The following is a 72,089-nucleotide window of genomic DNA, read 5'->3' on the forward strand; positions in this document are numbered from 1 at the left end:
AATGAACTACAAACAGCGCATGCTAATTTTAACAAATTTGCTTTAGTTTTAGTTGCTCTCCTTGTTAATATGGACTATAAACAGGCACTATCTATATTAATAGCCATGTTTCAAGGTATATTGATAGTGTTTAATTGTTATAAACAATTTTAAGGTACAAAAGATGGGCAATTAGCTTAGTTAAACTTCATTAGCTTTAGCTTTTAGCTATTGCCTAACGGTTAGAGGTCGGATTGGGCGGTACTTTGGCACGCCTCGTCAGGATAGCTTAATATAGCCTTGTTTTTCCTTTTAATCTACTTTATCAAAACAGCAAAGCTATGAATGCCTTTTTGATAGGTGCATTGCATGGAAAAAATATAGTTTATGAATAGATAGGTGGTTTTGATAAATAGATTACAATGGCATTTTATATTTAATTTAGCTATAATAATTTCAAAGTTAATCATTCCGTTTTTAATCTGGCGGCATTTTTAGATAAGGCACAGGATGCTAATAAGTTTATGCTACAATATGCGTAGAACAACCATGATTCTGTAACTACTAAAATGGCGAGAGTTATTGAATATGCACCTTTCAAAACTTGGCCATTCTGCTGTTAAACATAACCTCACAAGCAAAAAGATTAACAAAAAGAAAGCATTAAGTTCTGTTTCATATGCTTCCTCTGGGTTTATAAACGAAAATTGCCTCAAGCGTTAGTCATAACAGGAGATGCACTTGAGCAATGTGAAATTAATAAACAATATAATTCCCCAAACCAACTGCTAGTGGCTCCACAGTCGGTTGTATGCTGATGCAATTGGTGGCACTGAATTGATGGGTCATTTGCAGCTTTCAGTGCTACGCATGAGCATTAACCAATGGTAGCTATTCTGATGAGTATGAAAAGTGGGATGGACAGACATAGCATGTCTTTAGGTATCTCATTTTTTTCTTATTAAAAAAAAAGACAACAGCAACGTTTCAATCAGCTGATGATTACTTGACATGATAATTATATCATAGAGGATAGAGGTCTAATATGGATTAGATTGAGGTGGGTATGGGTAGTCAGTTTTTTTATATGGTATATAAAGACAAAAACAAGTATTAAAACTAGTCTAAATGGGTTCAGACAGCTATTTTTAGTATTTTTTTTATTATTGTTGTTGTTTTTACTAATGGTAGCATCGTTGATGTGATACAAATTTCATTTAGCAAAAATGCCAGGCAGACTTGCCCTATATGTAGATCCCTGTGGATCCCTGTCCCTGCTTGAGAGCTGTTTAGACATTATACTGTATATTTACAATCTGGTTGTATTTGTTTTCCAGCTGCCAATATTAGCGCAGACATGCTTCCCACTCTTTCTAAGGAGGACTTGCGTGATCTCTTTCCGGGGCCAGAGCACTTTTTCAGAAGAAGAGCCATTTGGAAAGCTACACATGGTGAAAATGAGGTGATACTAAATTTTAATGTTGTGGATACTTGTAATCATGCTGTGATTTATAAAAGTCAGTGAAGCTTTTCTCTTTGGTGCTTGTAGTGTGTGGCTATTCACTTGTAATTTCTGTCAAATTTAAGGGTGAAGAGTCAGACAAGCTTTCACCAGGCACCTACTCTGGAACTTGTGATGCTAGCTATACTCCTACTCCAACCTCTTTATCCAGCCCTTCTTCCTCCTCCACCCCATTCCCATCTTCAAAACCGGGAGACCAACATAGCCCCAGCAGAACTGTACAGCTTGTGAGTCCACAATATGTTGTGTACACAGACACAGAGCTGGAACAGGCAAGAGCTGCCTATTTTGAAAAACAGCGGGCTGGGCAAGAAGGCGGCTTTACACTCTCCAAAGAGCTTCGCTGTCGCTTAATAAGGAATACAGTAACAAGCATGATCGCAATCAAGAGAGCTGCGGGAGATGACTTCCAATATCCATGCAGCCGTGAGATAACTGTGATGGCTAAGCATCTCATTGAGTATTTCCCCATGCTGCAGGACAGATCTGCAGCTAGTGGAGCCAAGTGGGTAGGAGAAAATGATTTATTCTGGATTAATGCTCTTAAAACTTCATTTAATTTTGATTTATGCTACTCTACACAATATGTTTTGTGGGTTTTTTTTTTTCAGGAATCTATTAAGAAGCAGCTTTTGAAAAGGGTCCAGAATGTAACACCCGCTAAAAAGAAGCAGGGTGCCACTCCTTCAAGAAAGAGACGACGAGGCATCAACCTTGACAGCAGCAACAGCAGCAGCCAGGAGACGTCTACTGATGACACAGAGTCCAGTGGTTCAACTTTGATCCTGGAAAAATCAACACAGTCAGGAGGCAGTTCAGAGGCTGAGCAGGTTGACGGTAAGATCACATGTTGAGATTCTGCTTTGATGTTAGTTAATACTAATATTGACAAGGGAATTTTTTTATGTATGCATGTGTATTTTAATAACATCATCTCCTAAACCCTGACTTTAAAACTTGTCAGGTTTATAGTGAGAATCCTTATTTACAACCCTTTTTTCTGACAAGCACCAGAGCTTTGATGCTAGACGGGGAGGCAGTTCAATATTTAACTTAAATTTTTTACAAAAACATTTAAATCTTTACCAGTTATTATTCCTATAAAAATAAGCACTTCTAGGTATTTGTTTATTTAAACTGTAAACAGAAACAGTGATTTGTAATTCTGTTTTAACAGTTGACCATGAAACTACTGACAGCCTACAAAACCAGGCAAGACATTACAAAGTTCTGCAGGAGCTATACAAGTCCAGGCCCAGACCCAACAAGAAGGATGTTGCCCAGCTCCTGGACCTTGAATACCAAGCGAGACGGGCTTACATTGATTCTGATGTCATAAAGGAACAGGACAGACCCACCAAGATTCTTCAGGCATATCCTTGCTTCAGAGAGCTGGATCATGTGAGGTCTTGTTTTGAGTTGGTTTAACGTTTAATAGATTCTAATAGTAAGACATGGCATTTAATTTCATGAGTGACTTGGCCGTAGTCTTGTTTAGCAGACTGTTCCAACAATGCAGCATTTTCATTATTACAAAACTTTATGTGGAAAAATTATGTGATTGTTTTGTCCTGTTAAATATTTAAGCAGTTTAGTCTGCAATTTCAGTTGCACCTTTTCTCCAGAACCTGTTAAAAACTGGAAGATTTTGATTGAAATGTCAATTTTAAAAGATTTTTTCTGTGTCTGAATCAGGTAATGGATGAACTGCAGCGGATCCTCAGTCAAGGAAACTCACACTTCATATCAGAAATGAAGAACCACTGGGGGATCTTTTGTGAGAAGGCCCAGTTTTATGGAGTTTTCAAAAAAGTCATGAGACCTCCAATGGGGAATAAAGGTAATTACATACTTAAACTCACTTGTTCACATGCACTTGGACAGTGCCAGTCATGCGTCACCATGCACATGCAACTTCCACTATTTTGTCACTGGTTTGGCACTTAAGCTGTACAGTATATCTGCAGTAATTAATTGACTTTTCAATAATCTAATGTTGTAATAATAAATTTGTTGTTTAAATAAATATTCTGTGGAAAAAAGGTAGGTAAATGCTAATTTTACCTTCTCAGATATAAATATTTATCTCTTTGACATAAAGATTGAAAAAAACAGGCAAAAAAAAGATTTACAGAATGCCCATTGCAAAACAAAACATAAAAATGGAATATTCCCTTCTTTTGTTCTTTTGAAATCATATTAAACTGAATATATCTTTGGATTGAGGACAGAACAGGATCTTGAAGGACATCAGAGATGGACCTTTAACCCTATTTTTCTAAATTTTATTAACTGAGCAGTTAATCATTACATTAAGAGAATGAGTAGTATATTAAGACTGTTAGCAAATGTGTTTGCTGTGGCATCCTTAAATCCCATGTTGTTTTGTTTATTTTTAATAACTGACTGCAGAAAATAAATTGATGTTGTTTTGTCTTTCACAGTAAAACAAACCATTGCCATGATGAAAGCTTTGCCAGACATGTTCCCATCACCTATCGCTCCCCCCAAGAAGTTAGGACATGCAAGTGAGGCAATGCTTCACATCCTTGAGGTAAGACGTTTATGTATATACGGCAGGTTTTAATTTTTCTTGACCATAGTTTCTAACAGTGATTTTTTTGGGACTGTTTTTCTTTTTCTGTTTCAGTCTGCAGAAGATCCCAACACCTTTCTTCAAACCAGACCTCTCTTTAGCCCTGTGGTGATTGTCTGTGAAACAAACTGTATACTGGCCATTGGAACCATGCCTGTGCTGATCTTCCCAAAGGAGGACATATCTGATGGTGTGATGTATATCATGGCATGTTACTACACCTTTCATCTGACATATCCCAAGTGCATCGCTACACTCCTCTCTGTGCTGCAGACAGAAGTCCTCAAGGACACAATCCACGACCGAGACATGACTTCCTCATATAAAAAAGCTATGGCTGAGTGGAAGAAGTTCACTGCTGAGTAGGCTTGTTCATTAAAACACATGTTGATGTTCCGTCCTGACAAATGTTTAGTGGATGACCTGTTTAGTGTAGATTACACAGCATCCTTGAAGTATGGCCCATTCCTGTGGGAAATTGATAATCTACAGCATTGTTTGCACAGTCATCTTCCTGTTAAGTGTTTTCTTTGGAAGCATTGTGTTTTTGCTATGTAGGCACCTTAAATATAATAAAGAAGTTAAAAGAAACTGAATTTGTATATTAATTTAAGCACACATTTCTTGTATGGTCAGGATCACATCCTGAGTTTTTGCTTTATTTCAAGAAATTTGAGTAAATTATCATACATACTGAGAAAAAATATATTGTTAATCCTTTCCCTTTGCATCAAGAAAAATACTGTTTTTTTAGTATGTCTCTACTGGTTTCAAGAAATATGGTGCTTGCATTATCAAGATTTTGATACTAGCATTTACTTAATTTTAGAAAAAAAAAAAAAACATTTTGGGAAAATGGTTCTTATGTGTGCTATTTGTATAAGTAAAGTTCACTTGAAATTAGTGAGAATATACTAATTTTAAGATATTCTTGGGTTCAACAAGGTTAGATATTTTCACTTGATTTGGAAAACCTCGACAAGCCTGATTTTCTTGTTCTGTTGGCAGATAATTTTTCTTGATTTAAGCAAAAACTACTTTATTTTTGTACTTTTTTTTCTTGTTTCTGAAAGCTGAGTTTTTGCAGTGTAAGGACCGCTCCAGAAAGTCCAACCCAGTTTTCCAGCCTGTGCAACAGGATTCTGTGATCTACAGTATCAAACGCAGCACTGAGATCCAACAGAACCAGGACTGACACTTGGACCAGAATCAGTATTCAACCTAATGTCATTTAACACTTTGACCAGAGCTGTTTCAGTGCTGTGATGAGGTCGGAAGCCGGACTGAAATTTATCAAGATTTCCACTTTCATTTAAAAAGTCATTAAGCTGGTGAAATACAACTTTCTCAATAATCTTGGAAATAAAAGAGAGGTTAGAGACAGGTCTATAGTTGTTCATTATAGAGGCATCTAGAGTCCTTTTCTTTAGGAGTGGCTTAATAGCAACTATCTTTAGTGACTTGGGAAAAATGCCTGATGCCAGTGAGCTATTAACTATCAGTAGGAGATCACTTTCTACTGAGGTAAAAACTGTTTTTAAAAAGTCAGATGGTATCATGTCCAGAGTGCATGTTGTTGATTTCAAATGCCAAACTGTTTCTTGTAGGATTTTTAAATCAACCATTTTAAATTGCGACATAACATCAGAATTATTTTTGGGTTTTAGACACAGACTACTTTTCTTGTGTGACAATATTTAGCCTAATTGTTTTAATTTTTTGGCTAAAAAAGTTGGCAAATTGGTTGCATTTCTCAGTGGAAAGGAGCTCTGGGCTTATCTGTATAGGAGGATTTGTAAGTTTTTCAATCATAGTAAACAGTGCGAGAATTGTTGACATTCCTGTTATTAATTTCAGATAAATGCAGCTCTCTGGCCTTGCACAGCTCATTGTTATAGTTACACAGACTTTGTTTGTACAACTCATAGTGAATTTGAAGTTTATTTTTCTGCCATTTCCGCTAAGTTTTTCTGCATTCTGTTTTTAGACTGGTAACCACAGTGGTGGTTCGAACACCCCGTTCTGTTCCCTGCTTTTTGTTGTTTTAGTTTTTTGTTGTTGTTTTGTTGTTCTGTTTTGGGGTTGTTTTGCTTTCAGTTAGTCAGGCTGTTTATGTTTTCAGTAATGATGCAAAGAAAATTTTGTTGTCTACATTTTTTTAAACATGCTTATTTCCATAGTAAAACTTGACATCAGACAGCCATTTAAATTATCCACTGGGGGTGAAATATAAACTCCAACTATTTTCAACATCACTATATTAAACCCAACTTCACACTCATGCATAACACATGCTTCGAACTTGATGGAAGCTCCAGTTTGGTTCCACATCTTAAATAGCCTGGATAACTGCCGCAGTTTCTCGTTGTGTGGTGTCCGGAACATGGAAAAAAAAAAAAAAAAAGACAAACATTTTACAAAAGTTGCTGATACAGTTCTGTATACTTTCCAAAAACATTAGAAAGAAACCTACTTGTCACTTGCCTGGACAAAATACATGTCCTCCTGCAGTATCTTGTGTCCGTATATCACCAGATATGAAACCAGTCTCAGTATGCACCAGAAATGGTCCAGATTCTTCGAAGACTTCGAAGAGAAATATCCTCTACAGATATGTCTACTTACATTCAAGGAAAACAGAGAAATATCCAGCAGAAAGTACAGCTCTCAGCTTCAGCAGCGCCACAAACTCGACAGCGCCACCGTGTGACATCCCGTTCAAACAATGTATTTTTACAAAAAAAAAAAAAAAAAAAAAGACAGAATAAACTAAAGGTGGTATGCATCTGCAGAAAATACAACGTAATTAATAAATTAATGCATGCGTGTGGTTTTAAATATAGCACTTTCCACTGAAAATAAAGGAAATGCCAACAGAGAAAACGTCACATCAGAACGTCAAAGCCTGGTCAGAATTTCGTAGGATATGTACGAATATCAGTGCATTACTTTTCCTATGAAGTCATTCAAATCATTTGTGAGAGCTGCCTGAAAATTCAGGTGCCTCTTAAATCCCTTCTTAAAATCTTGATGCCTCTCTCCAGTCCATTTCGAATCACAGAAAAAAACCTTACTACTCTGCTCTTCTCTTTTGGTTTCTTTTTGACAAATAGTTGGTATGCGAGAGATTCTAAATGAGCGTTGTCAAAACGTTCATCTTCTAATGTTGCTGCTTCCAAAAAGTGTGCTGTTGTGTGAAATGTTTTGTAAGTCTTTCACTAAAATCTTACTAAGCTCTGCAATGTTTTCATTGTTAACAATAACTTGTCCGGTGTCAATATGAGCAGTCGTCAGGGCTGAAAGCCTTTCCTTTATTTTTTCGATGTCAAATTTTGACATTTTGGCCTTTGTGTTTTGACACAAGGCTCATTAGGAGCGCTAAAACAAGGCTATCTTTCAAATTATGGGTTTTGGAAGACGTGATTGAGTCTCTAGATGCTACAGGACTGGTACTTTTTTTGAGAATGGATGATAATATCGATAATGGAAGCGTTCTCAACTGAAATCTTCTTGTCACTCTTTGTCACATCAGGTAAACTCTGCCAGTCAGTTTTTGCTAAATCTTTTACACTGTGATCCTCACCTTCACAAACTCTGGGTTCATTTTCGGTATAAGTGTGTGGTTTTGACCCTTTAGAGGACTTTGATCCAGGCTTTATATCATCTGATGGCAACCCCTTTTAGAAAAAGATTTTCAATATCTGTGGGGGCACCGTAAACTTTGCTTTGAATCGTTTCTTCTGATGGTTCCCTGAATTTCCAAAGGAAAACTTGCTTCAAGAATTTTACAACTGCATCTTCTGTCATAGAGTATAAAGCTTTAGGGGAATACTTCCTCTGAGTTTTATCTAAAGTCTTTCTCATGTTTAAAATGATTGTATCTGACAGACTTTAATCAGTGGTACAAGTGGTATCTTATAAGAATGCCCAGTCATGAGGTGATCATACATTTTATCTGTTAATTCTTTACAGAATTGCTGAACTTCTTCACAACATTTAATGTTCTCTAATTTTCTAAAGTCTTCTGGTTTTTGTGACTGTTTGATGTTGGACATGAAGGTGTTAAAATCACATTCAAACCTGTCAAAACTCAGTTGACAGGGATCCAGTTTTGTTACAGCGACCAATTTTGTATTACTTGTCATGGTTGAATGTCGGGTCCTGGCTCGGGATATTTGGAAGCAATCCTAGTAAAAGAAATCTGTTTTATCTTCACGTGGGGACCGTTTGACACTCAAAACGAATGTTTCATCTCCAGTCTCAATTTCTTCAGCTCCTCCTTCATGTTGTCAAAGTGATTTTTCACAAATCTCAGGACGCAGGCTTTGTTTATTGATTTGATTTGTTTGTTTTCCAAACGTTGACAGCAGGAAAGAGTGAAAACGTTTTGGATTTTGTTCTGCTACAAGTGCTAAATTTAAGCAAGCTTTAGGCGAGACTCTGCAGAATCCAGCAGGGGTCACGGAATCAAGGATTTGCACATTTCTAACATTGTGTTGGCGATTTCAGCAGCTGCGCTCTGGAAGGAGAGCGCTGGATGAATGACGGGGCAACTGCAGCTCTCTAAGATGTCACTTACACGCTTTGTTAATGCTTTAACAGACTAAAAGTTTTCCACGTTTTCCAATATTGTGTTGACAATTTCAGCAGCCGTGCTCTGTGTGGAAGAAGAGCGCCGGGTGGGTGAAGGGGCATTTCCAGTTTTCTTGGTTTGTGACCATTTCTCCATAATGTTACTTACACCCCCTCCTGCTACACAAACAGGCTCAAGGCTTTCAGTGTTTTTTAATGCTGTTGTGAAAATTTTAGCAAAATTCTGTGCTGAAAGAGATGTTCAGATGGGTGTAGATCTGCGTGTAGCTTCCTCAGTTTGTGACAATCTATCTTGGAGGTTACCTTCATGTGTTGTTACAGATTATGGGGATTTGCTGTGAGGTGATGGAATTGGATTAGAATCACTTAACCTGATGTGTTTTTTTAGACAGGAGTAAAAAAAAGTTTTGAACAGCAACTTCTCAGACATCTACCAGCATGAAAAACCATGCGTCCAAAACGTTTGATATTTGGCGTAAAGCCACCAACATAAACGGCAGGTGTTGGTGGAAGAACAGGTGACTTACCTATTTCTTTAACAACTGAGATCACTTTCTCTTCTATTTCCCTTTTAGCCAGTTTAGTTAGTTCTTGGCCGTCTTTAACATTTTTATGTGTTACATTTAAGACTGTGGAAAAACTTCTAGCTTGATGGACACTGGTTCAGCAAAATGTGTACTTTGTTTAACATTCTCTTCAATCAGTGGAAGTGCGACTTTTAAAAGTATGGCCGATACAGTTTGAATAATCTCTGATATGGGATTTGCAATAACGGCTTCCATTTCTGAATCAATTTTTCCTGTCGCTAACAAGGCCCAATTGGCTGCTGGAACTTTGTCAAAGTGCTTCCTCACTATTGGAATAAAATGAAACTCTCTGATATGCATGAACTTTTCCATTGCCATTTGTCTTCTCTCTCTTGAAAATACTCTGGCGTGTTTGTAAAGCAAGTCTTCTGAAAAGTAAAACGTTGGTACAATCCCTAGGAGTATATTTATGTGCTCTGGAGATATCCTGCATCACACTGACGTCACATTGCGCGAGGATCCTTTAATCCTTTATTGCGTCATATTTCAAACACCTCGTTCTGTTCCCTGCTTTTTGTTGTTTTAGTTTTTTGTTGTTGTTTTTTGGGGCTGTGCAGGGCGGTTGTTTTGCTTTCAGGTAGTCAGGTTGTTTATGTTTTCAGTAATGATGCAAAGAAAATTTTGTTGTCTACATTTTTTTAAACATGCTTATTTCCATAGTAGAACTTGACATCAGACAGCCATTTAAGTTATCCACTGGGGGTGAAATATAAACTCCAACTATTTTCAACATCACTATATTAAACCCAACTTCACACTCATGCATAACACATGCTTCGAACTTGATGGAAGCTCCAGTTTGGTTCCACATCTTAAATAGCCTGGATAACTGCCGCAGTTTCTCGTTGTGTGGTGTCCGGAACATGGAAAAAAAAAAAAAAAAGACAAACATTTTACAAAAGTTGCTGATACAGTTCTGTATACTTTACAAAAACATTAGAAAGAAACCTACTTGTCACTTGCCTGGACAAAATACATGTCCTCCTGCAGTATCTTGTGTCCGTATATCACCAGATATGAAACCAGTCTCAGTATGCACCAGAAATGGTCCAGATTCCTCGAAGACTTCGAAGAGAAATATCCTCTACAGATATGTCTACTTACATTCAAGGAAAACAGAGAAATATCCAGCAGAAAGTACAGCTCTCAGCTTCAGCAGCGCCACAAACTCGACAGCGCCACCGTGTGACATCCTGTTCAAACAATGTATTTTTACAAAAAAAAAAAAAGAAAAAAGACAGAATAAACTAAAGGTGGTATGCATCTGCAGAAAATACAACGTAATTAATAAATTAATGCATGCGTGTGGTTTTAAATATAGCACTTTCCACTGAAAATAAAGGAAATGCCAACAGAGCAAACGTCACATCAAAACGTCAAAGCCTGGTCAGAATTTCGTAGGATATGTACGAATATCAGTGCATTACTTTTCCTATGAAGTCATTCAAATCATTTGTGAGAGCTGCCTGAAAATTCAGATGCCTCTTAAATCCCTTCTTAAAATCTTGATGCCTCTCTCCAGTCCATTTCGAATCACAGAAAAAAACCTTACTACTCTGCTCTTCTCTTTTGGTTTCTTTTTGACAAATAGTTGGTATGCGAGAGATTCTAAATGAGCGTTGTCAAAACGTTCATCTTCTAATGTTGCTGCTTCCAAAAAGTGTGCTGTTGTGTGAAATGTTTTGTAAGTCTTTCACTAAAATCTTACTAAGCTCTGCAATGTTTTCATTGTTAACAATAACTTGTCCGGTGTCAATATGAGCAGTTGTCAGGGCTGAAAGCCTTTCCTTTATTTTTTCGATGTCAAATTTTGACATTTTGGCCTTTGTGTTTTGACACAAGGCTCATTAGGAGCGCAAAAACAAGGCTATCTTTCAAATTATGGGTTTTGGAAGACGTGATTGAGTCTCTAGATGCTACAGGACTGGTACTTTTTTTGAGAATGGATGATAATATCGATAATGGAAGCGTTCTCAACTGAAATCTTCTTGTCACTCTTTGTCACATCAGGTAAACTCTGCCAGTCAGTTTTTGCTAAATCTTTTATACTGTGATCCTCACCTTCACAAACTCTGGGTTCATTTTCGGTATAAGTGTGTGGTTTTGACCCTTTAGAGGACTTTGATCCAGGCTTTATATCATCTGATGGCAACCCCTTTTAGAAAAAGATTTTCAATATCTGTGGGGGCACCGTAAACTTTGCTTTGAATCGTTTCTTCTGATGGTTCCCTGAGTTTCCAAAGGAAAACTTGCTTCAAGAATTTTACAACTGCATCTTCTGTCATAGAGTATAAAGCTTTAGGGGAATACTTCCTCTGAGTTTTATCTAAAGTCTTTCTCATGTTTAAAATGATTGTATCTGACAGACTTTAATCAGTGGTACAAGTGGTATCTTATAAGAATGCCCAGTCATGAGGTGATCATACATTTTATCTGTTAATTCTTTACAGAATTGCTGAACTTCTTCACAACATTTAATGTTCTCTAATTTTCTAAAGTCTTCTGGTTTTTGTGACTGTTTGATGTTGGACATGAAGGTGTTAAAATCACATTCAAACCTGTCAAAACTCAGTTGACAGGGATCCAGTTTTGTTACAGCGACCAATTTTGTATTACTTGTCATGGTTGAATGTCGGGTCCTGGCCCGGGATATTTGGAAGCAATCCTAGTAAAAGAAATCTGTTTTATCTTCACGTGGGGACCGTTTGACACGCAAAACGAATGTTTCATCTCCAGTCTCAATTTCTTCAGCTCCTCCTTCATGTTGTCAAAGTGATTTTTCACAAATCTCAGGACGCAGGCTTTGTTTATTGATTTGATTTGTTTGTTTTCCAAACGTTGACAGCAGGAAAGAGTGAAAACGTTTTGGATTTTTTTCTGCTACAAGTGCTAAATTTAAGCAAGCTTTAGGCGAGACTCTGCAGAATGGAGCAGGGGTCACGGAATCAAGGATTTGCACGTTTCTAACATTGTGTTGGCGATTTCAGCAGCTGCGCTCTGGACGGAGAGCGCTGGATGAATGACGGGGCAACTGCAGCTCTCTAAGATGTCACTTACACGCTTTGTTAATGCTTCAACAGACTAAAAGTTTTCCATGTTTTCCAATATTGTATTGTTAATTTCACTAGCTGCACTCTGTGCTGAAAGAGAGTGCCAGATGGGTGATGGGACACGCACAGTTTCCTCAGTTTGTGACCATTTCTCCATAATGTTACTTACACACACTGTTACTACACAAACAAGCTCACGGCTTTCCACTTTATCCAATATTGTGTTGACAATTTCAGCAGCCGTGCTCTGTGTGGAAGAAGAGCGCCGGGTGGGTGAAGGGGCATTTCTAGTTTTCTTGGTTTGTGACCATTTCTCCATAATGTTACTTACACCCCCTCCTACTACACAAACAGGCTCAAGGCTTTCAGTGTTTTTTAATGCTGTTGTGAAAATTTTAGCAAAATTCTGTGCTGAAAGAGATGTTCGGATGGGTGTAGATCTGCGTGTAGCTTCCTCAGTTTGTGACAATCTATCTTGGAGGTTACCTTCATGTGTTGTTACAGATTATGGGGATTTGCTGTGAGGTGATGGAATTGGATTAGAATCACTTAACCTGATGTGTTTTTTTAAACAGGAGTAAAAAAAAGTTTTGAACAGCAACTTCTCAGACATCTACCAGCATGAAAAACCATGCGTCCAAAACGTTTGATATTTGGCGTAAAGCCACCAACATAAACGGCAGGTGTTGGTGGAAGAACAGGTGACTTACCTATTTCTTTAACAACTGAGATCACTTTCTCTTCTATTTCCCTTTTAGCCAGTTTAGTTAGTTCTTGGCCGTCTTTAACATTTTTGTGTTGCATTTAAGACTGTGGAAAAACTTCTAGCTTGATGGACACTGGTTCAGCAAAATGTGTACTTTGTTTAACATTCTCTTCAATCATTGGAAGTGCGACTTTTAAAAGTATGGCCGATACAGTTTGAATAATCTCTGATATGGGATTTGCAATAACGGCTTCCATTTCTGAATCAATTTTTCCTGTCGCTAACAAGGCCCAATTGGCTGCTGGAACTTTGTCAAAGTGCTTCCTCACTATTGGAATAAAATGAAACTCTCTGATATGCATGAACTTTTCCATTGCCATTTGTCTTCTCTCTCTTGAAAATACTCTGGCGTGTTTGTAAAGCAAGTCTTCTGAAAAGTAAAACGTTGGTACAATCCCTAGGAGTATATTTATGTGCTCTGGAGATATCCTGCATCACACTGACGTCACATTGCGCGAGGATCCTTTAATCCTTTATTGCGTCATATTTCAAACACCTCGTTCTGTTCCCTGCTTTTTGTTGTTTTAGTTTTTTGTTGTTGTTTTTTGGGGCTGTGCAGGGCGGTTGTTTTGCTTTCAGGTAGTCAGGTTGTTTATGTTTTCAGTAATGATGCAAAGAAAATTTTGTTGTCTACATTTTTTTAAACATGCTTATTTCCATAGTAGAACTTGACATCAGACAGCCATTTAAGTTATCCACTGGGGGTGAAATATAAACTCCAACTATTTTCAACATCACTATATTAAACCCAACTTCACACTCATGCATAACACATGCTTCGAACTTGATGGAAGCTCCAGTTTGGTTCCACATCTTAAATAGCCTGGATAACTGCCGCAGTTTCTCGTTGTGTGGTGTCCGGAAGCTGAAAAAGACAAAAAAAAAAAAAAGGCAAACATTTTACAAAAGTTGCTGATACAGTTCTGATGACAAAAAGCACTTGACTCTAGTCAGTGGCTAAACATTCAGTTCTTCTCTGGCACAAAGCTACAGAACTAGCAACAATTATTTACAAGCCTTGTTGGCAATGAAGTTATATAGTATAAGTAAATAGTGCATTTCAAGGAGTCTGACCCACAGAGGGGTCAGCCATACCTTGAAATTGCACAGTGAAATGGTCTTTATGAAGTTCAGGCCGAAAGCAATGCCGAGCAGGTCCTGTAAGATCCAGATCCATCTACAACAATACAACAGCTGTTAGACCTGAGGGGTATTGCGCGAAACCAAGATAAGGGATTAAGCCAGGATATGTTGGTTATCCTGGCTGAATTTAGCCCTAAGTCAGTTGCATGAAAGCAGCTCAAACTAAACCCGGCCAAGTTACTGTGGTGATTTATCCGCTGCAGCTAGCCTGCTCCAGACCAGGCTAACTGCTAAGGCTAAGATTAATCCTAGCGAGTCACCTGCATGTCCAACGTCAATTCTATGAGGAATTAATGTGTTTTACAGCATGTCCATGGTCTTCCTAAGTATGGCGCGTCATTTTAATCATCCAGTATTAAAATATTACATATACAGTCACTGTACATTTAATCGAAATCTGTTCGTAATCGCAACAGCCTTTTTATATGGATTCGAGTTGCAGTATTATTATTCTATTCTATTCTACAGTCATTTAGCAGATGCTTTTATCCAAAGCAACTTACATTTGAGAGTAAGAACAACACAAGCATGAATTCAAACAAGATGGGACGTCATAATTAAGTGTTAGTCAGACCGCTTTTGAGTCCAGTTGGACCCAGGTGCTGTCGTGTAGTGCTAGTGCAGTGCATATAATTTTTTTTTTCTTTTTTTAGTCATTTTATTTAAATACAGGATCACGATTTCATCACACAATATCAGCTTGGTCATAAGTGCATGATTTCATCAGGCCAAGTGTTATATTGCTATGCTAATGAAGACTGCTCGTCAAATTGCTGTCAGAGGTTTTATAAATATGTGTTTTATTGCATTAATTGAGATTACAAAACACAGCGGATGAGGTTACAAAGGTGTATTCAAAGAAATCCGTGACGAGGGCAATGTAGAATATTCAGATCCAACTCCCCTTCACCTGTTCCCCCTTCATAATGGCTTGCCCTTTTTCGGAGGATGTGCTGGATGAGGAAGCCCGCATCCTCAGAAGAGCATTCAGATGTGAACGAGTCTTCAGGGACAGCTCACATCCCCTGGCCTTTGGAGATGACTATGTCATTGAGAGACACAGATTTTCGGTTACTGGATTTCCAGGTCCAGTTTTCTGAGTGTCCGGCGTTTAATCTCAAGATCCAGCTCCATTCCTTGGAGCTTGCTCTTTTTGAGTCAGCTTTTAACATCTGCCAGCTCTATCTCTCTCTCCAGGTGCCCTGAATAAAGCGTTCTGACAGTTTGTGAAGTCTGTAAAGGAAATGTCAGTTAGCACAGCAGGATTTGTGCATAACGTAGATGTACTTTAGCCAATACTCACAATGTTACCAGGCCGCTTAGGAGACTGTGCAGCATCCGGGTCCTGCTACACATTTTCTATTAGCACCACATCACTGACTTCCTATCCTTCATGGAATAAATAAGCAGGCCAATCCCATAAAACTGACATGCCTCAAGCCTTCTGGACTCCACTGACACAGTCTCCTCATCTGCAGACGTGCATTCTGCAGCTGCAGACGTGCCTCCCCCCTGCCGTATACATGCAGCGAGAGGACTCGGATTAAGATTTCACAGAACATACCAAGCCTGTGATTTCGAGACACTGTACTAACCGGATCATCTTCTGGTGGCTCCAAAAGTGTAATTGTGTTCCCAGACACTGCAAGGTTATCCAAAGTCAGACACTATATTATATTTGATTGTGTTCCATGTGCAGTAGAATTGCAGTACTTTGTGTACCTTGTATGAAGTGGACAGTTTCTGTGGCTGGGACAGAGTCAGTTATTGTCCCTCCCTGGATCCCCTCCATCACTGACCTCCCTTTATTTAAATGGAGTGCCAGTTCCTCTGCTGGAGTCACATCCTGGCTTGATGGGCCGCCCCCTGTGCCAGTTCTATAGGCCTTTTTTTTAACTGCTACAATCATACAGACATTGAACATGTCAGCAGACACCTCATCTATTCACCTCATTTGTTCACGGTTATCTACTTTGGAGTCACTTACCAGCCTGCAAAATGTTCCTATATTTAATTTTTTCTTGCTGCCAGATCCTTTTATGGCCAGACAGGTTTGTCCTTTATGAAGGACAGAAAGATAAAATAGATAAAAACGTTACATGAGGAAAATAGATTAAATGACACATTGTGGATAATTGTTTGCACCTAATCATACTCTACATTTCCTGAGTAACATGCACCTGCTTGTCACTCTTAAAGTATACAACAGTTAGTGGATTTGAAAAGTAACTCCTTTAATTGTAGCCTAATTATGACAGTTCCAGTGGAGCACTGTTTATTAATTGTACAGTTTTTGACCACTTACGCATTGAGCCGGTCGGCTATTGTCTGCCAGGCTCTCTCGCGTTCTTTACTTATGGCATTGGTATTGCCTTTTTTCCTTATAATATCCTTAACTTCGTCAGAGAACTCTGTCAGGAGCTGTTGTTCAGAGGCCGTGACGTAGGAGGCGCGACTTTTATCCATTTCCCCATCAGCGATTCTGTGAGCGATCGCGAGGTCTGCTTCAGTATGCCGTGCACACGCACTCATCCCAACTATCTTCACCTGGCTTAACCTAGCCGCACCTTCTCATCCTGGCTCAGCAAACGTGCAATCAATTAAGCCAGGATAGGCCGCGCAAGCTAGGTCAAGCTGGGCTTGCTTAATTATCCTGGATTTCTTTATTCTGGTTTCGTGCAATACCCCTCTAGTGTTATATCTAAGCTTGCATCAATAATAAACATCAATATAGCCTAAGAATGCATTATTTTTATTTTATTTTTATCTCCCATAATACCCATGTATGTACTATATACAGCATCATAAATGTTGTTAGAAGATTAAAAAGAATACAATTTTTTCATTACTACTTTTATTCACATACCAGTTGTGTTTATTCAGTTACATTTAACAGTGTTTAATACTGCAACAGAAATCGTGTTGCAATATCACTACCATTCCTAAAACAATGCTTATTCAACCCAAAAGCACTTTCTGCTCCACCAACAACTCGGGTCCCTGCAGAAGTGGCACAGCCATATCTGAACATGAGGCTTAAACAAATGGAGCGAACAGTGAGTGCTCTTTACCTATCTTCATTTCTGTACACTCCCCAGACCACGGCGATGCTAATGCACACAGCAGCCAGCAGAAGAGACCTCACTGATATGTTATTACGTTGGACAGAGACACTATAAAAAGGCACAAACTTTAACAAACACATCTATAAAACAGATTAGGTTTGTCTGCCTAAATATATGATTATATTATACTCCAATCACTAACCACCAGGGTTGCCAAATTACCACACACAAAGGAACTCCCAAGCAGGCAAACAGAGATCTCTTTGGGGCAGGCAATCTGCCAATAATGCAATCAGTCCACAGGCTGGAGAGCCTGTGGGCCGTAACATGATTGAGACACTAGCTGTGTCCCAATTCAGGGTCTGCACACTTCGAAGTGCGCAGACTACGTAAGCTACAGAGTGTCCTCGTAGTCTACACACTTCGAAGTCTGCTTAACGTTCGTGAAATGGGACAGCCTACCTAGTCTACAAGAATTTCCCATAGCAACAACACAGGACGTTTAATCACTTAAACCTCAGAAATTACTCGTAGGAAATGTCAGTAGACGCTGAACACGGAGCGGCAACACCGACAGTTTAAAAAAAAAAAAAAACGGTTTGAGGCTCTGTTGTTTTCCAGCCGGTACACACTTCATTAACCCCTTAAAAGTAACTGAATATCAAATATTACCGAATTTTACTCAGTGTCACCATTTAACAAACATGCTTTAAATGTACTTGGTTTTGTAACGTTTATACTAAAGTGTAGTTAAAAAAAACGAACTTTTTTTAAAATAAAACTTTATTTAAACTTAATACGACTCTTCTGAGGTTGCTGATTCGCCACCGTCCTGTACGCAACGAATTGTGGGAGAAAAGAGGCCGCGAAGGATGCATCACTAGCATCCTTCGTTTGAGGCCAAACGAAGTGCGGATTCGAAGGGTGGATTCGGAGGGTCCTTCAAATTCTGTGAATTGGGACAGTACTTCGCGCACCGCGATGACGTATGTGGCCGACGAATCCGCACTTCGAAGTGTGCAGACCCTGAATTGGGACACACCTACTAACTTATTTGGTTACATAGTTGGGTTACTACATAAGTAAACAAACCAGAAAATAAAGAAAGCATTTATGCACATTTACTTATTCTTAATTATTCATCATTTGGTGCCAACCTGTTCAGATTCAAAGTAAAATAACACTACCTAATGCTGCCACTGACAACAGTGTTGGATTATATCTTCCTATTTTTGTTGTTGTGTGTACAATCATATTTGATGCTTGAAGAGTGATGCTCATACCTTAAAGTGCTGCAACCACATTTTTCCATCACTGCATCTACACTTCTGAACAGTGCTGAAGCGGATGAAAAGCAGAACATGGCAATAATTATGTAAACTGGAAAAAAAAGCAAAACAAAAACAAATCACATCGACAAATCAGGTGACATCATTCCAGTAAATCAGAAGGAACCCTCTCTTTTAATCCACTCACCAAGAATGTTGTAGAAGAAGTACATTAGGACCAGCATCCCACACATCATGGCAACAAAGATGACCACTTTGAGAGGGGAGTTAAGGGAAAGCTCTCCACTGTCTCCTTTGTTGTCGCCCCCCTCTCCCCCTAATGCAACACTATTCAACTGGTCCCTGCCGTGAAGAGAAAAACATTTTAAACTGTGTGTGAATTTCATGCCTGTTGCATTAAAACAAACAAACAAAAAAAAAAAAAAAAAAACAGGGATGGTTAATAAACACCAACACAGGGCATAACCCCCCTTATTGACATACATTGTGGACAGAGCCAAATTAAATAAAGAAATTAACATTAATGCCATCTAGATTAAGCTTATCGATAATGTTTTTACACTGATGCAACCTGCTCATATAATGGCACAGTCAGTGCATATGAAACATATAGTTTATTTTAACAGCTCTACCTGTGCAGCTGCAAAATCTCACCTCTCACTTGCACCATTCCAGAAGCCCCCTAAGTTGACTGTTAAAGCAGAAATCAGTAGGATGACTGCAATACTTGGATCGATCTTTGCATAAGGCGGCACATACAGCTTCACTTGCATCCCTTCACCAAACACCTGAAGAGAATCAAGAGATAACAAATTAATGTGACATATTTTAAATTTTAGAACTAAACAGCTTGTGTTTTTTGATACCTTGTAGGCATTTCAAATGGGCATATATCTGTAAAGCAGGGCTGGGTAATATTGCTTCTATCACTTTTATATATGTTTGTAAAAAAGATTCCAGGTCCTGTTTTTGTAAACAACACCAGTAAAAAATTGGGCACAGAATGTGTATAAACACTAGCTAGAAACATGTCACAGGGAGCAGGGAGTTCATTTCTCAGTATTGAGAATACAGCTTAGAACAGTAGTTCCCAAACTTTTTCTGCCACGAACCCCAAAATAACATACGCAGCTGTTCGCAACAACTGAGTGTTTAATTGTGTGATATATCAAATGGGTGCCATCCTCTAAATGCAATGCTTACAAACGGTCAAGAATCTTCATAAATAAGGAGGACAAAGCACCCATATGTTGAAATCTTGTCTTGCCGAGAAAGGGCCAAATTCAGATATTTAAAACAGCACCCGTATAACTTTTTTTAATGGACACAAATGACCAAAATTCTAAATGAAAGGAGTTTAAAGTGGTTTCTGGTGGATTCGGTAAACCACAAATCCCCTAAATGCCCAAAACCAGCTTCTCCCACCGAGATCATGCCATTCCAGATTTCTCATATGGCATTAATAATAACTTTCTTTATGCATTTATACGTTAATAAATGAATGTACTCATTTTACAGATGAATCACTTTACATTAATGTGTTCATTTTGACAGCCCTTAAAAAAATCCCAAATTCATTTAATAAATATTGGTTATTTTTTTTTCTTTTTAATTTTTTTACAGTGATTTTCTGAATTTTCTTGGGACACCAGTGAGGGCCGGGACCCCAGTTTGTGAAAGGCTGTCTTACAAGAAGCATCACCTCACACTGTAATTACAAATTAACTTAAAAAAATAAATGACCAAAAGTGTCTTTCTAACCCTAACCCTTAAATAACTTTAACTGCAGGCCATTACAAAAATAACTTTCACCAGTGGGATTGGTATAATGCAATCAAAAGTTTAACTATTCTTTAAAAATATATATATATATTAATGTAAATGTCCCTCTTGTCAAAAACTGAAACTTGTGAAAAATGTAAACAAAGTCAGGCTTTTCTACTGTTTTAAGAGGCACCGTATCTTCATCGTATTGTAACATGACCGCATCCATGATCACTTTCTACCAGGCAGCTTTCTCACCATACAGGCCTGACTGGGAAAACAACTTGATGTGGCCGTCTCTTAGCGGGTGTTTGTGGGCTGCTGTTGTCTCTTGAATTTCATAAAGACTAGCGTTTCTCCCACTCAGTTTGAGGTGTTGAAGTAAATCCTGTGTATTGCCACCTTTGGTAGAAACAGTCTTTAAACTAATTTAACGTATTGTTACTTGTTCAGTGTCAGAGGTCGCAAAGCTGATTCTGTTTCAAATAAATGCTCACTTTTAGTAAATGTACTCTTCCTTGCCAGGTGTTTTGTTTTATTTTGTGTGTTTTGTGTTTCTGCAGCATATGGGAAGGAGAAAAAAATCCAGATTTTCATTAAAACAAATCAATAAAATTGTTTTATTGCCCAACCTCACTATAAAAGGAACCAGTGACCAAAGTTTGTGAAACATTCTTGCTGTACAGATCCACCGGTGTTACCAGTACAAGTATGCAGATATCTATGATTAAACAAAACAAAGAACAATTATACAAGCAGCTGTTTTTCCATTAGAGAACAGAGAAACCATGTTTGACTTGATGTTGTTTACACAAACACTACTGCTCTTAGAGAGTAACAGTTTAATAGATTTACCTGTAGAATTGTAACCTTTGCATTTCGCAGCTATATTTATGACTTGCCTTCAGCTGCCAGTGATGTGTTGTTCACTGCATATTTAAATCCAGGTTAAAAACATTTCTTTTCTCTTGCGCCTATGCATGAAATCTGCACGGTCACTTTTTTTTAAACTTATCTTGCTTTTAATCATTTTAATGTAATTTATTATTTTATTGCGATTATGTGCTGATGCATTTTACTATTTCTAAATATCTGTGATGTCTTTGTTTTATGTAAAGCACTTTGAATTGTCCTGTACATGAAATGTGCTATACAAATTAACTGCCTTGCCTTGCCTTACACACCCAGTCTATACACACCCTGGTATACAATATTACTTCATCAAAAGGTGTGCAGACATTAAATTATATTAGAAGAAAAACAAAAGTAAAATTTTCTGACCTGCTGTGCCTCCACAAAGTCTCTATACCTCATGAGAGCCAGAGGAATTTGGACCTTCGGATACTCTGAGTCATTGGCTGAAGGTGTGATCTGAAGAAGAGCGAACAAACAAAAAACAAAAACAACAAAGGAGATTTTTACAAATAAACCTGGTTAGCCAGAAAAATAACTTATCTGTTCTTTGGTGAAATTAAAGATATGTAAAAAAAAAAAAGACAAACAGAAGTTATTACAGTGTCAGGAAACAATGAATTCCATTTAACTGTGTGTATTAAATGCAAACTCCCACAACCAATCATGTGTCATTTCCTTATTTCTAAATCACTTCTGTTAGTGTATCTTCCCATGCAGCCCTGTTACCTAACTTAGTTACAGTTAATAAAGAGGAAATTACAACTAACCACTTAACAAATAAAAAAACAGTAAAGGAAAATGTTCTTTTGCTACTGTGGCTGCCAGATCTGTATTTCTGCCAGATTCGTATTTTTGTCGACTGCGCATGCGCATCGCGGCGGCCATCTTGGACGCTGAAATACGGCAACACCGTCTAGTCAAATCTGTGTGGTAGACGCTTTTTAGCTTATGGTGAACAACTTTTTGGTAGACGCTTTTTAGCTTATGGTGAACAACTTTTTTCGCTTTTGTTGTCGCTGCCCGAGCTGTACTGCACATATTGTGTCTGTGAGGTGCACGTAATCTATATATATATATATACATATGTACATATATATATATATATATATATATATACGTATATATATACGTGTATATATATATATATATATATATATATATATATATATATATATATATATATATATATATATATATATATATATATATATATATATATTTATTATTACTGTGCCCACACTGTAATTGTCTGGCACATGTAGGAATTTGTTTATGGATGTGCGCACCCTGTTTCATGTTAAGGTTCCTCTAAGATTAAGGGCTATAACATTTGGGCTCGAACATTAACCCACAAAAACCCTATTTATTTGAAATGAAGAGGATTTACATAAGTGTAGAATTTAATCAAACAATACACTATAGTGACTGATGACCTTAAATATTGTTGTCAAATAATAACATAATGGCATTCCAAAGGTAACAACACAGGTCACACTGGAGGAGAACATCAGTGAAATAAATCAAAGGATATTTCTACTGACTCACACATAATAAAATTTTGTCAATATGGTGAGAAAATAACAGCTAAGTACAAATCCTGATCCTGTATAACATGCAGAAAACTATGTACTGCACATTAAGATTTTCAATATTTAAGGGATACAGCAAATTGAAGTGCATTTCAAAATTACAATAGTGTATAGATATTTGTGGAGAACTATGAACATTTCAGTATTACAAAAATGTGCAGATGTTTGAATAAAGATTTTTATTGATGCTACACGTTGACAAATGAATTGAATTTCACAATAAGAAATTTACACCTAGCTTAACAGAAAACTATTTACACAGTAGCACAAAAGCAAGCGTCTATCCTCTAAGGAGAGGGGGTGGAGGTTGTGACCTCATTATGTATCCATATTTGTGTAAGCGTTTGCACAGAACGCATTTACTTTAAGTTTTTTTTCGTCCCCACACTCCTCGAAGAATTTTTCCATATCCTCCATCTCTTCAAAAATAAACAAAAAGTGATCCCTCAATTCGTCCCTGTCTTCACTGTCACTGGCCTCCAAGCCCTCACGCACAGCACTCTGATGACTTGGGCTCATGCGCAGAAAGGCTGGCTCTTGAAAATCCCCCTTGAGGCTGCTGTGGTTGTCCCGAAGCCACTGCAGTGCTGGTTTGAGGTCCCTAATGAAGGGGTGCTCCTTGAAGAACCAATAACAAAAAAGATTAACAGCAGCATGAATAACCTAATTAGTATTATGTTAAATGTGTTAATTAGTATTTAGTACACTTTGCATAGTGCCGCATACTATGACCTTACACATGACTGATGAGCAGCAATTTTTGCTGAAACTTATTTCAACTTAAAAGGATGAGGCATCCTAATATAAAAGGAGTATCACTAAAGTTTTTCATGGCTGGATCAGATGTCCTCTTTTTTCAAAACAGAATATGCTCACCCTGTATCTATACACATCACAATTACCTGGGTTGTCCTACTGCGAGGCAGTCTAACTACTGGCGTCAACCTTCCCTCCAGCAAGGCCTTCGACTCCTCCGTCCAGAAAGCGAATCGATGTCCATGCCTTAGTAATAGTCCCAAAATGTTAACACAGTTGTAGAACATTAATTGTGGACAAATGCCAACATGATTAGAGGGCAACATACCCTTCAATGCAGAACCTCTCCATCAATTGGACACACCACCACCTGCGGATGGCTGGCATGTCACTCTGCAAAGTACATATATTGTTACAAAACAGAAAAGTAAGCATGTAACTTAGTAAAGTGACATTACTGCGAATTAAAAAGCTTACTTCTGTAAAGTCAAATGGTGTGTCCGTGCAAATGCTGAGGGCAGACTGAAAAATACAGGTAGTGGATGCAAGAAATTAAAAAATGCATTTTCTACACAATTCAATTTGAATTTCATTCATTTACCATAAGCATGAAGACGCCACAGGGGTTGGAGTTTGTTTGCACAGGAAAGTTCTGTAAAACACAATATATTCCTGATATTCATACCATACCATATCTATATTTTGATTCAATATTAACATTACGTGTCGCATTGAAGCATTTACCTCAAAATCACTCCCAGTCTTTTCTTTCCAACCTCCATTGCTGATGCTGTTTGCCACTTGTCTAATATAAACATAAAAAACAAAGTCAAACAAGTGGATAACATAACAGGTTTATGAAAAAAAAAGTCAATTACCACATAATCCCACAGAACAGGGCCTAACCTGAAGATGGAAGCCACAGAATGGGGCTCCATGAACTGAATAAATAACAGCTTGAACAGCATGCCATAACCTGGACTGTCCAAAGAACAGGCCCAACTATTTTTTCTGTTTTCAACCTAAATATAGCCTGGTATGCTTCATCTCCGAAGCCACCTGGAAGAAGGGAATCCAGAAATAAAATCTCCTTCTTCAATGGTAGCAACGCCTGTAACAAACATTTACACAACATTGTAATAATTACATCACTTAAATATTAACAGACAAAATGCAATGTCTCTGAAACCATTGGCTGTACTCAACACATAGCATGTAGTGATCTGCCCGATCCTGCTGTCTGCTCCATGACGGAAACAAGACGGCATCCAATGAAGCCACATTGTCCTAATGTTATTGGAATAAATGCATTTCAGTTCTAATTTCTTGTAGTTGTACACGAATTGCAAACTTTATCAAGAAAGAAAACCCCAAAACTAACCGGCAGGCCAAGCAGGGGATTTCCTGTGTCTTTCCATGTTGGAACCACAAACATGTCCACAATGTGGACATTTTTACCCTGTAAGGAGATAAGTATCATTCTATAGATTAAATGACCCAAGACTTAAAAGGAATACTTCACCCTCAGGATGATTTGCCTTCATTTTCTAGCCACCCTCATGCTGATTAACACTCTGGAACATTTTTTTTTTTATATTAATCGTGCAGCCGGAGATGTAGGGAGGCTTTCGTTCTGCATACATTCCTTTACAGTGATGTTGTACGGTGCCCGGGGAAAAAGTTCCATAAAAACTTGTCAATATTCCTCGATACTGCTGGTTCATAGTAAACCAAGTGTCCTGAGTGGGTAGCATCCATAATCGACTGAAAATAACATAATTTAATATATTTTTAGAGCCCAAACCGTAGCATGTTGTACTTCCTGGATACGCGAGTAGTATGGAGTATGGAGAAATATTGCCAAGTTTTTATGTCCCTTTTCGAACAGGTGCCATTCAACATCAGTGTGCAGAAGTCTATGCAGAACGAAAACCTCCCCATATCTTTGGCTGCATGATATCAAAAAAGTGTTCCAGAGTGTTAATTAGCATTAGGCTGACAAGAAAATAAAGGCACGTCATCCTGAGGCTGAAGTATTCCTTTAAGTTATTTGTAATTAAAAAAAAGAACATTACATGTGTCTGAGCAGCCTCGAAAATAATCTTCAGGCAGGCATTTCCAATCTTAAGAATGTAAAAAATGACGTTAGATATCCATGGTAGCTTAAATATTATGTAAATCAACAACATTTATTACTCACTTGAGAGTCCATCCACTGATTTTTTCCAAGAGACATAAACTCTTCACGGGTCAGGCACACAGTTCCATCTTTTATGATGAGCTCATTGGCTGGACGGGCCTTGTCCAGGACGTATTCCAGCTGAAAAACAACTTTATTCAGTGACAACTAAACCAAACAAATTGGCAATCAAATCTCATGTGGATTAAAAACCAAATCAAATCGGATTAAACTTGCCAATTCATGCTGAAGAGGACCCAATGTTTTTCTCCATTTTGGTCCACTGAAGGAGTAGAGGTGGCCATCTGCTTCTTCAGTGGGGTGGTACTGGTGGTCGTGGTGGAATGTCGCAATGGAGGGTTCCTGATCTGGGAGTCACAAATGTAGGTCAGTTACACAGATTAGAATTGGGATGGGATTGCAGCAATTTCCATGACTAAAACGAGAACTGTGTAAAGCTTGGAGACACTTACTCTCCAGACTGTAGTACGGCCTTAGCCGTGACACATTCTGCCTCTTTTTACTTCCATCACTTTTTAAGACAGTGGCAACACCTTTTGGGGTCATCCCAACCACTACATATGGTCCCTCATGCCGTGGAGAGAGGCCTTTCAGGGACATCTTCCTTGGATCCTGTGAGATAAGGACCTTATCTCCTACCTTGATTCTGAAGGGTTTAACTTTTTTCTTTCTGGCCTCATATCCCTTCTTTTGCCTGTTTTGGGCTTGGCGAATATTGTTCAGCACCTAAAAATATAAAGAATTACATTTATCACTTCCATGCCAACCACAGTTAGTATTATGTGCCTCTTGAAATAATACTAACCTTCTCATTTAGCTCAATCACATTTGACACATTGGCACCAATGGTGTCCTCTGGGTTTCCCACTTCAAAATGGTCTCCCCTTTCGCAGGCGTTCAAAACCTCTGGGAGGCGTGGATGCCGGTGAAACATCAAAAAGAATGGCGAATACTTTGTGGATGCCTGTAATTAATTGAGTAGATATTGATCTTAACATGTTTCACAAAATGTAGTTATGACACATCAAACCTACAAATATGAGCCTTCACCTGCACAGCTGTGTTGATGCCATACACGACTGCAGGGAGGTGCAGGTCCCAATCATCATGCGCTTCATTTACATATTTTCTTAATGCTCGCTTTACATTTTGATTGGTTCTTTCGTCCTTCACGGTACAGATTTTGAAAAAAACAAACAAACATTACTGCAATGTAAAAGTAGCCATCTAGTATACTTTGAATAAGGGATCAAAAATTACCTGGCCATTTGATTGGGGATGATATGCACTGGTCACTGAGTGCTTTATGTTGAGCATCTGGAATATGCTGTCATTTAGCTGTAAACAGGTCAGACACACACACACAACCATTTAAAAGAAACATAAAAACAATGTTCAAATTTTCTTAATGATGCAGCAATGTATAGTGTATATTGCATACTTATATTTATCATCGGTAAATAAGCCACTATACCTCATTCACAAACTCCCTGCCTTGGTCAGTGATAATTTTTCTGACCATACCATACATGTACATTTTCTGTACCAGGGCTGATGCCACCTCACTGGCGCTCTTTTCCTTTAGGGGCTCAGCCACCACCCACTTAGTGAATAGGTCTGTCATGGTCATCACATATTTGTGACCTCTGGGGGTTTCCATCAAGGGACCCACAAGGTCTAACCCCACAACCTCAAAGGGTTCATTGACCTAACATATGACAATAAGAAAAACAATTAAAAATCTTGTAAAATTCTGGGATTAATAATCAAACTTCCTGAAAGTCACAAAATTACCTTTATAGGATGCAAGGCTGGAACCTGGGTCTTAATGGGGTCATTCAGTTGACACTGATGGCAACATCTCACCTAAGATATGAGGTATGTCAATAAAGCAAAGTAAGATATTCTCTGACTTTGCCCACAAATTTATCATAATCCTTTATTTTCGCTGTTTGAAACAGGTTTTATGGAAATCCCCTTTTATCCCCTGAACTGTGGGAACCCTGGTTTGATGTTTTACCCAGTTAGCCACATCCTCCGTCAAGGTACTCCAATAGTACCCGGCCACAACCCGGTCTCTGGTGCCTCTTTCACCAAGGTGGTTCCCGGTACCCGGTGCGTTGTGGCACTCAGCCAACACTGCCCGCTTCTCCTCCTCAGACATGACCACCATGCGCATGTACTGTTTCTTCGGTCCTATATAAAACAACCGGCCATCTATTAAAAGAAAAAAGAAAGAACTTATTAAGGCCGTCTATCTTTTTTTTTTTTTTTTTAAACGTATCTCCTTGAATGAAGAAACCAGTTATTGTTCACTTCTTATACTCAAGCAATCATCACATACTAGCTAACTTTATATGAGACCGTTGTTAAATCATTGCATCCCTAACTAAATATACATAAAGTTTAGTTGGAACTTTGAAACATACAAACCCGTTGGTAATTCCATACATATTACATTTTTTTAACTTCACATCTCAGGACCAAAATATAACAAGTGCATAACCTGTTTGCAGCTAACTGTTAGCTTAAGGTACAAACCTTTCATTAAAAAGTTGTCAACAACACGCCGAATGTCGGCTTTTTCTGTTGGACCCAAGCTGGGATGAAACACGCCATCAGCCATGAAGGCTTGAACATTGTTGAAGAAGACAAATCCCCTCATCGCGAAGCTGCAAAAAGAGGCAAAAAAAGTTGTTCACCATAAGCTAAAAAGCGTCTACCACACAGATTTGACTAGACGGTGTTGCCGTATTTCAGCGTCCAAGATGGCCGCCGCGATGCGCATGCGCAGTCGACAAAAATACGAATCTGGCAGAAATACAGATCTGGCAGCCACAGCTACCAATCTATTTACCAGAAACACAGATCAATGTAAATGTCGTACCAGTGATTTGTTGCTGGCAATGAGCAAAGTTGTAGCTCCAAGGTTCTGGGCAACAAGAGCTTTCTCGCTGAAATCACAGTCCCCCCTCATCACCACCACCGCCTTGCCCTTAACTACATCTGGACTGACCCCTGAGGCGTTGCACAGCAAAGTTGACGTCAAATTCACCAGTGGGTACTGTCCCTGTAAGGATGACATAGAATAAATCATTTGGATACAAGGATATTTCCTGGAAATGTCAGAAAAATTACACGTCACACGATTACAGATCATGTGACACTGGTTACAGTTCAGGAGTTTAATTTCAAGTTTGAAGGTCTGGCACAATCTTGTGACACACAAAGTATCATAATATATCTTTTTAAAAACTTGTTTAAGAAGACAGTAAAAGCAGTGTTCAGTCTGAAAAGAAATGCCTTGGGTCAAAACTTACTGCAGCATCAAGTGTAGGAGAAAGAGGAGTCCAGGAGTGATTGTGAACAATACAGAAATCCTTATATTCATTTCCTTTCGGGATGTGCAAGATAGCTTCTTGGCAATTTATCTGTGGAGACAAAAACATCATTCTTTGGTGCTCCACATAGAGGTGAATATTTCAACCCAATCCCAGTTTTTTTGATAAAACTGATTAATAAAACTAAGGAATCTGTAAGGTGCCTTGCTCACCCTCCTTTTGTTCACTGCACGATGTCCCCTGGTATAGCAAGTGCTGTTTGTAAGTTTATAGATGACACTACCATCATGTGTCTGAAAACAAACAATGAGCTGTCCACGTAAAGAGGAAATCAACCATCTTCCAATGTGGAACAACATCCTACTCAACATAAAAGAAGCGAAAATGCACACCCTTGACTTCATTAGTAGATCTAAGGTGGAGCTGGTACACAGTTTGAGGTTCCCAACAGTCAGTTTCATGGAGAACCTGTCATGGTCATCTCACGCCTCCACTTAATAGCATTCACACGAATTAACCTGAAAGCAGTAATAAATACACCACTGTCCTGTCATTAAGCTGTTACGCTCCTGGCTGGTGACGTGATGGTGGAAATCACATATCAATCCTCAGGTTAACTCCAATCTTGCTAAAGTAGTGAAGAATTTGTAAGTAGAGGGGATATACTATCAGTTTTGGGAACTTTATAACAAGGTTTATCCCTCATTTCGTTTTACCAATGCAAGCGAGAGAGCAAAGAAATGTATTGAACTTCACAGAGACAACGGAGACAAACAGCTAAAAAGCATTAAGTAGCCTTTCTGGTGTCTTTACAACATCCAGTAACCCCACGGTTTTTAACACGGTTTTTCTAATATACAATTTAACAATATTAACCGTATTAACGGTTTACAGCAGACTCACCGTGTTTTTCACGCTAAGGCCCGCAAGTTGCTAACCCATCAACTTACCTGCGATGTTGAGAAAATGGCCAACAAAAGAACAACTCTGTCTACTTCTTCCATTTTGATAAAACTCGATTTTCCGCACGGTTTTGGAGATTAAAAATAGTTGACGGAGACATTCCTTTTCCAGTCAATCTTCTCCTTCCAGTGTGGAGCGATCTTTGTGATGATATCTGAAGCCTTAACTTGTGTGTTTTCTTCTTTTTCTTCTTTGAGAACGATTAGTCTTAAATTCCATCTTCTCTTATATCGCTCCATTTCTGAGGATCTGCTTTCCAACTCTTTCATTCTTTTCTCCGCTGCAAGATTTTTCTCTTTTAATTGTTTCACTTCACCTTGTAATTTCTTGTTCTGATCTTTGCAGTCTTTGATTTCAGCAGAATTAAATTCTACCACTTTGGCAATGTTGGCGATAGTCAGTGTGTTTTGTTTTAGCTCTGACTTAAGGTCTGTCACCATCCCTTGAAGAGTTCCGATTGCTGCTAAGATAGTGGTGTTGGAAGGGTTGACTTCGCTGGTGTAAGAGTTGGAAGTTTCGTCTGATCTTGGTTTTTTCTGAGGTGCTGGTGGTTTGGAAGGTGAGGTTAAGCTGTTTTTAATGCCTTTCTTGTTCCTTTTTGTGTCTTCCGACGTGTAGTAGTCGTGTGGGAACATCGTCTTGGCCTTAGCATTAGCAGTAGTTTTAGCATTAGCTTTGGCCATGGTTCTATTAGTTTAAGAAGTTGAGACACATCCGTTAGAGTTTTAAGACGCTTATTGGTTTACGGATAGTTATTGGCAGAAGGCAAGCTTTTGGAAGTTATGTTTTAATTGCCATTTTCAGGGTCTTACTGCAGAGCGGAATTATCGAGCATCTGTTCCCTCCATCGTCTTGCCGGAAGTCGTCATTGCTGTTGTTTAGCTTGCTAGTAGCTGCCAGGTACTTTCTGTATTTGCTTGTGACATGTGACTTGCTGACCCACCGGTTTCTGTTCCTCCTCTCGACATCTCCAGCTCTCAACACAGTCGGCCAGACCTTTCCAAAACTGTGTAGTTTGAGAGTTACTCAAGAACACCTTTGTCGTCTTCTTGTCATTTATTTAAGCACAAATATGTGTAAATATATATAACAGACAAGCATATTATTTCACAATGAGAGCAACTTTTCGGTAGAATTTTAAATTAATTGTCAAGTGAAATATGATTGATTTAAAATTCAGTCTAATTTGTTTCTTTCTTTGAGTTGTAATGGGAAGACCAGAGAAATATTAAGTCATGGCCATTTTCTATAGGATTATTTTAGAGATGTAAATTAAGACAAGAGAAGGGATTTTTTATTTTTTTTTTAAACAAACGAGAAAGCGATTTTATTGCTTCATTTAAAATAGCTTTGACTTCCTGAAAGTTTCCCATTTTGCTTGGAAAGAAGATGAGAAATGTTTTAAAATCACCAGATTTTAATGCAGTCATTGAGATGGAATGATTTAAGCATAACATTAATAATGACTCCACTTCTTATCGTTCCCAATTTTAAAACAGAAAAAAGGCTCATTAAAAAGAATCTGATTATTGTGACTGTATAAAATTAGAAACATTTTTTTTATATATCACATAGTTGTAGTCAGACATGTTTTAACCAGTTTACATAAAGTGTATTTCTGTGCAGATTAAATATTAGGTTCCCAGCCTTTAAAAGTTTTAATTCTATGTCTAATTGCTGAAAATAGCTTTTTCAAATTATAATACGTTTAAAGTTGGAAGTTTTGAACAGGTTGTACAGTAACCTTTAGTCTTTTACTTTTGGTTGGGTAAAGGAAAATGACAGAGCTGTAAGCTCTCTGACTTTAAAGCTGCAAGATCTGACCTTTAGATTGCCCAGTTTAATTACATATAAAATCTTTTGAAATTCTGAACTGACTAAATGACCATGTGAGACCTCAAGAGAATGTTCCTCATGAAGAGCTTCAAATGTGAGCATTAGAGCATAACAAGCAATACGCCACGAGGGGCGGGCAGTTTACTGAAGTTGCAAGGACACTGTATAAAACCACACTGCTTTCCCTCTCCTTTTATTATGCTCCACATAACATGCTAACTTTCTGTAGGTGACATTACCCCTTGAACTGCGCAAAACCTGAATATCCCAATAAAAAAAAAAACGGTAATGGAAACACATTTCAAAAACCATCTCAAATATTGCTAAAAGATTTTTACACTCTCCTGAGGTGTTTTTTTCAGATGTGTCAATTTAAAAGTATATCGCCAAAGTGTAATGGAAACACTTTTCTCGGAATTATATGGCCCCGGACGTGACAAAAGTTTATGTGACCAGTTCATCTCAAATAAAGATGGTGCGGTATGAGTAGACCCAGGAGGAGACGGAAATATTTTATAAATAATTAAAGATAAAATATAACCGTCATCCTCTATCGCAAACAACAGCAAAACGCAAGACTTTTACAAAGAATTAGAAATCTCCTTCCTCGTCAAAGTGGAATCTTGGAGGACGAGATTTTACGACGACAATGGCTTTTGTCCTAAACATCATTCAATGGAAACACCTGTAATTATATAACTGCACTATTACAATACTGGACGCAAAATTTGCTTCGTTACTAGCGAACGCCTTGGGGGCTGTTGCAAATATTTTATATGCATTCTCATTCATTTACTCATTTATTATTCATTTACTTATTTAAGCATTCTTATTCATTTACTTATTTACATTTTATCCTTAGATTTTAGTAACATGCATTAGGCTCTGCTTTTAATTAATAGAACTACAGCTTAATTGTTATCATTGCTTTGCAGGTTACAGATAAAGCATTCACATAAACAGGAGACAGGGTTACTGGGTTCAGTGCTGGGAAAGTGGCAAGGGACCTTGAAAATTGTTCTGGTGCCCAGCAAGAGAAAGCTACTGAGAAGATAACAAATAAGCAGAAATAGGGAGGATAAAACTTGTTTTGCAGATCTCACCCAACTGACTGTGGGAAAGAAGAAAACAGCCTGGGAAGAAAAGTGACGGAAGAAGGATGGACCACCTTGCAAAATACACATTCACATGAATGCGCACCACATGCACGCACATAGCCACAATGCATTGTATCAGTATAAATGAGGAGGATAATTTAGTTAGGCGGGTCTTTTGGCTGAACCGAAGGGTCCCGACACTTTGTGTATTAGTGGATCAGAAGCTAAGCTAACAGGCCTCCTTCTCGAGAAGATATGTATTGTTTTCTTAGTACTGGCTTAACAAAGAATTGTCAATTCTACTCAAACTCTGGTGTTTTTGCCTTCTTTTAAAAATGTGGATTTTTGAACACTCTTCCTTCTGATGATTGATTTACAGGTGGTGAACAAATCTTTTAAAGCCAACAAATAATATTTTAAAGCTTCAGGGCGAATCAGGAAGTAATGGGTAGTTAACCAGTACTTACTGGTGACCACAAAGACCAGGCTTATTAGGGAACTACTGGTTAATTATTTGCTTCGTTACTAGCGAACGCCTTACTGGCGAATCAGGAAGTAATGGGTAGTTAACCAGTACTTACTGGTACCCGCAAAAACTAAGCTTATTAAGGAACAAAAGAGAAATTCTTCATGTGAGTACTGAACAGCTCATTTAGTCAAAAACCTGTTTCCTGGTGGTTTTGGAACTCTTTTTAAGGATGAAAAGCAGTACCAAGGATGAAAAGCAGTACCATGTATATATTCTTGTACTGCTGTGTCATCTTAACTTTACTTGTTCATCACTTACTAAGTAATAAGTCATTACTTAATCATTGACTGGTCATTATCTATTATACTGTTTACCTTCATAAAAAAAGTCAAACATAATACCAAGTACTTACTGAGAAATGCATCATTAACTACTCAGTACCTGACCAGTACCTACTACTTTTGTGTACATTATTGTAAAGTCAAACATCATACCAAGTACTTACTGAGGAACGAAGCATTAACTAATCATTACCTGACCAGTACCTACTAGTTTTGTGGCATTTTTTCTATATTGAAAATAAGAATTTGATCTCACTCTAACCAAAGGTATTATACCTATGTTAGATACCATTTTTATCATAAGGCTTTATGCATATAGCTAACATGTGCAAACCATTCAAAATTGATAACAACTGCAGAAGAAGAGACAGTATTTATTACACAAAATGTACCTTAAAGATAGACACACACTCACACACACATGCAAGCATTTCCCCTAATAAATGGAAACTATCATTTCCATATATTTAGGGATGTTATGCTCGAGCCGTCTGCTCGATCACGTGTCGAGTATGTGACACGGAAGTGTTGCGAGCATTGCCTCTGAGCATTGATTCAGCATGCCAAAAGTCACGTAATAGACCAAACGAGGCCTCATTACGTCATCAGCGCGTATCGAGCAGCAAGCGGGGTCTTTGAAGGGACCGGACTTGTCAATCTCTCAGATTCTAAACGCTGAGGAGATCGCGGGTTTTTAAGGGGAGATTCTGTAGCGATTGTGCGACATTGCATTTTGAAAACAAATTTAGGAAAAGCATCACATCAGCATGAGCTCATATTGAATCACATTTAGCTTTTAGAGATTTGGGGAAACAAACGTCTGCGCAAGACGCCGTTGTCAGAGTAACTGCTGAAGGAGCTCGGAGTATGAGAGATGGACGGAGCAGGCGGTGCCTTCAACATCACAGGTAAGCTTAATTCCCCTTTCTTTATATAGATGTTTTTTAAATAGCCTTGCAAAGAGCAGACTTTAAAGTTAATAATAAACTTCAACCAGAAGCATCAGAGGAAACGTCTCAGTCTACAGCTGCAGAGGAAAACTACAACCTGCAGGACCTTAGACACCAAGCTGGTTTCTGATCACCATAAGCAGACAATTTAATGTTTTTAAACTTGGTTAATTACAATTTTGTTCTTGTGTTTCTTTCAGGTGCAACCTCTCCAAAGCTGGAGAGTTAGTATGCCAGAAGAGGCGCAGACTGAAGCCTAACAGAAAATATGTTTTTAAATAAAACTCTATGACACATCACAATGTTGCCAAAGTTTTTTTTCTCATAATACATTTCAAGATTCAAAGTGTTTTTGTCATTTGCACAGTAAGGAAACAAGTTTCCCTGAACAATGAAAAACTTACTTTGCCGTCCACCCTGAATGCCATAAATTATAAAATAAAAAATGAACAATAAAAAAAACTAGATAGAAGATAAAGATAACAAAAAATTCTGAGTAAAAGATCTACGTACATAAATGTGCAGTGTGCTATAAACTGTTGTGCCACATTTAACAACGATCAGCTATACAAAAGAAAACTCATGAGGTAGACGATAACACTCATTTGCAATATCTATTATAAATAATATGTAAGTGACCGCTAGCTCCCTTATTGTTTATTTGACGCTGACGTCACTTGAGCTGTACGCGCCGGAAGTTGTTTAGATGCAAGCTTCCTTCCATCTAGACAGACGGCGCAAAAAGCGATCGCTGTGTTTCACGTGAGTTATAAAAGTCTGTGTTTGAATGTTATTTACATGTATATTAATGCCATAAGTCGGATTAGTTTGTGACTTAACCGGCCCATTTTGTTTCTGTTTCTTACCTGCTGCTTCCTGTTACTTCAGCCAACACGTGCCAAACGAGCTAGCTTTGCCTTGTGTGACAGTGGGCTAACGCTAACGTTTTGAAGTTGCAGTTTGCACCCTTGGCAAGTGAAGCGAGGTACGCTGTATAAATGTGAATGTAATGTAAAGCTAGTAATGAAAATATGAAGTGTTCATGCAGTTTACTTAAGGATGTATTTATGTATATTGTTTAGATGTTGCACATGAAGTTGTTGCAGTACTGATTTCTGTGTTAGTTTAAATAAGTTAACCTGATTTTATTGTTTACATGTGCAGGGAGTTGAACTCCACGTTAAGACTGTTTAAGATTTGTGAAGCTGTGAGTAAATATACTTATTTCATGTTACAGTTTTCACGGTGCTTATGAATGGTGCTGGTGGCGTCCAGAATCTTCCTGCACGCTCCAGATGTAAACCAATAAATGCTGCACCCGTCAGAGGCTTTCTTCTTCCTTTATTGATGCCAAGGGCTGTGACATAATAAGACACATAAAACAGTTAACACTTTTATTACAACTGTATAAAATAATTAACACAGTCACTGTACCCATTGTACAAATACTCCTTCCCTCATGCCTTCCCACTGAGTAGACTACTATCATTACAGATTGGTTTACTTAAGTTACACCACAATTCTGTTCCCTAAACAAATGTTACCTAATACCCCTCCTTGTTATTTATATGAACAACAGAAAATAAATATTCACTCGGATGGTAGATTACGTATCGTTTATTGAACAAGTATTCAAAGTTGAGATAGGGATGACAGATGTGAGGCGTCAACGCTGTCCTTCTGATGCATCAGACTTCCACAGCCAGCAGATGGAGCTCTTTGGTGTGGTCAAATGATTCAGAACACTAAGCCATTTTCAAGCATTTGGGTCAAAGTTGGCTCGATGATTCATGAGGCCTCGGTTTCACCATCCCTACATATATTTATTTATTTTTTTTTTTTTTTTTTTTTTAACCTGTCTTGTCCAGCATCGTTGCAAACAGAATGATGTCTGGCTGCCGTCTGATGCTGGGCAATTTTACTCTATCAAGCAGGGATTTATACTACATGTATAAAGTCCCTCTTGATGACATGAAAAACTTTATTAAATCAGACTCTTAATGCTGGACTCGACCGGAGGGGACAGAGAGAGAGAGAGAGACAAGAAAGTAGAGAGAAGAGGGAGGGGAGAGAGAGGGACAGAAAGGGTGTGGGGAGTGCGGGTGGGGACTTGAAACATCATACAGAAGACCATGTAATCCATACTACTTACAACATATATAGCTGAGATCATCCTAGCCAGTAGGTCATTACACAGCTAGTTGGTAATAGTAACAATAATAATAATAAGAGTAAGAGTAATAATAATAATAAGAACAGAAATAATAAAAAAAAAAAAAAAAAAAAGGAAAAAAAAATATGATAATAGATATAAGTGAAACTGCTGTATTCAAGAACACGCACAGAGAAACCTGTGTGGATGTGTTGGAGAACTCGGCCACACGGCGACACAAAGACTGTGTGGAGACGTTCAGGAAGGAGTGACCATGCAGAGTGATCATGCAGATGCCACCTCACTTGAACAGAGGCCAGAGTCAGGCCAGCGGTCCCGAGACCCAGGCCACCAGCCCCCCCGCAGGCAACAGATCCCGACCGGTCCACAGAGACGACCACTCGCCCACCCAGGAAGGCAGCAGCAGGAGACCCCAGCAGGAGCCGCCCCGCGGACACAGGGCACCGGCCCCAGCGGGCCGAGGCCAGCAGTCCCCGACCCCCCCGGGCACCGGCCGCCCGGGACAGACGGGGCAGAGGGCCCGGGCCCAGGAGCGCAGGGACACCCCCCCCCCCCCCCCCCACAGGCCGAGGGCCAGCACGCCACCCGGGGGGACCCGGCCCGCCCAGACGGCCACCACCAGAGGCCAGCCCCACACCCCAGCGCCCAGCCGCACACCCCGAGAACCAGTCCTGCCCCCCCCCAGACCAACACACACACACACAAACACACACACTCTCCTTCCACTCCTCCATTCATCCTCCCACGCATACACCATTCAACCCTCACATACTCTGTTCTCCCACACACACACACCATCCTTCCACCATCCATCCTTCCACACACACACCATCCTTCCTCCCACACACTCACCATCCTTCCACCATACACTCTCCCACACCTACCCCATCCTCCCACACACACATCATCCCTCCACCACTCATCCTCCCACACATACACCATCCTCCCTCTCATACACCATTCATCTACCTTCACACCTCCCACACACACACACACACACACCATCCTTCCACTACCCATCCTCCCACACATACATCATTCTCCTACACATACACCGTCCTCCCTCTCCTACACCAAACATCCACCTTCACGTACCCCATCCTCCCACACACACACACCACCCCTCCATCACCCACTCTCCCAAACATACACCACTCCCCCACACACACACCATCCTCCCTCCCATACACCATCCATCCTCCCGCACACACACCATCCTTCCACCATCCATCCTCCCACACACTCCCCCATCCCTGCACCATACATTCTCCCACACATACCCCATCCTCCCACACATACATCATCCCTCCACCATTCATCCTCCCACACCCACACCACCCCCCCTCCCACACACCACGCATCCACCTCCACACACCCCACCCTCCCACACACCATCCCTCCACCACCCATCCCCCCACACCCACACCACTCTCCCACCCACACACACACACAAACACCATCCCCCCACCACCATCCTCCCGCCACCCCACGCCGCGGGGGGACAGCCCCAGCCAGGAGGTGAGGAGACACGAGTTCGATTGCCAGGCAATCTCCAGATCTGGGATTTGTAGGTAGACCACTCACAGTCAATGTTCTTTGTATGGGCACCTGTTTCTGCGTTTACAAATGACTGGCTGTGGTTTACTGAATAGTGAACATATCCACTATTAGACAGTGCCGTCATATAAACCCTCCATTGATCTGAGATGATAGTGGTCCCTTGGCAATCATAACACCTTATGACTGGGATCAAGTGCCACCAGGATTGTTTTCTGACTAGCCTCAGAATGGGCCGACCTTCTCATGCCTGTTATGCCTAGCATTCCAAAGACCCATGTTCGCCTCCTCCAGATTCGTCCAAATCTTCCCCGACCATACTGTTCAAAATAAGAAAACATGGTAGTAAAAGAAAGTTTAATATTGTCCACAAATTCACAAAGTTCTTTGTATTTACTTGTAAAAACACACAGAAATATCATATAATTGGATATACTATTAGATCATTTAATTGGCTGTGTAAATATCAGAGTTAAAAAGTACAAAAACAATGTATAAAAAAATCACTTATAAAGATCTTTACAAGATATTATCATTCCCCTTTAAGATCACAAAACCAAAGTGTGGTCACATTTTTTCTTTTAAATGAAGAAAAAGTTGTCAAATTACACTGATTTGCAACGACATTAAAACATGACATCCGAAATAACATTATCTTGTTAGAATAGTGTTGAGGAATCTGACCTCTGATGCTGATTTTTTGCCTAACTGACCACTGCAGGGCTTCGGTCTGAAAGCACTTAAGCTACCAGTAAAGTGTGTATGTAAGTCTTGTAAATTAAATACAATGTCCTAAAGAAACACTTCACAGTAAATGAAATACATCATATCAGTATAAATCAACTAGTATTCATCAGTGCTGCTATAACACTTAAACATATAGCGTGCACATGGTAGCTTAAAGTAATCTGAAGTTAACAGTCATACGGTTAGCTAAACTATGCTAAATCGCGATCATGCTAACGGGCAGAAATGGGCATTTTAAACAGTGCAAACATACACAGGATCGGGACAACACTAGCAGAAAGAGTAAGTTACATTTAAAGATTAAGTATGAATAGATCAGTAAAGATCAGTATGAATAAACACAACTTACATCGTCAGTGACCGCTGTATCGCTGGAAACATGTCGAAGGTAGAGTGCCTCTAGAGAGAGAGTGGCGCCATCTCCGTTCACTGCAATGGTTCAGTTTTTTCACAATATGGAGCCCCTCAAAAGTTCCCGGAAGTTAGCAAAAGCTAAGCGACGGTCAATGTATTTCAATGGAGCAGATTGTCGGAGCTACACTTCTTCAAGGTAAGATGTTTTAATAGTCATATTTCCATATCAGTTGTGCATCGAAATCAACTTGACAGGAGTAATTAAATATGTTGACGGATTGTCACCGTCTAGATTAATATATTTAGAGATTATAAACCAATGAAAATTTTTGCTAGCACACTGATAGCAACAGATGCCACAGGCTGATGAATGTAAATTCTGTTCGTCAATATAATTTGTCCAACGCCGTTGATAGCGAGGTTAATGTGTAGGGAGAGCGATTGTAGTTACATTTTTATTTAATTTTAATGTATTTATAAGGCTGTAGAATTATGGACAAAGATATGAAGATGATTCTGTATGTGGGTCATAATGTGTGACCACCGCATTTCACACATTTAACACTATAGGCCAGGCCAATAATTACTCCGTTCATTTTACATAATAACTAGAAAGTGAGCTATTTTGTGGAAAAGTGCAGCCCATACAATTATACAATATTAGGGCTGTTATTTGATATTGCAGGGTGAAAAGTTCAGTCATATATATTCACTGTATATTATACTATTATATATTAATTATGTTGTATTGTCAGTGTATATCAGTTACCTTCACTTGGTGCTGTGTGGTCAAGAAGCAGTGATGCCACTTCACAACCTTCTTGTGCATGCTTTAGGCCAGGAGTGCTGAAAACATGACACTGAAAACATAATGAATGCAGAGTTTTTCAATCAATCATACTAAACAAATGTCTCTAACAGGTCATATCATCTTGCATATATTTTGAAACCTACAGGAGGAGCACTTTGTTGTGGAGCATCAGGCCAGGAGTATGTGGTGGACCACAGGGAGACTGAAAACATAGTAAGGTAGGTCAGGTATAATAAATACCAAATATATAAGTTTTGTAATGAATGTATGTATGGCAGAGCAGTTGAACTAGATTGTATTAGATTGTACAAATGTGTGTTAGGAAATGGGTGATGATTATATATATATTACTGTAATGAATATGTAGTTTACTATTAATTAAAGAATCATACCGCATTACTGCTGCATGCTACACATCGGGAGAACCGAAGAATGATGTTGGCTGGGGAGGAGCAGTGATGTAGCTGGGGCTGGTAGTTTGTGAAGCAGGGGCTGGTAGTTTGTGAAGCAAGGGCTGGTAGTTGGTGAAGCAGGGGCTGGTAGTTTGTGAAGCAGGGGCTGGTAGTTGGTGAAGCAGGGGCTGGTAGTTGGTGAAGCAGGGGCTAGTAGATGGGGGATTTATTAGCGTGGCAGTGTTGTGGAAGGTTGAGGAGCAGTGATTGTTGGGTGTGCAGGCATACCATGGTGCTGGCTGGGTTGTGGATGCTGAGGGAGGAGTGATGTGGGTTGGGTGCTGTTAGGCAGATAGATGATAAGTGTTGTTGGTTGGGTGGTGATAGGTGGGGGATTGCTGAGGGTGGCTGGGTATATGTAGGTGGAGGGGCAATGATGCTGGCTTTGTCCTGAAACATTTTCAGCTGTTCTGGGGTTGCCTGATTTTGAACCTAGGCTACTGTTCTTTTTCACCTTCTTGGTTTGGCTTTTGCTTCCCAGATGGCCATCTTTTAAATGTTCTTTTTTCCTGTCGTTTTGTATTTTTTTTGCTTCAATCCGCAACCTCAGCCTTATAAATCTCCTGATGATTTTTTCTTTCACTCCACAGCATGATGGAAGCTTGCTGGAGAGTGCCTGTAGAGCTTCCTTCTCCAGCACACCCACTGCATTCGGAAGCTCCATGAGGGAAGAACCAGTCTTGGTTCTAAACAATTGCTCAATGTGGTGAACAACATCATAGGCTTCTCTGGATGGATGGCAAAGGGAACCTGACTTGAACTCTTTAAACTGTAACAACATGCTCTTTTCTCCCACAGGATTGTCATCACATTGCTGTGATGCAGTTTTGCATTCTTCACAGATGTTGGCAAATTTGATGATCTTGTGGACAATGTAGCCTGCAAGATGGAAAAGAATGCATTGTTCCGTCTTTGTAATGTCATGTGCTTCTCCACTCACCACTGTCAGTTGTTCCACTCTAACTGATGGGAGTGACATTTTTCTCCACTCTGTCCAGGAAGTCTGCCAAAAAGCTACTGTCATCCTCCTGGTACCTGCCCGATTTGATGGTGGTGAGGAACTGCCCCACAGATATAATTCTGAGAGCATGGTGGAACTCCACTGGAGTTGGCACAGGATTTTTTGACCTCACACAGCTGAATGTATTTTCAAGGCAGTTTTGTGTGAACCTTGATGTTAATACAAACCTGTGTCCTCTTGCCAGCATCTCCTCCTGTATGGCCAGAATTGATGTTGTTGCCATTATCACTCCTGACTGAACGGGCTTCCACCATCCCTTTGGACCAATCTTCATGCCACGAAACAAGTGGACAATTTATTGGTGGAAGGTGATGGCCTTCTGGTATTCTATGGGGGTATTTTTCTATCTTTAATCAAGAGCACAATTGTTTGCTTTGAGAGCAAGATTTCTGGTTTTCACACTCAAATATCATCCTGCTCGCTCTCAAAACTCTGCTCTCACACTCAGAAAGTCCCTCTTGCTTTCAAATATATCGTTCTTCCTTTCAAAACTCTGCGCTCAGACTTGGTCTCTTTCCCTCACACTCGGACACTTTCTCTGCGCACTCAAAACTTCTGCTCTTGGATATTTTTTCCTCTCTCTTGGGTTGCAGAAAGAGCTGTCTGTCAAACCCCCTACAGCCAATAGAATACGAGCTAATTCGAGCAACTCGTCCTCACCTTCTTCAGGGTGCGCTTGTTTTACTTGACACAGTGACTCCACACTCTTAGCCCACATTTTGTTTGAATATAAACTATTTAGTAGTGACTAATTATCATTTTATGTTTTGTATAACAGTGTCTCATTAATAAAACAAATTCATTGTTTCTAATAGTTTTCTACATTGTGCAGTGTAATAATAATGATTAGCAAAGAAAACTCAACATGTTACGTTTCTGTCAGAGGGGGCGGGGCTATTTTCAAAACTCAACATATCCCGACCGCAAAGGCTCATGGGAGATGCAGATTCAGCTGAAATTTAACCTTTTCTTTTATTGCTGTGCTATAAATTTGAGTTTTCTGCTTCAATTCATGTGTCATGTTAACAAGTAGACAATGTCATAAAGTTCTGCCCTCTTTGAATTTTAAATTTGGTACCATGAATGCAGAGGACAGTACAGGAAATGAAATCACCACCAGCATCTAGTTTTATACCGTGTAATGATCAAGGTAAAGATTATTTATAGGCATTTATCAATTTAAAGTTCTACTTGTTGTGGTTTTAGATGCGCCAGTGAGAATAAGCATCTACATGTTATTCTTCTGTGTGTGTCAAAGGTCAGTGAAAATACTAAACAGCATGTGTAAATATAAGAGAATTCAGTCAAAACCGCTGGAGGCGGGTAGTAGCAAGGGGTTTCCACAATATTTGCTAGTAAACTGAACTAATCCAGGATTAGAGTGCAGGTAAATTAACTTCTTTATTTTTTATTTGAACAATTTAATCTGGTAGGCTAGATGTTATTGGCGCCTGCCAGTTGCTAAACAATGCTTTATCTGCTTTGACTTTGTGAAAGTGAAATTTTCGTGGAAACCCGTTGCCTTAAACCATTCTAGTTTTCACAAATGCCGAAACATTTCAAGTTGTATCGACATGACCAACCATTAGAATTTAAAACCCATTAGTTAATAGAGATGTGACGTTCATGAACGAATCGATTCTTTTGAACGGCTCTTTTAAATGAACGATGGGAATCGATTCACAGCTGTGAGCCGTTCATTTGCGAGCCATTCTTTATTTATACAAATTTTTCATCAAATCAAATCAAACTTTATTTATAAAGCGCTTTCATGCCATAGGCAACACAAAGTTCTTTACATGATTAAAAACATAAGAATAAAAACACTCAATGAAATCTTTCACACAGTCACACGCACACACGTATACACACACACGCCAAGCACCCCCACCCCCACCCCTCCCACCCCCCCTCCAGCTAAAATTGACTGAATGAATAAATAAGTAAATAAGAAGTAGTACAGTTGAGTAAAATGAAATAAAAAAAAAAAAAAACATTTATGACATCATAGAAGTCTGATGTCCAACAAGTTCCATTCATGTGAAGCATCTATGGGCAGAGAGTATTGTTTGGAAACAAATACTGTGAGTTCTATCCAAAACATTTGCTAGAATTTGCACTAACTGCTAAGGTTTCTCCTTTTTTATCTATATTTTTCCTATAATTTTTTAATCTTGTATAGTAGATTTTATATAGGTACATATTTTGATTGTTTGTCATTCTTTTATATTGTGAAATTTTGTAAGATATTGTGAGAACGAGCCAGTCTTTTGAATGGCTCTATGAGAGGAACGGCTCCTCAAGATCCGGCTCCCTTCAAAGAGCCATAAATCCCATCTCTAATATTTTTCCTATAATTTTTTACACTTGTATAGTAGATTTCATATAGGTACATATTTTCTTTGTTTGTCATTCTTTTATATTGTGAAATTTTGTAAGATATTGTGAGAACGAGCCAGTCTTTTGAATGGCTCTTTAAAAGGAACGGCTCCTCAAGATCCGGCTCCCTTCAAAGAGCCATAAATCCCATCTCTATTAGTTAACCTATCCTATCTAAATTTCTTTAACACCTCTAGTAGTTTTAACTGAATTCTCTTAAACTGGATTTACACATGCTGTTCAGTATTTTCAGCTGAATCTGCATCTCCCATGAGCCTTTGCGGTCGGGATATGTTGAGTTTTGAAAATAGCCCCGCCCCCTCTGACAGAAACGTAACATGTTGAGTTTTCTTTGCTAATCATTATTATTACACTGCACAATGTAGAAAACTATTAGAAACAACGTATTTGTTTTATTAATGAGACACTGTTATACAAAACATAAAATGATAATTAGTCACTACTAAATAGTTTATATTCAAACAAAATGTGGGCTAAGAGTGTGGAGTCACTGTGTCAAGTAAAACAAGCGCACCCTGAAGAAGGTGAGGACGAGTTGCTCGAATTAGCTCGTATTCTATTGGCTGTAGGGGGTTTGACAGACAGCTCTTTCTGCAACCCAAGAGAGAGGAAAAAATATCCAAGAGCAGAAGTTTTGAGTGCGCAGAGAAAGTGTCTGAGTGTGAGGGAAAGAGACCAAGTCTGAGCGCAGAGTTTTGAAAGGAAGAACAATATATTTGAAAGCAAGAGGGACTTTCTGAGTGTGAGAGCAGAGTTTTGAGAGCGAGCAGGATGATATTTGAGTGTGAAAACCAGAAATCTTGCTCTCAAAGCAAACAATTGTGCTCTTGATTAAAGATAGAAAAATACCCCCAAAGTATTCCTCAATCCTGTGCCTGCTCAAGGCTGTAACTGGATGCCGAGATGACATGAGGCCAAAACCATTTATCAATTTGCTCTAGGAACCATGCTGTGGTCATGTAGGACAGAGGGCGGTGTTCTTGCTGCACCATGTATTTCAGCCCAACACTTGTTGCTCTAATGAATACATTCAGAGCTGGCCCAACCTTCATTTTATCAAAGTGACTTGGCCCAATGGCTGCAGCTGTCAGGTGAGGAGCTATTTTTAATGCCATCCCTTCTTGGAATGTAATTAGGTCCTTAATTGGGACCACAGACACCTCACTAGTGGGGAGGTTGTGCTTTTGCACCATATCTGGAGGAATTACAAACACCTGGCCATGCATAAGGGCACTTTTTAGGTTTTTCACCAGATGTGGGACATCTGGCATGAAGAAGAGCTGCCTGTCTGGTGTTGCATGTGTAGCGGGTCCCAGTTAGGCCTCCGCTGGCAGATAGAAAAACCGGGTAGGAGTGCTGGAGACACAGGACAGTAATAAATGAAACAGGAACACGACTGCTCATTCTCCAAGTCCTTCGGATTATGAGCTTCACTTCCGCAACGCACTGTGAAGAGTCCCGGCGACGCTGTTAGGAAGTGCTGCCACCCAGTGTTCGTTTCCCAATGCTGCCACCCAGTGTCCATTTCCCAAAACTGCACCCCATTTTGTGTTCCTCTTTCTACTTTTAGTAAGCAGAGTAAATTAATAACATAAAACAGTTTCAAAGCAGTAAACCCAGAATTGACTCCAGATGACATTATATATTAATAATTATAACTCTACAAAATACTTTTGTGAGTATTACATCCACCCCGACAAACAAAAATGGCTCCCGACATTTGGTACAATCTTGAAGAATAAAAAAAAATTCTCTCTCTCTTTTTTTAATAAACTTGTGTGGTACAGGGTATGTAGCATGTGTATGGCATGTACATTTGTGGTGTGCAAGGGGCAAGTGAGATGAACGGTGTGGTTATGGGGGGCATGAAAGGTAAGGAGGCTGAGGTAAGCTGTGGGGAGATAGAATCTACATGGGTTTGTATCAAAGGCTGGCCCAGTGACTCATAAGTGAAAGTTGGTCTTGGCCTCCTCACCCTAGTTGACCTCCTCACTTCTCTGTGTTCATCTATGGCGGGTAAGGCCCTCGTAAGGGGGGAGTCCAACTGTTCACCCAGTGTTTGTTCTGCCTGGTCGTCTTGCTCATCCTCTTCAGGTTGAGGCAGGTGTACGACATCATGTTGTTCCTTTACCTGCCACTCATCAGCTATCAATTCTGCTTCTCTTCCTTTTACAGGGGTGGTCTGCTCGTGCTCTCTTCCAGGTAGGTTTGTGTCAGTCCTGTGCATATTACCCATTTCAGGTAAGTTTGTCTCATCGGGTAAGTATACATCTATTGATTCAGTCCCACTCATTGGTACTGCATTTCGACGTTCCTTGTGAGGTGAGGGTGGTTTCCTTGGGATCTGAACAGGAACTGCTGCAGGGGGACACGGCTCTGATGTTGACATCTGTCTTCCCCCTGTGTCTGTTGATCTGCCACACCCAGATTGATCACTTTCCATCCTGACAGCAGGTGTTCTCAACCAATAACCTCCTGTCCCCTCTTCCTCATCATCAGTATCTGACACCACACGGTCGTCAGTGGAGCCTGCTCTCCGTTGTGGTTGTTTTTGTCTCCGAGGACATGGTAAGACCAGATCAGCTGACTGTACTGGGCTCTCAACAGGTAAGCTATTGACTAAGAGTAACAAATTTCTGTGTATGGTTCTGTTTCTCCCACTTGGGTCTCCCTCCGGATTAATGACATAGACAGGGTTGTCGGAGACCTGCTCCTTCACCACGTAAATCCTCTTCTCCCAATATGAACGAAGTTTTCCGGGTCCACCGCGCTCACCCATGTTCCGAACTAACACTCGATCTCCTGGTTTGAGGACCACCCCCTTCACTTTTTGATCATAGTAGGATTTGTTCTTTGCGTTTGACAACAAGCTGGTTTTGTTAGCTATTTTGTATGCTTCTGTCATCCTCTTTGCCCATTTCTCTGCGTAGCCTTTGTGTGTTACTGACTCGTTGCTTTCCAGTAATCCAAACAGGAGATCCACAGGGAGACGGGGGTGTTGTCCATACAGCAGGTAATGAGGTGAGTACCCAGTGGACTCGTGACGAGTGCAGTTATATGCATGTATCATTTGGGGTAAATGTTCCTTCCATCTCTCCTTTTCCCTGTCTGTCAGTGTCCGTAGCATTTGTAATAGTGTGCGGTTGAACCGCTCTGCGGGGTTGCATTGTGGGTGGTACGGGGATGTACGTGAGTGTCCGACCCCTGACAGCCGTCCCAGGGTGCGGAAAAGGTCGTTCTCAAACTCGCGCCCTTGGTCGTGGTGGAGACGATTGGGGTACCCGAGACGAGGTATGTAGTCATTATATATTCTTTCAGCTGCAGTTTGCCCTGATTTATTTTTGGTGGGGTAAGCCTGAGCAAATCTGGTAAAATGGTCGATTACTACCAGAATGTACTCAAAGCCTCCTTTGCTCTTCTCTAGGTGTAGATAGTCTATACAGACCAGATCAAGGGGAAAAGAGGAGGTTAAGCCACCCATTGGTGCACGAACATGTGTGTTAGGTTTCTTCTGTTTAATGCAGCTGCATTTTCTTGTGACATACTCCTCTATACATTTCTTCATACAGGGCCAGTAGAAGCGTTCTCTGGCGAGGTGGAGAACACGTTCAGTCCCAATGTGTCCCATGTTGTCATGGAGGTGCTTCAGGGCAACTGATCGGTACTTGGCAGGTAGGACCAACTGTTTTCTTTCTGATGTCCGGCGGTACAGGACTCCATTCTCGAAATGTAATTGACTCCACTCATGAAGGAGCTTGCGAGCGACCCCGCCCACTGACCTTCTGACCTCATTTGTGAGCACACTATTGGTCCCTTTCAGTCTTATTATTTCCCCTATCTCAGGGTCCTCTTGTTGGGCTTTTGCTAGCTCTTCAAGGCTTATTTCAGGCACATGTGGGTGAGGTCGTAGCCTTACATCAGCTGAGGAGGTGTACAGTGCAGCTATCCATGCTACATCCTTTTCCTGGGCTACTCTGCCTCCTTCCCAGGTTGCCTGCAGTACATCCTGAGACAGCTCCTCAGTGCACGTTGTCACATAGCCGTCAATATCAAGCGGGATGCGTGAGAGTGTGTCGGCATCAACATTGCTTTTTCCAGGTCTGTATTTTATGTTAAAGCGGAACTCTGACAATTCTCCAACCCAGCGGTGCCCAACTGCATTGAGTTTTGCAGTGCTCATGACGTAGGTAAGTGGGTTGTTATCAGTATAGATGGTGAAGTGTGGAGCGTAAAAGAGATAATCTCTGAACTTTTCACACACTGCCCACTTCAGAGCCAGGAACTCAAGTTTTCTGCTGTGGAGCCTGTAGTTCCTCTCTGCTGGTGTTAGAGTTCTTGATCCATATCCGATCACTCGCATTTTGTCACCTTGCTTCTGGTAGAGGATTGCGCCGAGCCCTTTCTCCGATGCATCGGTGTGTAAGACGAACGGCTCCTCAAAGTTGGGATATGCAAGGACCGGGGGATTGGTCAGCATGCCGATAAGCCTTTCTAGGGTGTTTTGGTGATCAGCCTTCCACTCGATGGGCGTTTTAGAGGGGAGTTGGGGACCCTTGGCTTTACAGTGCGGTGAAGGGACTTGGGGCAGGTAGGACTTCATTTGTAGCAGTTCGTATAGTGGTTTAGCTATTTTAGCAAAATCCTGTACGTAGGACCGATAATAGCTCAGGAAACCGAGGACCTGCCGGAGTTCACCAATATTTTGGGGTGCTTTGTTCTTCAAGGCCAGCACTGCGTTGATATCTTTGGGGTCCACTCGAACTCCTTCAGCTGACACCAACCGTCCAACATAGCGGACCTCCTCCTTGAACATCTCGCACTTCTCTGCCCGCAGCTTCACCCCATGGTGTTGCAGGGCTACAAGGACCCTGCGAATCACATCCACGTGGTCACTGAAGGATTTGGAGTAGCAGAGTAAGTCATCCAAATATGGGATGCAACACTCGTCTCTCAGGGAACCCAACATCTCCTTCATGCTCCTCTGAAAAGCTGCAGGTGCGTTGGAAAGTCCAAACGGGATCCTTGTCCATTCGTAAAGCCCCCAGGGGGTGATGAAGGCGGTGAGGTGGCGTGACCCTTCTGCTACAAACCCCTGGTGGTAAGCTTTGCCTTGGTCAAGTATACTAAAGACTGAGTATCCGCCCAGCGTGTCCATCAAGTCCTGTATTCGCGGCAGTGGGTGTCTGTCAGGTACTGTCTTTTGGTTGAGGAGGCGATAATCTATACAGAGGCGCAGGCTGCCATCTTTCTTTCGCACACATACCACTGGAGCAGAATAGGCGGACTTAGATTTCACTATCCATCCCTTTACAATAAGATCCTGAATGTACTCCTTTACCTCTTTAAACAATGGTTTGGGGATGGATGTGTACGACCTCTGCACGGGGACATCGTCTTTGAGGTTGATCGTCATCTGGAGATTTGGTATACAACCTATGTCATCTCCATCTCTCGCAAAAGCGTTTGACTCTTCATACAGCATCCTCCTGGCAGTCTCCTGTTGTACTTCCTCCAAGTGATCCAGGTTTACAGGTGGGTGCCACCGGGGTGAATCTGAGCTGCTGATCTGAGTGGTGGTGACCTCCCTGACAATTGTAGGCTGTGATTTGTCTGGGGTATCTGCCTCCACAACATTTTCAACGTGCTGCAGGATCCCTAGTGCTGTTTTACATGGTATTGTAATGTCATGATTCGTGTTGTTGCCAATTGGAATGGTGACATAAGGTTTGTTTGGGTTCTGGATTTGTAACAAACCTGGCCCTACGTCCCACTGTCCACTCGGCTGACTGTCTTCGTCTGCCTCAAACAACACTAACTGAGTAGAGGGGTCCATATTTGGCGGGACCCTACACTTTACCCACGACACTTGACCAGCTGGGAGTACAATGTCTTTGGCCCCTGTTCTCACGCGGCCCTGCTGCATGACTGGTTTCGACGTCTGAACAAAGTTGACGAGAGCCTCAGCTGTTTCGTTGGGAACGGATATAGCATTGCTAAGAAGGTTAACCAGTACTGGCATTAACTTCTCTGAATGGCCGCAAATCAACACTTCTAAAACGTTAAAGCCAATTAATGGCCTGTCCATGGGGTAGCTGCTAACAAGAAACGGGACACTAATGGACAGACTGGGGTCCAAATTCCCTGGCAAGTTCACTGTAAAAGCAACCCACCCCTCATATGGAATGAGGCCACCATTTGCTGCAGTGACTCTCAATTCCTCCTCCCCTAAAATCTCGGAAACTGGGCGAGTGGTAAGGTCTGGGAGGTATTCATCTTTCCAAGTGCGGCTCACTATACTAACTTGTGACCCAGAGTCAAGCAGTGAAGTGACCGGTAAACCATTTAGATAGCTCTGAACTAACGCCCTTTTACCAATGAGACTAGCAACAGCTCTGGCTTTAGCTACCCATGGTAGTTGAAGAGGGGGCTGTGCTACTTGTGTGCTGGAGCTTTGTGTGCTTGTCATTATTGGGGTCGGGGGTGAGGATGGGCGCGTCTTCTCATTCCTGGCCTCGCTTATTGGTTGGGACTTACTTCCAGACTCGGTCACTAGATGTCCCCCTCCAGTGGCCGGTTGGAGTTTCCCTGTCTCTTTGGTCGCCTTAGACAGCCTGCGGCACGGTGTCCCTCATCTCCACATATGAAGCAATGTTTGCAATCCTGTCTGTCTTGCTCTAAGCAGTTTGGACAACCATATGATTTTCCACGTTTCGACTGTGTCCTATATTGGCCATATTGACGCCCAGTGTGTATTGGCTGTAGTTCAGTTTGTTTTTGCATGGTCATCACAAGTTTTGTGAGTTCCTCCACTTTAGCGGTGAGGTCTCTCAGAGGGTCAGATTTTGTTTGGTTTGATTTGGACTCTACACTCTCTGACTTTGGGTTTCGTCCCTTCGCCGTATCAGGTTCGAGTTGTGCGCTGTGTGCGTTTGTTACCGTCTGTCGGCGGGAAAGGCCAAGTCTTTTCATCCTCTCATTTTCTTCACTGGTAATTTTCATCACATGGCGAAGGATCATCTCATCTGTGACACCACTGCTCGACAACAAAGGTTTGAGTTCCCTACGTATATCAGTGTGTTTGTGTCCAAAGCCTTGGTACACTGTATGCAGAAAAACGTCTTGTACGGTAGCAGCAGAGTACTTAATGTCCGTGTCAGCCAGTTTTGAGGTGAATAGGATGCGCTGCTTTAAACCTATCACTCGGTAGAGAAATTGTTGCGGTGTCTCATTCTCTTCTTGTTTTGTGCACATCAACTCTTGGAATAATTCAGTGCTGTTTTTTTCTCTTAGATGGGTTTGGAGGAACCCCTTGAGTTCAGCTACTGTTATGTCATCTTTATTTATCAACATCTCCTTGAATACACCTGGTCTTATGATTTTGAGTACGCCACGAACAATCTCTGAATCAGAAAATCCCTCCATGATTCCATCATCAATCTGCTTGCAGACGTTATTATAGGTGATGTCAGAGGATTGATCACCAACCTGACCGCCTTGCACTTTGAACTCTCTCCTGGATAGGTAACCGAGCTCCCTCATGGACATCATCCCTGTGTGAGCTGGCTGGGTGGCAGGTTCTACCGATGGAATGCTGCTTGGCTGCCTGGGCAGGACAGGGGGCAAATGTGTCTGTGATGATGTAACATGTGCTGGCATATACTGCATAAGTTTCTTGTTCATTTCTTCATAGCCAGCAAGCACCTTAAGCAAATCAGCGCTTGCTACATCAGGTGTATTTAGCATGGTAGCTTTAATTGATTCTGAACCTGGTGCAGCAATAGAACTAGGTGGTGCAGTACTGGCTGAAATAGGTGGGTGGTGACTCTGAATGTGAGTGTTTGTGGTGGTTTTGGGAGGTGTTTGATTAGTGACAGAACCATCAGATGGACCAGCAATATCAACAGACTTTTCACCACTTGGTACAGCATTCGCCTCACTGTCACGACATTTCACTAAATCATCAATAGAGTCTTTTAACATTAGCAACTGAACCATTCCCTGGTCTTCTGCTTCAAGCAACTGCTTGCTATATATGAATGAGTGAATGTGATCGTAATACACCTCCTGATCTCCCTCCACGAGCTCTGTCTGTTGCACATCCAGGTCTGGATCCACCGCTCTGGCGACACGAAGAAGCTCTTCGGCGGACAAGGTGAGTAAGCTCTTCTTAATGTCCCATACCAGGCTTTTCCTTCCACCAGCCGACATGGTGGCTCCTTGTTCCCCTCACGGCTGGCAACACTGTCTGATGATGGCACACCTGGCTCTGGATCACCGACTGCCACTCGTCCACGGCTGCAGTCCCCACTGCTGGATCAGCTGTTGATTGGCGGCTGAAGGATGCAGCCCTCCCACTCAGTTGGTGATCAGCGTTGTCATCAACTTCACTCGGCTTTCCGTCCAGTAGATGGTGCCGAGGAATCCTGGGACGAGCCCCCAGAAATCTGTAGCGGGTCCCAGTTAGGCCTCCGCTGGCAGATAGATAATCCGGGTAGGAGTGCTGGAGACACAGGACAGTAATAAATGAAACAGGAACACGACTGCTCATTCTCCAAGTCTTTCGGATTATTTTTATTCTCACATTCACTGCAACTTTGAATCCTCTCTGTTATTTTGTTTGCATCCAAGCACTGGTATTTACCACAATAAAATAACATTCATATTAAATGGATCATCTTCTGTATTCCTCAGAAATAAACTCAATCAAAATGGGTATTTAACCAGAGATTAACATTTCCCCTTGTAATCATGTCATCTGTCCACCATTGATCATGTTACATCTATTATCAATCATGTATAAACTTTTCTCTCAAACACACATCTTCACCTCCTAGTGGAGAGTATTTCCTTTAACTGTACATAAAGTACATTAAGTGCATTAAGTACTCACTTAATAGAACAGAATAATTCTCCCTTGCAGTTGAACAATTTCACCTTTACACAATATGAAATAATAAACATAGCTGACTCATAACTTGTAGCTTAAAACTTTTAAACTTGAACTGTACTGTTATCTACACTTTACATGTGTATTCTTCACCCAGGCTGCGGCCATAGGTGTTCTTAACCGGCATATTAGCTTCAGTATTTCGAGCAATGCACAACTGGTTTTGTCATGGTAATAGCCCATAAATGCCCAAACTGAATGATATACCACACACAAACTGAGTTTCACCCATGCCATATCATCCCACAAATGCAGAGGAGCCGAAAGAAACAGACAAAAGAAAACATTTGGCGACGGCGCCAGCGCCATTTTTCCTGCTACCGTGGCCACGTTGCTATATTTTGTTTTCACGCTTAACAAGCTTCAACTTGTGAACCCCGCGACACAGGATTAACTCAAGTTTATACACATCTGGAGTCATGTAAAAATAATCAATAACCAACCTGGAGACACAGGACAGTAATAAATGAAACAGGAACACGACTGCTCATTCTCCAAGTCCTTCGGATTATGAGCTTCACTTCCGCAACGCACTGTGAAGAGTCCCGGCGACGCTGTTGGGAAGTGCTGCCACCCAGTGTTCGTTTCCATGCTGCCACCCAGTGTCCATTTCCCAAAACTGCACCCCATTTTGTGTTCCTCTTTCTACTTTTAGTAAGCAGAGTAAATTAATAACATAAAACAGTTTCAAAGCAGTAAACCCAGAATTGACTCCAGATGACATTATATATTAATAATTATAACTCTACAAAATACTTTTGTGAGTATTACACATGGATGTGTCACCGATGTGTTGTTGTGGTCGACCCCAAACGATTTCCACATTGCCTGGTTAGGGCTACCCATGTCGGTGGTGACATTCATGACATGTAGCCCAATAATTGCTGCCCTCTGAATTATTTCTGAAATTATTGGCTTGTACTCTGCTCCATTTGTTGAATTGCCACTGAAATGGTATGCCACAACTTGCTTCCAGCGTGTGGTGTTTCCAGCCAACATAAACACAACCGCATGTGTTGCCACCCCTGTGTGACCAGGCAAAGTCACATCACCATACAGTTTTCCTGTAAGCATGTGTAACTCCACACTTGGTGTTATTGCCATTTCATCCATGGTCAACACACACGCCTTCTCCAGATCTGTAAATCCATTCACCTTCAGTTTGAGGAAGTCAAATACCTCTGTCAAAACACCAGGCTCAAATTTAACTGTTTGCATCCTTCTTTGCAGGGTTCTAATTCCTGGCAGGGGAATCTGCATGTCCGGCAAGGCCTTGTATCCTGTGGAAGCTGCAGCAAATCGAAGTTTTAATGTCTTCTTCAGTGTATCGTTGCTCCATTTCATCCCTTTTGTGGTTAGTCTCCCTAATGCTTCAACTTGATCTGTTGCTAAAAATTTCTTCATTTTTTTGTCCCTAATTTTCATTTTCTTCTTAAGAAGTGCATTTTCCTTTTCCATTTTTCTCAATTCTGCTTTGGTGTTTTTAATTAGATTTTCTTGTATTTTCATTTTTTTAGGAGCTGTGAATCTGTGGTTAGTGGTTCCCTGTTGTGCTGACTGACTGACGTGGGCTCTCCCTGTCTCTCCTCATCTGCCATGTTGGTTCTTTCTACTGTCTCACTTTCCCTTCTCTCAGTCTCCTCAGTCTTGGAAACTGTTGTAAGTAGAAGACATGGCACTGTTCATTTTTAATATTAAAATATGTCACTTAAACAAGAAATATTGGTATATTTATCAAAAGTTTATATACATTATACCTGTGTCATCTTTAATACAGTAGCTGTGATCAGCAGCTATGGACCATGCATTTGCAGGTGAAAGAGGGCATCGTGGAGTTCGGGCCTTCCTCTTTTTTTTCATAGAGTGATGCACAAAGACGGTGGGTATCGCATCTTCTCTCAGCCTCATCTTGCCCTTGCTGGTCTTAAAAAACTGGTCAGCCTCAAAATGTGCCTGCAGAGTTACCTCACCTTAGTTGACATACACCACAGCTCACTTTTATCTGGCACTATGGACATGTCTAGCATATATCACATTGTGGTTGAATACACAGTATTAGATAGCACAATACTCTTAGTATATATGTTTACAATCTTTGCAACTATAAAACCTAACCTGTTAAATGTAACAAACATGTTAACCTTAAGAACTTAACAAAATATACATATACAAAATAAGTGGCTGATTGTACTTGAGTGCATTTGCTGCACTAGAAAGCACTCAGCACTCTCCCAGTGTGCAGGAGGAGAGCAGAGAAGCAGAGAGATGCTTAAGGGAAGTATATCACTCTTCCCTCGTGCAGCATTGTCCTGAAGAACTTTCAGCAGTTCTGGGGTTGCCTGACGTTAACTGGGATACTGTTCTTCTTCACCTTCCTGGTTTGGCCACTTTTAAGTGTTGTTTCCTGTCTTTTTTTCTACATTCTGCAACCTCAACCATATAAATCTCCCTGTGATGTGTTCTCTGTGTTTAATTTAAAAATATTAAACTTCCCAATGGTATGTTCTTTGAAAATGTGTAAATGCATTGTTTTAATATGATTACCTCACATACTTTTTTGTTTTCACAGTCCCTGATGGTGGTCAAATGTATCCTGCTGACTTTGGCCATCCATATTTTCCTTCTGTCCCTGTCTTTGGGGAAGCCATACATACGCACGCCTTTCTCTGAGCGATTGGAGCATCCCCATGCAGCACAGCATACCATGGTTAAGACTGTATTCAAGGATAGCAGAGAAAAGAAATGGCTAGACATGCTGATCTAGTCGAGTTTTATGCTATTGTAAAGGAATTCTTTTAGGTATTAAATGCATTTGGAAAACAAAGGGTGTTTGTCTGATTTATTATGTATATGTAGGGAGTAAGTCTTGGGATAGTTAACAAATAGTGATAGAAAGCCATGTATTTTCCATGAATTGAAATCAAAATTTTATTTATTTGCCATGGATTTTCTGTAAGAACACATTATATTGTGAGTCCAGACTTGTGTAGTTATCAGTCTGCCTCAGTCAAAATAAGTCTTAAGACTTAAATGCAATTCACACAAGTAGATAGTAATAAGTAAGAATAGATAACCCATTTATTTGAAATGAATTGGGATCTAAATTTTATTTATTGGATATAGATTTCCTGTAAGAACAGTTATCATTATGCTGTGAGCCTAGATTTCTTGTGTAGTCACTTGGTACATCATTGTCGTCACCTGTTGGTATGCCTCAGTCAAGTCTGAAAGATAAAGTTAAAAAACAGAAAATATTACGATTTACATTGCTGTTGATGTCATACAGGTTTAGTAAACTTAACATGATTCATATCAATGAACACAACTATAAAAATATTGCAAAGCAAAGCCTTCATTGATCATTATTTACCGATTATCGTAGTTTTCTTATTATTTTGTATTGGCCACCAAGCACTTCCTGGAACTTTTGGAGGCTACATGGACCACGTGATCGGCAAGCGTTTTGTGCTTCCGGTGGCGCCACTCTCTCTCTAGAGGCACTCTAGTTGAAGGTAGAACTTGAAGAAAAGGAAGAGGAAGTGCATAAGCCGTCTTCAAAATCAAATGCCTACTTCAAATTAAAGGTATGAATACATGAACATTTATAATTGGAAGAATTCATAACAAATTGCATAAAGCTGTTTAATACTTTAAGAAATAAGATTTTTTTTTTTTTAAGATCTTGAGTCTTGTAAAGAGGCAACCATAGGAAAACTTAATGGAACCATTCAAGAAAGTGGGTTAAACTCAGGGTTTGTTTTTTATTTTAGAAAGAGATTAAGTAATTTTTAGGCTACATTCACACAGCAGGTCTTAAAGTTCAAGGGCAATTTGTTCCAGTCGTCTTTCATATTATTTACATGTGGCCTCTATTAGACTTCAGTATGAACCGTACACTGCCCTGAAGCGACCCACATACACAGAGGAACATGTGACGTCACATGCAGCACACTGTGTCCATCGAAATCCTACATCACACACTGTGGACAAGTAGTAACATCACATCACATTTCTATACTTGTTAAATTTGTAAATGACTATTCTTTTGGGATGTTTTGATCATGATCATTCTGAATGTTAAAACTGAAAAGTCAATTTTTCAAAAGTGATGTGTTTGATTTACTGTTCAGGGATATTTCTATTGAAATACGTATTCTGAAGATTAATAAAACAGCTGGTAGAGTCCTGACAAATTACAGGTGAGAACTTTGATAGTGGTCATGGGTGTAATGGCAACCATTGAAAGATTATGGAAGAAAAAATTTATTTGAGTGGTTAACACTCAAAAGTGGAAAAGTGGAACACTGGAAAAGTGCTATACATGTAAAGTATATTTACCAAAAAGTACTTTTAATTGAGGGAAAAAAAGCTAACTTTTTAAATAATTGACCATATTGGGTGGAAAAAGAAAATGTCTTAAGAAATGGGCTTGTAAAAATGTTGGAGTTTTTAAGTGCCCTGTAGCCAGTGATCATGAAGGTACACAAAAGTAGTAGTTACCGGTCAGGTACCGCTTAGTTAATGACGGGTTCCTCAGTAAGTACTTGGTATGATGTTTGACTTTTTTAGGAAGTAAACAATATAACAGATAATGACAAGTCAATGATTAAGTAATGACTTATAACTTGGTAAGTGATGAACAAGTAAAGTTAAGATGACACAGCAGTACAAGAATATATAAATGGTACTGCTTTTCATCCTTACAAAGGCTTCAAAAAACCACCAGGAAACAGGTTTTTGACTAAATGAGCTGTTCACTCAATGAGTCAGAGTAATCTAGTACTCACGTGAAGAATTTCTCTTTTGTTCCTTAATAAGCCTGGTTTTTGTGGTACCAGTAAGTACTGGTTAGCTACCCATTACTTCCTGATTTGCCTGTAAAGTGTTTGCTAGACATGAAGCACATAATTAACCAGTAGTTCTCTAATAAGCCTGGTCTTTGTGGTCACCAGTAAGTACTGGTTAACTACCCATTACTTACTGATTCGCCAGTAAGGCGTTCGCTAGTAACAAAGCAAATAATTAACCAGTAGTTCCCTAATAAGCCTGGTCTTTGTGGTCACCAGTAAGTACTGGTTAACTACCATTTACTTTCTGATTCGCCCCCAAGGCATTCCCTAGTAACGAAGCAAATTTTGCGTCCAGTATTGTAAAGTGTTACCCACAAGGGTAATGTCATGTTCCTTTATTCCATTTCTAAACTTACTAAAAATTTTATTAAAATCAATCAACAATTTTTTAGTTATGTTGTTAACAGACCGACAGATGGCGCTAAATTCATAACCTTTGCCTTGGTCGAGTTTACTACTCAACTGTCTTAAATAACAGAGTTGTTTAACTAAAGCAGCAGTGGCGGGGTGGCTTGGTCCAGAGGGTGGGTCTGGTGTAGTATTAGTGGCAGGGTGGCTTGGTCCGGGGGTTGGGTGGCTTGGTGCAGAGGGTGGGACCGGGGGAGTCTTAGTGGCGAGGTGGCTTGGTCTGTGGGGGTGGATGGTCCAGAGGGTGGGTCCGAGGTAGTCTTAGTGGCAAGGTAGCTTGGTCTGAGGGGTGGGTGGTCCAGAGGGTGGGTCCGGGGTAGTCTTAATGGAGGGGTGGCTTGTTCCGGAGGGTCAGTCCGGTGTAGTCTTAATGGCAAGGTGGCTTTGATCCGAGGGGTGGGTCTGGTGGAGTCCAAATGGCGGGTGGCTTGGTCCAGAGGGTGGGTCCGGGGGAGTCTTAGTGGCGGGGTGGCTTGGTCCAGAGGGTCAGTCCGGTGTAGTCTTAACAGAAAGGTGGCTTGATCCGGGGGTGGGTCCGGTGGAGTCTTAGTAGCGGGGTGGCTTGGTCCAGAGGGTCAGTCCGGGGGAGTCTTAGTGGGGGGTGGCTTGGTCCATAGAGTGGGTCCGGGGGAGTCTTAGTGGCGGGTGACTTGGTCAAGAGGGTGGGTCTGGTGGCGGGGTGGCTTGGTCCAGAGGGTCAGTCCGGTGTAGTCTTAACGGCAAGGTGGCTTGATCCAGGGGTGGGTCCGGTGGAGTCTTAGTGGCAGGGTGGCTTGGCCCAGAGGGTCGGTCCGGGGGAGTCTTAGTGGGAGTTGGCTTGGTGCAGAGGGTGGGTCCAGGGGAGTCTTAGTGACAGGGTGGCTTGGTCCAGAGGGTGGTCCGGGGTTGTCCTAAAGGTTTTTTTGTTCTGCATGTGGAGTTAACAGTGTGGAGTCTTTGATACTTTGGTTGTTGTTGCAATACATCTTACTGTTGTTGTCTTGTAATTTTTTTTTTTTTTTTTTTTTTTAGGTGTTTCAAATGACTGTCAGCTTAGTTTACCTGTAAAATCTGTAAGAAATTCTCTTTTGTGTTTGTAGTGGAATTTATTTATCAAAGATCACACACTGAGTGAGAATCAAACAAAGTATTTAATTAAGAGCTGATCAGCAATGAGAGATCACACAGTCAAAGAAGCTTTGGCTGCACGAGTCTGGGGAGGTACATGTGTGCTTGGTTAATATAGCCAGAGCATGAGCTGATAACATCGAGGTCGAAGGTCATTGTAGTAAACCCCTCATGGCCTGGTACAAGGAAGAGAAGAAAAGGGGGAAGGGGAGCTCACTAAATCCTTTTCTGAGTACACAGTCATCCTCCTCCCTGAGTAAAACATAAGCCAAGCTTTAACAATGCAAAGTGTAGTCTACAGAATATAAGGGTTATGTGTAAATTTTCCATTACATGTTTCTGTACAGGTTCCACAATTCTTGTACATTTTAATATTATTTATATAATTAGCCTTAGTTTACCTGCTGGAATTCTTTTTCCAGCAGTTAGGAACATAAATCCTTTTCTGTCTGCAAATTCAAAAGCCAGGACTCAGCATTTTCTTTCCGACACATCTGCATTTTGAGCCCACTGAGAACAGAGCTGTAAAGGTAATTTTTGGCACACTTTAAAGCTTTAAACACAAATCATGACTATGAAAAGTGCTCAGATTCGTATATAGATTTTTACATTATTGCCTTGACAGAAAGTTGCCATTTCACCATACACAAAAGATGCTGGCATATGTTATTTCCTATTCCTTGTCTTCCTAAAAAGTAAAATTTTATTGCTTTCCTGCTGTTATTGTGATGCAAAACAAATAACATAGTTGAACTGTTAAAATACATCTAATTAAACTAAATTCATTTAAACCGGTTTGGACATTTAAAACTATTTTTACTGTAGCCACAATCCTATAAATAACTATTTTGCTTATCTTTTATAGACCAGGAGGATGCAGAGACAGACTACAAGGACCCAAACCAGGAAATATCTTAGGAAGAGAAGAAGTGATCATCAGTTGGATCATCCAGATAAATCATCAGATTCCGATGTATCACCCAGTGTCTCAAAGCCGGAAAAGCATGGAATTGTAAGCTGTAATACAATACAATATTAACAACCCAGTTTGTGATACGTACTGTATATGTCATTTGTGTCTCCATAAAGTACAACCATAACCTAGAAACCACAATGTTTGCAAATACAAGCAAGTGCTAGCTAATCTTCATTCCCTTATTGTGAATAATCGCCATGATACACAAATAAAATTCTTTGATTAAACAAAGGCATGGCACCGGACCCTGAAGATTCAGAGATCCCTTGTGGCTATTTTCTTTTGTTTGTACTGTTTGGTCATTTTATGAACACAATTACCAAACTCGGTTGTAGATTAAATTACCTCTACATAGACCTGTTGGAGTAGTTGGTCTCAGTACAGTTCCTTTGAAGTTTGATTGTGTTTGAATACTTTGATTCAACTCTGAAAAACTCAAAAGTGTTGTTAGAGTTATTATAAAATTCATTTGGACCAGAGCAAAAAAACTTTAGATAGATGTGAATATTTAGACTGCAGGAAAAGGCACACATTGTTTTTTAAGTTATTCACAGCAGCAGTTTGGGGAGGACTAGGTTTTTGCCCCAGACAGCATACATTGGTAACAACAAAGTTTAAACTGCATCTAAGCCTATGGTAGTTGAAAACATGGTTTGAGCTGAAGGCTACATTTAACAAAGCTAACAAAGATAAATAAAACTAATGTAATCCTTTTATTATAATTCAACAGGTGGGTGAATCAAGCAAGCACTGAAGACTTCCCTCTGACACGAGCTGCACAGATATCCTGCATTCACCATCCTCTGATGATGCTGGGAATGATTCACATCAACCCACAAGCTGGCATGAACCTGAAGATGCAGAACAATTTAATAATGAGTCCAATTCCCATCTTGCCCAGGCTATCAATGCATGTCTTGAAGACTTTGAAGTACAATTTGGGCCTGTTTCAAGTCAAGATGGAGATAGTCTTGACTCCACCCTACCCTGGAACCCAGATAACATCAACACACATCAGGTATAATGTTGGTGTATTTTGTTTAGTTTTTTGTTAGATTTATTTAAGTTTTTAAATAAAAAAAAATTTGATGTCCTTTTAAAAAAAAATAATTTTACACACTTTCAACAGCATATGTGACATATGGTGACATTTTAAAATGTCCAATTTAGAGCAATTGCAGATTTCAAATCTTAAATCCTGTTCTGTCAATTTGTTCTATCAAACTGACTATAAAAAGATTTATTTTTTAATTATTAGTTTGTTGACTTTTTTCTTCTAATGATTTGATTAATAACGACAATTAATAATTTTGGACTGCTTTACCATGGATATTTTGTAATAGATCAATTGGATCTTACATATTTTCCCTCCTGTTACATTTTTGGTCTTACATTCTGTGTCTGACACAAATTCCGTTCTAAAGCTTTGAATTTATCAGAAAAATGCATTTGTTGCTGTTTTATTTTCTTTTAAAAGTTTTATTTAATAGATCTCTCACAGTGAAACTTGTTTTACACTTTTATAAAGTACAGCAGTGTAGATAATATTTTTTTCTTTATTTATCCAGGTTTAAAAAAATGTCTGTTCTTTGTATCTTTTTCTAATTTGCACTAAAATCACAAAACTTGAATTTTTTTTCTTTATTCTTGGTATATGCACGCAGTGATAAACAAACACTGCTGAAAAAGACTTTGGTCAAGATTTTTGGAATGTCGTTATCAAAAGAACAGAGTGATGGTCTTTTCTTGTTAATTTGTTAGCAAACTGATTTTGAAACTGTACTTGAGTCCAAAAGTAATGTTCAGTTTAATCTTTCTTATCAGTAAAAGATCTGTTGTCATGTCTTACCTCTTTCACTGGTATGTAATATTTCCAAATATTCAATGATATTGTTATGAAAATCTATTAAGAAGTTACTGGGTACTGAAATAATGAACAACACCATTTTGAATACCTTCCCAGTAGCTGTCTTTACCAAGTCTCATATGGGAAACATTGTAAGAAAATATCAAGCAAAATTTTGTTCCAAAAACAATATTATTTTATTGTTCATAAAATGGCTTGTGATTGATATTTAAACAAACTGTAACAACAATAACTTTACAGGGCAAATTACTTATACAAGGAACTTATACTTCAGTTTCAGTCCTCAAATACAGGTCCAAAGAAAGGTAAAATATAACTTTGCCTGTCCAATAATAATTTAATTGTTCATACAATCTTGTCACATAGCACATAGTGCTGTTACTGTGGTAAAGTGAGAAATCAGTCCTTCCATGTGATGTTTTTTCAGAGTTTATATAAAACTTAAGTTGCAGACATACTTAAAATGCAGGTCCAATAATGTCAAACTTTGAAAATTAACATTAAATGGAGTATACCAGTGTAATGTGTATATCCAAAACAAAACTATCCACATTAGTTTTATCTTACATTTGTTAGAGTATAAGTACTCTGCATTTGTGTTAAATGAGGAAGCTCCACCCATGGAAAGCAGCGGGCCCTGACGGAGTGCCTCCTCGTCTGCTTAGGACCTGCGCTGCTGAACTGGGGGAACCACTCCAGCATGTCTTCAACCACAGTCTACAGCTGGGGAAAGTGCCTACCCTGTGGAAAACATCCTGTATTGTTCCAGTTCCAAAGAAAAACCATCCTGGTGGGCTGAACGATTACAGACCGGTGGCACTTACATCCCAGCTGATGAAGACGATGGAGCGGCTCATCCTCAATCTCCTCAAGCCCCAAGTGCAACAGGCCCAGGACCCCCAACAGTTTGCCTATCGCGCAGGTGTGGGTGTGGAGGATGCTCTTCTCTACCTCCTACACCATGTCCAAGTTCATCTGGATAAGGGGAGGGGCACAGTAAGGATCCTCTTCTTGGATTTTTCAAGTGCCTTCAACACAATCCAGCCCCTGATGCTTCTGGACAAACTGAGGGAGATGCAGGTGGACCCCTGCTTGGTGTCCTGGATTGGTAACTACCTCACAGAGAGACCGCAGTACGTCAGGCTAAAGGACATCACATCTGACACTGTTATTAGCAGCACAGGAGCACCCCAGGGGACGGTGCTGTCCCCCCTCCTCTTCACACTCTACACCTCAGACTTCTGTTACAGCTCAGAGCTGTGTCACATCCGGAAGTTTGCAGATGACACAGCCATCGTGGGGGTGTATCAGGGATGATGGAGAGGACAAGTACAGGAATCTGGTCAGTGACTTTGTCACCTGGAGTCAGATGAACCATCTCCAGCTTAACACCTCAAAGACTAAGGAGCTGGTTATTGACTTCAGGAAGTCCAGCCCACAACCACGTCCAGTGACCATCAGGGACGACAAGGTGGAGATTGTAGACAACTACAGGTACCTCGGGTTGTGGCTGGATAACAAGCTGGACTGGACATGCTGTACTAATCACCTGTACAAGAAGGGCCAAAGCCGTCTTTACTTCCTGAGAAGACTGAGATCTTTTAACATCTGAAGGAAACTCCTGTGAATGTTCTATCAGTCTGTGGTATATGGGGCTATTATTGTAGCAATATTATCTACAAATCCGTGTTGAAAGTCACAAATGCATACAGAGAGTCGTGTATCCGTATCTTAATTTGTGTGTGCACAGTTGGATTCGCAAATGTGTAAATAAATCCACAAATGTGTGATGAGATTTCTGTGTCTGTACAAGAATCTGCAAATGTGTAAAACAACTTGTGTGTAACCCGGTTTGCAAATGTGTAAAAAAATTCCACAAATCTGTATTTAAAGTTGCAAATGTGTAGACCAATCTGTAAATGCGTGCTAAGATCTGCACATGTGCAGACCGATCTGTATCCACAGAGAGACATGAATGCCTGGAGTATTTCAGCTACAAGACCCAGAAATACAGACAAATCGCTGGTTACGAGTCAAGCAGCTTCTGGATTGGCTCTCTCTACACACGTGGATTTTGCTACACTTGTTCCGTGAGAAATCCACAAATGCGTGTCAGGATTCGTATCCGTAACGCTTGGGTTTGCGTGCCCTGACCGCTGGCTCACAGGCTGCCTCACTCCGGCTGCCGTTGGTTCGCTTGCTCTGCTGCTGGCGGTAATATAATTGTACGTGATACTGTTGGTCTTTAGCAGTCCGTGCAAAGTTGAGAGTGATGGAATCCCGGTGATGTGCGAAATTCAGTTCCCCTGAAATAATCTGTTTCCCCTGCGTCGGGAGCACGCACTGGCTGCGCCGCCCGTCTGCAGGGCATTTCCGACCGATTTCACATCAAAAATGACTCCACGTAATCATGCCAAGGTTCAAACTTTAATTTTAATCGACAAATCCTGCTATATATATATCATATAGACAAAACAACAGTAACAAATAAACCTGGTCTTGTGTTTTTTGTTGTTGTTTGTTTCGTGTTGTTTTTTAATCGCCGAGAGAAGACCTTTCCAGCTTTTGTCATGTTCAGTTGAGCCTTACAGATTTCAGGTAGCTGGCGAACACTGTTTTTTAACACATTGCGTATATTTAGATTTTTTTTATTTATTTATTTTCATTTTTTATTTTTTGCCAAAATGGATGGAACCTAGCTGTTGGCATGATAGGAAGAATTAGACTGCTTAAAAACAATGAGTGTGGCTTTCAGGTAAATTCTTATGTAAAATATGACACATTATTGGATAAAAATGTATTTAGAGCTGCTTATTTTTGGTAGTTAATATCTGTTGTGTTTTTTCCAAAATAATCACCTCTTTTATTAAATGCCTTGTAATATTCCTTGGTTAATGTGATGTATGAGAACACGTGGCTCTTTTCAAAGGAGAAAAATACTTGTATAAAAAGTGAAGGGAAACACAATATTGTACACAATATATGAAAACATTTGCTCTGTATTTTCCAAAGTTACCAGGGGGAACCAAACATTTTAGCTGTCTGAAATATACTGTTCCCCCTCTATATCACAGGAACAGATTAATTTATCAGCAGGTCCCAAACTCTGGTTACTCCTCTCATCATGGACAACAAGTCCTGTGGATATGAAGACACTTGCTCTTTATCTGCCAAAGTTACCAGGGGGAACCAAATATTTTAGCTGTCTGAAATATACTGTTCCCCCTCTATATCACAGGAACAGATTAATTTATCAGCATCTTATATATAGTTACTTGCCACAACTGATTAATTTTGGAGGCCTTTGCTGTCCATCTCTCCGCAGAAGTGGCACAAGTTTTCTTAATAAAATAAGAGATGGACAGTGAGAAAGACTTCAACTGGGTAACAACATTTTATAAGTATTCAAAAAAATAATAGGATGTTAAATGGAAAAAACTATAATTTTACCTTGCAAAATACAAGCTTGGATACTGTCCAGCTAAGTTAGAATACGTTTGAACAGAAAATGACTATAATTTGTCCCTCTTCTAGATCCAGTGTGAAATGTGCCAGAGGTGGTTTCACCAGGGATGTGTGGGAAACCCACCAACAGAGGAATTTTTTGAGTGCTTTGCATGTTCTGTGTAGGTTTGTGTGCTTGTTCGGTGTGCTTGGTTTGGTGTGCTTGTTCTGGTGTGCTTGTTTGTTTAGTTCTGATACATGTTAATAAATTATTTTGAAAAGAATGCCTGCTATTTTTCTTTAATATAAGGTAACTGTGGGAAGGAAAGAGCAAAGGCCTCCAAAATTAATCAGTTGTGGCAAGTAACTATATATAAGATGCTGATAAATTAATCTGTTCCTGTGATATAGAGGGGGAACAGTATATTTCAGACAGCTAAAATATTTGGTTCCCCCTGGTAACTTTGGCAGATAAAGAGCAAGTGTCTTCATATCCACAGGACTTGTTGTCCATGATGAGAGGAGTAACCAGAGTTTGGGACCTGCTGATAAATTAATCTGTTCCTGTGATATAGAGGGGGAACAGTATATTTCAGACAGCTAAAATGTTTGGTTCCCCCTGGTAACTTTGGAAAATACAGAGCAAATGTTTTCATATATTGTGTACAATATTGTGTTTCCCTTCACTTTTTATACAAGTATTTTTCTCCTTTGAAAAGAGCCACGTGTTCTCATACATCACATTAACCAAGGAATATTACAAGGCATTTAATAAAAGAGGTGATTATTTTGGAAAAAACACAACAGATATTAACTACCAAAAATAAGCAGCTCTAAATACATTTTTATCCAATAATGTGTCATATTTTACATAAGAATTTACCTGAAAGCCACACTCATTGTTTTTAAGCAGTCTAATTCTTCCTATCATGCCAACAGCTAGGTTCCATCCATTTTGGCAAAAAATAAAAAATGAAAATAAATAAATAAAAAAAATCTAAATATACGCAATGTGTTAAAAAACAGTGTTCGCCAGCTACCTGAAATCTGTAAGGCTCAACTGAACATGACAAAAGCTGGAAAGGTCTTCTCTCGGCGATTAAAAAACAACACGAAACAAACAACAACAAAAAACACAAGACCAGGTTTATTTGTTACTGTTGTTTTGTCTATATGATATATATATAGCAGGATTTGTCGATTAAAATTAAAGTTTGAACCTTGGCATGATTACGTGGAGTCATTTTTGATGTGAAATCGGTCGGAAATGCCCTGCAGACGGGCGGCGCAGCCAGTGCGCGCTCCCGACGCAGGGGAAACAGATTATTTCAGGGGAACTGAATTTCGCACATCACCGGGATTCCATCACTCTCAACTTTGCACGGACTGCTAAAGACCAACAGTATCACGTACAATTATATTACCGCCAGCAGCAGAGCAAGCGAACCAACGGCAGCCGGAGTGAGGCAGCCTGTGAGCCAGCGGTCAGGGCACGCAAACCCAAGCGTTACAGATACGAATCCTGACACGCATTTGTGGATTTCTCACGGAACAAGTGTAGCAAAATCCACGTGTGTAGAGAGAGCCAATCCAGAAGCTGCTTGACTCGTAACCAGCGATTTGTCTGTATTTCTGGGTCTTGTAGCTGAAATACTCCAGGCATTCATGTCTCTCTGTGGATACAGATCGGTCTGCACATGTGCAGATCTTAGCACGCATTTACAGATTGGTCTACACATTTGCAACTTTAAATACAGATTTGTGGAATTTTTTTACACATTTGCAAACCGGGTTACACACAAGTTGTTTTACACATTTGCAGATTCTTGTACAGACACAGAAATCTCATCACACATTTGTGGATTTATTTACACATTTGCGAATCCAACTGTGCACACACAAATTAAGATACGGATACACGACTCTCCGTATGCATTTGTGACTTTCAACACGGATTTGTAGATAATATTGCTACAATAATAGCCCCATAGTGGTAGCTAGTACGCTTTTTTAAGCTGTTGTCTGCTGGGGGGGTAACATGACAACAAGGTGTGCTAACAGGCTGGAAAAACTCGTCAGTTAACGTCAGCTTGATGATACCTTCACCAGCCAGACTGGGGGACATCCGCGACTCCGATGGCAAACTCCACAGTTTTGCTTCAAATCCACACTGCCAGAACCCCCTCAGCGACGCACTCAAATGCTGCATACAGCCAAAAACAGAGAGCAACAATGCGGCTACCCACACCTGTTTATAATCCCCTTGATCAGCCAGAGCGGGCAACACAGAGGTGGAAACACGCCCCGCCACGCCTTCACGGTTGCACATAGCGTCGGAAACATCAGCCTCCCTCACTACGCAGAACCACCTGGTTACATCCTATCCTCCCCCCCCCTTTTGTATCGGTGACCCAACAATACGAAACCATTACGACCACGGACGGAAGATGGCTGTCGTCGAACTGCTGGCACCCAGGACCACAGAGGCAGCAGCCCCACCTTCACTCCTAGGTGGTCCTGGAAGGCGATGAGGGTTGGGATGCTTTCCAGCGGTCTTTCGGGTCGATCTCCGAGGGCCAGTCCCACCACTTTAGCGCCGAGGCTTAACAGGCGCCCGAGCCTGCAACACACCAGAGGACCGTGGCGACCCCGGTGTTGATAGAACACTGTCTCTTTGTCTACACAGCACCCAGGACCCTGACACCAAATCCTCCTCATCACTGGGCTCGTCGGGCCCAACTTCAGACAGCACAGCTGAACTTGACTCTGGGGGCAGCAACGTGGGCTTGATGGCGGTACGGTGGACCTGCTTTGTCACATGGAGCCTATCCTCAGGGGCAACAGAGTAAACGACCCCACCAGGACTGGAAGCTTTCACCACCTGGTACACTGTGGAACCCCACGCATCCCGGATCTTCCTACGTCCTGGACCCACATCATGCAGATACACCCTCTGTCCAACTCCTAGCGGCTCACACTGAACCTTTCCATCATGTCTCTCTTTTCTCTTCCGAGCTGCCAACTCCATTCTACCTCTGGCCACATCCATAGCCACCATCAACCGCCTCCGGTGCTCCAGCACCCAATCACACACTCTTGCAGTTGTGGGCTCCGGAAGATGACCAAGCAGAAAATCTACAGGTAAGTTCGCCTCCTGTCCAAACATCAGGAAATACGGTGACTCCCCGGTCGACTGATGAGCTGTAACATTGTAATGGAAAACAAGCTGCGGAAGATGTTCCGGCCAGCTCTGCTTCTCATCTGGAGGAAGAGAACGCAACAGGTTATGCATAGTTCGGCTGAACCGTTCACATTGTCCATTACCCTGTGGATGGTAGGGGGTGGTGCGGCTTTTCTGAACCCCGTATACCTCACACAGCTGTTGCACCAGCACACTCTCAAAGTTCCTCCCCTGGTCAGAGTGAATCCGAACTGGCACCCCGAACCGGTGAAACCACTCACGCACCAGGACCTTTGCTACAGTTGCCGCCTTCTGGTCCCAGGTAGGAATAGCCTGTGTGAACACATCCGTCATCACCATCACCAACTCTCTCCCGTCTCGGGCAGGCTCCAACATGGTAAAATCTATGGCCAACACCTGATTCGGCTTTGATGCAAGGAGGTGACCCATGGGGGCACGGACTCTGGGCTGAGTGTCTTTCGCCAGAACGCACCTCTCACCAGTCCTACACATCCTTGTCCATCCCCGGCCAGTAACATCTTTGTTTTACTACCTCAATTGTCCTTGCCACCCCCTGATTGCTATGATTCTGATGAAGTTCCTGTAACACCTCTCGCTTTAAACTCTCTGGAAGAAGGAGTTGAAGAAACTCTTCCCCACCATCTGGTCTCCAACTGCGTCGATACAACAGACCTCCTTCCTGGACAATCCGGTCCCACTGCTTCACTAAGCCTCGGGCTCCTGGGGGAAGCCTTTCTTTCTCAGCCCAACTTGGAACTCTTTGCTGCTGCCAAAACTCCATAAACGCAGCTACGGCTGGGTCGGCTCCCTGCAGCAACCTCAGGTCCTCCGAACTACGAGACGGAAGGACAACGATGGATCCCTGGACCGCATCCCTAGGTGCCCTCCCCAACTCGGCACCAATGGCTGCTGGAATGGCGGTGCCTGGGAGATGATGCTCAAGTTGAGTCCTGTCCCCTCCAGAACTCTGCCGAGAGAGCGCGTCCGCATTCTTATTCATCTGTCCTGGGCGATATCTGATGGTGTAGTCAAAGGCCGAGAGTTCAGCCACCCAGCGCTGTTCTGTAGTGCCCAGCTTGGCATTATCCAAATGGCTCAGGGGATTGTTGTCAGTTCAGACGATGCACTGGTGAACCCACAAGTACTCTTTGAACTTCTCGGTCATGGCCCACTTCATGGCCAGCATCTCCAGCTTCATAGAACTGTAATTTTTCTCTGCAGCATGCAGACTTCGGCTGGCATAGGCGATGGGTCTCAACTTGCCCCCCTGCTCCTGGGACAACACCGCTCCTAGTGAGCAGTGGCTGGCATCAACCTCCAACACAAAAGGCAGGGAGAAATCAGCAAAAGCAAGCGTAGTAGCACTTACTAGTCGAGCCTTGAGTTCCTGGAAGCTCCCTTCGCAGTCTTCAGTCCACGCCTCCACGAACAGGGGCCCTCGGTTCCGCTGTTTCTTTGAACCCGCCAGCTCAGCCACCAGACGATGAAGGGGGGCAGCCAACTTGGTCTGTCAACACTCCATCGGCCGAGATCACGTGGCCCAAATACTGCACCTTTCTTTTAAAGAAGTCACATTTCTCCAACTTAACTGTCAGACCTTCTCGCTGTAGTCGACTCAAAACTGCCTCTAGCCGCAACAAATGTTCTTCAACACTGCAGGAGAAGACCACAGTGTCGTCCAGATATAACAAGAGAGACTGACCATGCTGTGCCCCGAACATTCTCTCCATAAGACGCTGGAATGTCCCTGGAGCATTGCACAACCCAAAAGGCATGCGGTTGTACTCAAACAGGCCGAACGGAGTACAAAAGGCAGTCTTTTTCCTGTCACTCTCTTCTACAGGCACTTGATTATATCCACAGGCCAGATCCATGGTGGTAAACCACTGCGCCCCAGATAGGGAGTCCAACGTTTCCTCAATCCGGGGGAGCAGAAAGGCATCCTTTTGGGTCTTCTTATTCAACTGCCTGTCTCTAACTCCCTTAGAGATAGGGTGAGAAGCTCGGTGATCCGGGAGGGGCTCAGAGTAGAGCCGCTTCTCCTCCATATCGAGAGGAGCCAGATGAGGTGGCTCGGGCATCTGGTTAGGATGCCTCCTGGACGCCTCCCTGGTGAGGTGTTCCGGGCATGTCCCACCAGAAGGAGGCCCAGGGGCAGACCCAGGACACGCTGGACAGACTACATCTCTCGGCTGGCCTGGGAACGCCTCGGGATCCCTTCGGATGAGCTGGTGAATGTGGCCGGGAGAGGGAAGTCTGGGTTTCCCTGCTTAGGCAGCTGCCCCCGCGACCCGACACCAGATGAGCGGAAGAAAATGGATGGATGGATTATGGCAGTGGCGGACCATGAAATAAATAATTAAATAGTGAAATAATTGCTTAAATAGATAAATAATTAATTAAATAGTGAAATAATTAAATAGAGAAATAATTAATTAAATAGATAAATAATTAATTAAATTGTGAAATAATGAAATAGATAAATGATTAATTAAATAGATAAATAATTAATTAAATAGATAAATAATTAATTAAATAGTGAAATAATGAAATAGATAAATAATTAATTAAATAGTTAAATAATTAATTAAATAGTGAAATAATGAAATGGATAAATAATTAATTAAATAGTAAAATAATTAATTAAAAAGATAAATAATTAATTAAATAGTGAAATAAATAGATAATAATTAATTAAATAGTGAAATAATTAATTAAATAGTAAAATAATTATATATGTTTTTACATATATTAATTTGTATTTTAATTAATTAATGGTACATTTAATAACGCATTTATGTATTTAATTATCATTTTAATTATTTAATAACACATTTATGTATTTCATTATCATTTTAATTATTTAATGACACATTTAAGTAATTATTGAATGATATATTTAATTAATTCATTGTGTCACTTTACGTCCTCTATACTGGTTATCTGGATTGTGTTTTTTTTT

General features: G+C 40.5%; 2 protein-coding genes and 3 long non-coding RNA genes across 6 annotated transcripts; 2 read left to right on the forward strand and 3 right to left on the reverse strand.

Moving 5' to 3' along the window:
• The first annotated feature begins 1,426 nt into the window (after positions 1-1,426).
• LOC121632063 lies at positions 1,427-2,197 on the forward strand. Its single transcript, XR_006008872.1, has 3 exons — positions 1,427-1,441; positions 1,567-1,728; positions 2,113-2,197. It is a non-coding gene; the product is annotated as an uncharacterized LOC121632063 (long non-coding RNA).
• A 17,043-nt stretch (positions 2,198-19,240) lies between these two features.
• On the reverse strand, positions 19,241-30,200 carry LOC121650906 (signal peptide peptidase-like 2A). The gene is made up of 5 exons (XM_042002759.1): positions 30,106-30,200; positions 29,135-29,245; positions 28,702-28,884; positions 21,636-21,725; positions 19,241-19,378 (listed from the first exon to the last, which is right to left on the reverse strand). Exons 1-5 carry the CDS (start codon positions 30,157-30,159, stop codon positions 19,241-19,243), a joined length of 576 nt encoding a protein of 191 aa, XP_041858693.1. The 5' UTR covers positions 30,160-30,200.
• LOC121631941 lies at positions 23,975-24,505 on the reverse strand. Its single transcript, XR_006008839.1, has 4 exons — positions 24,359-24,505; positions 24,216-24,266; positions 24,092-24,136; positions 23,975-24,007 (listed from the first exon to the last, which is right to left on the reverse strand). It is a non-coding gene; the product is annotated as an uncharacterized LOC121631941 (long non-coding RNA).
• Positions 30,201-50,512: 20,312 nt separating the features above from the next.
• Positions 50,513-52,726, reverse strand: LOC121631315. 2 transcript variants are annotated; one of them, XM_041972265.1, is made up of 2 exons: positions 52,508-52,726; positions 50,513-51,929 (listed from the first exon to the last, which is right to left on the reverse strand). In XM_041972265.1, exon 2 carries the CDS (start codon positions 51,872-51,874, stop codon positions 50,876-50,878), a length of 999 nt encoding a protein of 332 aa, XP_041828199.1. In that variant the 5' UTR covers positions 51,875-51,929; positions 52,508-52,726; the 3' UTR covers positions 50,513-50,875. The 2 variants fall into 2 exon arrangements, with proteins under 2 accessions (XP_041828199.1, XP_041828119.1); XM_041972185.1 differs by having other exon boundaries at positions 52,388-52,726.
• Positions 52,727-54,564: 1,838 nt separating this feature from the next.
• LOC121631821 lies at positions 54,565-55,113 on the forward strand. The gene is made up of 3 exons (XR_006008806.1): positions 54,565-54,627; positions 54,791-54,932; positions 55,051-55,113. It is a non-coding gene; the product is annotated as an uncharacterized LOC121631821 (long non-coding RNA).
• Positions 55,114-72,089: the final 16,976 nt, after the last annotated feature.

This window comes from Melanotaenia boesemani, chromosome 1 (assembly GCF_017639745.1).
Source record: "Melanotaenia boesemani isolate fMelBoe1 chromosome 1, fMelBoe1.pri, whole genome shotgun sequence".
Taxonomy (NCBI): Eukaryota; Metazoa; Chordata; class Actinopteri; order Atheriniformes; family Melanotaeniidae; genus Melanotaenia; species Melanotaenia boesemani.

Coding starts and splice junctions, on each gene's coding strand:
- LOC121650906 (XM_042002759.1), bottom strand. CDS start 30,159: ATGGAAGAAGTAGACAGAGTTGTTCTTTTGTTGGCCATTTTCTCAACA. Junction 29,246..30,105: donor CCATTTTCTCAACATCGCAG/GTAAGTTGATGG, acceptor TTGTCTCCACAG/ATAAATTGCCAAGAAGCTAT. Junction 19,379..21,635: donor ACTTTGTGGAGGCACAGCAG/GTCAGAAAATTT, acceptor GATTCTCTTCAG/GTGTTTGGTGAAGGGATGCA.
- LOC121631315 (XM_041972185.1), bottom strand. CDS start 52,425: ATGTGCAACAGACAGAGCTCGTGGAGGGAGATCAGGAG. Junction 51,930..52,387: donor TCGTGGAGGGAGATCAGGAG/GTGTATTACGAT, acceptor TGTCCTGCCCAG/GCAGCCAAGCAGCATTCCAT.